General features: G+C 43.0%; 2 protein-coding genes across 4 annotated transcripts in view; both read right to left on the bottom strand.

Moving 5' to 3' along the window:
- Positions 1–4,917, bottom strand: part of MCM10 (minichromosome maintenance 10 replication initiation factor) — a 35,506-nt gene extending 30,589 nt beyond the window's left edge. The window contains exons 1-2 of the mRNA XM_029954327.1: positions 4,806–4,917; positions 3,007–3,093 (exon numbers count right to left, since the gene is read on the bottom strand). Coding sequence (XP_029810187.1) covers positions 3,007–3,013 — 7 coding nt within the window. The 5' untranslated portion in view covers positions 3,014–3,093; positions 4,806–4,917. The remainder of the gene's footprint in view (positions 1–3,006; positions 3,094–4,805) is intronic.
- Positions 4,918–16,260: 11,343 nt separating this feature from the next.
- OPTN (optineurin) lies at positions 16,261–54,268 on the bottom strand. Of its 3 annotated transcripts, none has more exons than XM_029953325.1 (14): positions 54,073–54,268; positions 46,260–46,436; positions 45,412–45,614; positions 40,972–41,154; positions 38,666–38,739; positions 36,000–36,134; positions 29,244–29,346; positions 27,423–27,538; positions 25,894–26,043; positions 25,432–25,525; positions 22,325–22,483; positions 20,564–20,694; positions 19,682–19,761; positions 16,261–16,813 (listed from the first exon to the last, which is right to left on the bottom strand). In XM_029953325.1, the coding sequence occupies exons 2-14, from the start codon at positions 46,423–46,425 to the stop codon at positions 16,686–16,688; spliced, it is 1,722 nt and encodes a 573-aa protein (XP_029809185.1). In that variant the 5' UTR covers positions 46,426–46,436; positions 54,073–54,268; the 3' UTR covers positions 16,261–16,685. The 3 variants fall into 3 exon arrangements, with proteins under 3 accessions (XP_029809185.1, XP_029809183.1, XP_029809184.1); XM_029953323.1 differs by having other exon boundaries at positions 19,682–19,764; XM_029953324.1 differs by lacking the exon at positions 54,073–54,268 and adding an exon at positions 53,163–53,738 and having other exon boundaries at positions 19,682–19,764.
- Between the last annotated feature and the right edge of the window lie 17,411 nt (positions 54,269–71,679).

Genomic DNA, 71,679 nt, shown 5'->3' on the forward strand with positions numbered 1-71,679 from the left:
TAATTAATACACAGTATTTAATTGATTTAAAATATTTTCAGGGCGCCTGGGTGGCTTAATTGGTTAAGCGTCTTACTTTGGCTCAGGTAATGATCTTGCAGTCTGTGAGTTTGAGCCCCATGTCAAGCTCTATGCTGACAGCTCACAGCCTGGAGCCTGCTTCAACCTGTGTGTCTCCTTCTCTCTGTCCCTCCTCCACTCATGCTCTGTCTCTCTCAAAAATAAATATTAAAAAAATAAGATATTTTCATAAATTGTTTCACACTGTATGTATTCTTCTTTATTCTGGTTTCATTCAACATTGCATTTAAGACTCATCTGAACCAAAACATACAGTTCTAGTTTATTTCTTTCAGTTGCTATATAGTAAGACTATCACATTTTATTCCCCCATATTCCAATAAAGAACATACGGGCCACTTCCAATTCTTTCCCACCACAAGCCATGCAGCAACCATGACTTCGTCTTGCATATATGGGACAGTTTCCGTGGAATTGCTGGGCTCCTGGGTGTGCACATTTTCCGACTTGCCCAGATAGTGCCGAACTGCTCCCAGAACCGTTATTACGCACCAGCACGGCGTGCAAGTGCCACTTCTCTATACCAACTCACCAATATCTGATGTCACTTAAAATTTTTTACTAGTCTGATGGAGGATTTTAAAAGGCATCTCACTGTTTTGATGTGCATTTCCACAAATCTCATGAGGTAAATGATTGTTTACATTTATTGGCCCTCAGGATTTCTTCTTTCTTAATGTTTTTTTCCCTGTTGGGTATTAATCCTTTATAAAATCTGAGTCACTTTAAAGCAAAGACATTAAGGATATTTCATGCACTCCCCTCCCTTCTCCTGAAAGACAAGAGTTAAAGTCCAGAGAGGTCAAGGGCCTGTTCAGGACCATATGGTGACGTAGGTCAGACAGGAGTCTGGCTTAGGATGGAGATCTCTAGACCAGCAAACCAATATTCTTTCTACCACTCCACTCTCGCTTACCAGACAGAAAAGAGCCAACGGCCAAACTCATGGCCTAGAATCTGATGAAAGGGTCTACAGCTTGAAGTTAATAATGATCTGCTAAACTTCTTACTCAACAATCACTGCAAAACTGGAGGGCTGTGGCTCCCTGTGCTCTGCCTGAGACTGCCACAGTCCCTCGAGGGAGCCCAGGGGCCGTCCTAGCTGCTGAAGAGAACACACCCGAGGAGGGGCTCTGGCTCCCACCACCCAGAGCTGATGCTAAATGTTGCCAAGACCTAATCTGTGATGCCTCCCAGCCTGGCTCAACCCAGTCACCACGACAGTCCTGTCTTCTCCATGGTATGCTGACCCAAGCTCCCTGCTTCATTTATACACTGGACCCTCTTCCTCTCAACTCCCCAAGGATGGCAGCCTACAATCGCCAGCCCTCCTCCCCACACCACCCATAATTCCCTGTCTTCTGGAGCATTCCCCTCAGCATACAAATTTTTTCTCGTGTCTTCCATCTGACCAACTACCTGTTATCTTCCTACTCACTTGTTCTGATCTTGCTCTCTGTACCGGAATGGAAGAAGGAATGTTGTTCAACTGTGTTTCTCTAGCACCAGTCAATGTTTTGTCAGATTTTGTCTATACTGTGCCTACCAAATGAACGTTTATTAGATACAAGGATTTCTTATAGGACACATACCCATTCACCACTTATTTTCCTAACTGTCTCATAGCAAATAATTATACTTTATATTATTCTAACCTCCCTGAAGGTAATTTGATGATTTAGGAAACAGGACGCTATTATCATACCAAAGGTACAATCAATGTCACACATTATCGTACTGTGAAGAATTTCAATAACATGTGGTTCTAGTTTTTTGAAAGGGGAAGAGTGTAATAAACATAGATTTAAAGACAGAATCTAGTTTCAGATAATGAGCTCAATTATGCAGCCAGAAAAAAACACATTTTATTTGTCAGGGTCTTTTTACAGCCAGCACAATTACTGCTGTGCTTCTGCTCCTCAGAGTAGCCTCTCTTTGTTAGGTAAATATTTTACATGCACATCTGCAAAATAAACAAAATGAGAAAGGACTACAAGAATTTAACACAGAGCTACGCTCAAGCGACTTCAACAGACTTCAATATTAACTGTGAACTCTGAAGGCAGGCTGCCTGGGTTCGATTCCTTGCTCTGGGAGTTTCACCTGGGACAAATTACTAAACATCTGTCTCCTGGTCTGAAAAATACTGCTGCTCAGAGGACTAAAGCAGTTAGTACATAGTAAGTAGGGGACAGTGCTTAGAACAGTGCTTGGCACCAAGTAAGTACGTGCCAACTATCATTATTATGAAAGACAATCACAATTGCCAGGAGAAAAAAAAATCCCAACTGATTAAAACAAGTAACATTCTTCAGTGGCTCAGTCAGTTAAGCCTCCAACTTCAGCTCAGATCATGATCTCACGGTTGCTGAGTTTGAGACCAACACTGGGCTCTAAGCTGACAGTTCAGAGCCTAGAGCCTGCTTCGGATTGTGTCTCCCTCTCTACCTGCCCCTCCTCTGCTCACACTCTGTCCCCCCGCCTTTCTCTCAAAAATAAATACACATTAAAAAACAAAAAACAAAATAACATTCTCTGGTTGAGGTAACACCTTTTCTTTCTTTTATTTTTTTAATATATTTTTTAATGTTTTATTTATTTTTGAGAGAGAGAGCGTGAGCAGGGGAGGGTCAGAGAGAGGGAGGCACAGAATCTGGAGCAGGCTCCAGGCTCTGAGCTGTCAGCACAGAGCCTGATGCAGGGCTTGAACCCACGAACCATGAGATCATGACCTGAGCTGAAGCTGGATGCTTCACTGACTGAGCCACCCAGGCGCCCCGAAATGAGATCTTTTCTGAACCACTGAGACAATACCTGAGGTAGCTATTTTCAGTAATTTTGCAGGTAGAACAAATAACAAGTCCACGGACAAAAAGGTGGTTTTCCATAAAACACAAAGAACTTGAGAAAATTGCCGGAACTTACCATCCATGCTGTCAAGAGCACAGTTGTGATAGAGAACGTCGATGGAGAATCAGGTGCCCAGGAGATGGCAGTAACGTTGAATCTCGGCTACGAAATCAACATTAGAAAAGTTACCCTCAATTGTTCCTGCTTTCTCACATCTCATATGCAACGGATCCAGGACCTCACAAATCCTACGGGCTTGAGGCTGAGGATTCGTCCAAAATCTGACTATTTCTCACTCCCACCCCCACCCCCCTTTATCTGGTCTTCAAACTATGGTTATAGAAACTCAGTTGAGCTATAGAGCAGTATGTTGGGTACTTAGAGCACATGGATTAGACTGTCAACAAGTATTATTGAGGATGCTCTAAATATTAGGGCTATTGTCCCATGTTATTTACTGTGACACATTTGATGGCTCCCTTATCCACAGCAGTCCAGTGTGTGGCTCTACTCAGCTGCAAGCTTAGTCACATCAGGATTTCAATTCAATACTACTTAGCGAAAGTCAAAAGTGGCAGAGCTAATTAGGGTAAATTCCCATTATTGTGTGCACTTTCCTTTTTTTCATTTAACTGATTTTAGTTACTGCAAGAATAAAGCATAAATTTTTCTAGGCTTTTATTTAACTAAGACAAGCTTCTATAGCTAACTTCAGTAAATCCAGTGTCAAGTATTAGTTATAGAGCTTCCTTTTTATTTATTTGACAAATATTTCCACGGACCAACGGTGTGCTCCACACTGTGTTGTCCCCTGGGAAATCTGCTGGACTGTAAGCTCCTGGAGGGTTAGTAAAGGGTCTTACCTCTATTAACCCCCCCCCACCTCACCCTCACACCCAGGACCTCCCAACAACTGCTATCGGTTCTATCTCCAAAACAGTGCTCAATCTTTTGCCTGAAGCATGAGCTTCCTGTATTGGCCTCTGTCTCTCTGTAATCTCTTCTCCATCCAGCAGCCACAGTAGTCTTTTCTTTCCTTAGTAATCTTAAAGGAACATAAACCAGATCGTAGTATTCCCTTAACTAAAATCCTTTAATGATTTTTCATGGTCATTAGAACAAAATTCAAAAGTCCACGAGGAAGTGGATACGCTCTGTCTTGCCTACTTCTACTCAGACGAGCCTGCCTTCAACTTCTTGAACACGGGGTGCTCCCAGGCCTGAGGGTCTTCGGACAGCGCTCCCCTCGCCCCTTTCTCGCTCGTCTGTATCCCCCTGAGCATGGAGTGGTGTGAGCCCTCCAGACCACCCTATCTGAGCGGCAGGTGGCGCCCTCTCACACCTCATCCTTTTGCTGACTTCACTGCGCTTTCCTCTGCCGTGTACTTGTTATCGGTTACTCTCTCTGGAGTCTAAGCTTCAGGCGAGGAGAAGTAATGTGTGTGTGGAGCCCTGCACATGGCACGCGTTCAATGACCTTTAGCAAACGATGAATTTCTTAAAAATGAAAAACTAAAAGTCTCCACGGCATCCTTTTTAAAAGGTTGCTTTAGAAAGAAACCGAACCTGGTTCCTTAAGTAGAGAGGATGGCCCGACGCCTGGTACCTCCTTGGTGCCTCTGAAGCGCCTCGACCTTTCGGTCGCTCCGGCACCCAGAGCCCACCCGGCCGCGCGGCCGCCGCGCTCGCCGGATTCCAGGCTGGCCCACCCGACCGCCTCAGTCTCCGCGCCTCTCGCCCTTGGAGCTCTCCGAACCCTGCCGCAGACCCGCGTGGCGGACCCCCTGCCTCAACCCCGGAGGGCCACCCACCCACCCGGAACCCCTGCCTCACCCCCGGAGGGCCACCCACACCACCACACCCCAGCTGCTTACCCTTCTCCGCTCTCCTCCCGGTCCTACAGCAAGACCCGCCAAAATTCCAACTCGGCCCCACCCCCCGCCTCTGACGCCAGACGCACGCCGACGTAGGGCCGCGCTGATTGGCTACGTCAGCATTCTTGGCGTCGGCTCTCTGGCAGAGATGGCAGAAGGCCCTCCTTGCGCAGAGCGATCTGATTGGCTCACGTGACCGAGCGCCCTCTTTGTTGGGGGCAAAAGAACTTCCGGTCGGTGAAGGCTTCGCTCCTTTAGGTAAAGTAGGGTTCTGGTGCCTCCCAGCGCCTGGAAGTTTAAGTCTTCCAGTAGGGTATTTTTACAGGAGGTCGGAACTGAATTCAGGACCCTCTTCAGGACTGTGTCATCTGCACCTTTCTAGAAGACGAGGTGAAAGGTAACGCTTGAGGCCGAGAGGCCTGCACATACACGCTTAAACCGGAAGTACATTCCAAAAGTTTCTACTGCCCTCACAAATGTCCTCTGATTGGACTGATCCTAAAGAAGGATGATTATTTCACAACCTCTTGTGTTCCACTAAGATGACTGGACTCAAAATCGAAACTCTGGTTCACTTTGAACTCTGCCTGACCTTGAGAAACTAACTAACTTCTCCCTTTGGGAATCTGGCTCACCACCTGTGAAATGAGACCCGAAATCTAGGTGACATTCTTTGAGGCAGTGGAAACCACGCTTTCCAATGAATTCGTGGTCCAGAGACTTGGCGAATTGTAACTTGCGTCGGACTCACTTGTTAGGAGGTCCTATTTTTCACAGAAAATTTTTTTGTAAAGTTCAGACTTCTTTAGGTATTTACAGTCTAAAAATGGTGTTTGTACATAATTCTGAGAACTGCCCTTTGCAAATGCACAATGGTATTTAGCTTATACATAATGTAATTCAAAGCAGAAGAATTTTTGATGGAGCAAATGACCATATTAAGTCTCCCCCCACTCACAGGCCCTATTCAGCCCCTGTATTCCTCCCCCCCCCCCAGTTATTTCATGTAAGATCGTATCTCTCTATCCGTTGTGTTTGTCTTCATTTTATAAAAACTAAAATCAATTTTAGGATGGTGAAAACAAACAGTGCAGATACCATCTACATTGATTTTTTGGGTGTGTCCTAATGAAGTATTAATGCTCCTTATCATCTGAACTTATTATATTGACCCAGGAATGGGAATAATACCGCTTTTAAGAGCCGCTAGTGTTGAAAAATTCACAGTAATGTTGGCACCATTGTAATCAAACTGACAAAAGGAACTTCAATGCATCACTACCTCTAATTGTAAAGGTCCCTCTTGGACTGATTAGCCATGATGTTCATCTTTCTATCTCTGCTCTGTCTTCCCTCCCGTGGCTGGTGACTGGCACACAATAAATGTTACAGAAAGAAAAAATAAATGGAATAATTTGCTCCTTAACCAGTCATTTAGCATTGGAGGGCTCGGTTTCTTCCTCTGGAAAGTGCTGCTATTAGCAGAACATGGAATCGAGGCTATTTTAGGATCAGATGAGGATTTTCACATACCAGTTATCAGCCTTACTGCCTCAGATGTGCATTTTCACATACCAGTTATCAGCCTTACTGCCTCAGGTGTCATGGTGTTGGACAAAGATGTGGCCCATACTCTAGGAACTTACACTCCAATTTGGGAGATGTGACCTATTCATAGAATATAAATAACATAAGGTGACTACCAATGAGCACACCAATCTCGCTGGACAGGAGGGAACAGACAGATGAAATCAAAACATAAAAAGCAGCAGGTCACACAAATCGCGTGGAAGATGAACCCCAGGTCAAGAAGGATATTCTATGAGCAGTGAGTTTGTGAGCATGCGCGGGAGGCAGATAGATGTCAAGAGGAAAGGAGTGGCCTGCAGCCTAGATTTGAGTTAATTACGACTGCATGGTTTTTAACCACACTAACTGTGCAACTTTGGGTAAATTACTTAACCTCTCAGTGTCTCCACTTAACTCATGTGCCAAACAGGGATACTGACAGTTATTTCATAGGGTACCATGAGGATTAATAAGAAAAGCCTGAAAACACCATAGCGTGCCCAGCACATGTAAGCATAAATGTGTATTAACTTCAGGGCGCCTGGGCGGCTCAGTTGGTTAAGTGTCCAACCCTTGGTTTCAGCTCAGGTCACATCTTGTGAGTTCAAGCCTTGCACTGCTTAGGATTCTCTCTTCCTCTCTCTCGGCCCCTCCGCTGCTTGTTCGCTCTCTCTTTCAAAATACATAAACTTTAAAATTTTTAAATGAAAAATGTGCATTAACTTCTGTCCTTGCTACTTTTATAAAGTGCTGCTTCGGGACAATAAGGTGAAAGACAGGTGCTCAGGAACTGAATATACCAGAAAGTGGAGGCAGAGAGGCCTGGTAAAAAATCATGACCATCCCAGACTGCAGGAGTTCGAGGAAAGGGGCCAGTGGGAAAGACATTATGAAAGAAACCCTCTCTGCTTTGGTACCTGGCCAAAGAAAGTTACTTTTGGCAGGAAAAGGAGAGGACGATGGCCGGATTGGCATCACGTGGGCACCTGGCAGAATTGTGGAACTGGGCTGGAGTGTCCAGGAGCAGCGTGCTGTGAACAGTGGGGAGGTGGCGAGCTCAGTCTGAGGCGATGGTGTAGATTTCAGCAGGTACCTTCGCTCTGTGACTGAAGCCACCAGGACATATCAGGGCTTCATGGAGGGCTGGGGTGTAGTTTAGTGAGTGTACTTGAGTTCTCCAAAATAGAGATTGTAGAAGCAGAATATCCTTGAGTATGTCTACCTGGTTGATGTACCAGATGATGAACTCACCTCCTCCATCCTTAGGCCTGGCAGGCAATGCTATTGAAAATCCGAAAATCAAGACCTTCTAAATGGGAGCAATAGTCAGTTTCCAAGCTCCTCTAGCACCGTCTTCTCCCTGCAGGCGTCTGTTTAATCTGCCTTCATATCTTCCTTGCTATATATGTGCAGAACTCTCTAGACTCTTATCCCAAACTGCAATTTGTTTAGATAAAGATTTTGTACTGAGAAAATGTTATTCTTGCTCAGAGGCAACCCTCTAAAGAAAGAGGGAAACCCCACCTCCTTGATTTTGCTAACTGGTTACTATCTCTGTTATGCAAATAAATGTCTATTGCTTTTCAATCAACATAGAGAACTTTATTATTTAAAAAATTTTTTTTTATGTCTTTTATTTATTTTTGAGAGACTGAGAGAGACAGTGCGAGCAGGGGAGGGGCAGAGAGAGAGGGAGACACAGAATCCAAAGCAGGCTCCAGGCTCTGAGCTGCTGTCAGCACAGAGCCCGATGCGGGGCTTGAACCCATGAAACGTGAGATCATGACCTGAGCCGAAGCCGGACACTTAACCGACTGAGCCACCCAGGCGCCCCTAGAGATTACTTTAAACACTGGGATGTGTTAGGTCCTTCCTGTTGTTACCTCACCTGACGTCTTCCAGAGGGAAGCCAAACCAGCCTTACTGGTTTTAATTAATTCGTAAGACTGTTCAACACATTTCTTCCTTGGTTTCGCTGGGTTAATAACCTAGCAAACAACGACAAGAGCAACAACATAATACATGTACTATATATGTAAAATAAATTCTACCCGTAATTATGACTTCGTATATTTAAAAGCCAAAATTGCTACATAAATCCATCAGCCAACTTAGAGTTTCTGAATATGTTTTGTGTTTTGTTTAAAAATTTCTTTTTAATTTATTTATTTGAGAGAGAAAGCGTGAGGGGGAGTGAAGGGAGAGAGAGAGGAAGAACCCCAAGCAGGGGTCCATGTTGCCAGCACAGAGTCCAACGTGGGGCTTGAGCTCCTGAACTGTGAGAAGAGGACCTGAGCTGAAATCAAGAGTTGGCCGCTTAACTGACTGAGCCACCCAGGTGCCCCTGAATAAAAACTTTCTGTATTACATTCTGCATCTTTGCAATTACTTAGCCAGAAAAAATAACACTTGAGTTACTCAGTGATGACTAACATATTTGTAACAAGAGTACATAATGTTATTTCAGTAATTTTTAAAATGACAAATGATGTAAATCAAAGGATTCAAAAGACTGTAAAATTATTTCTACGTTTTATTTGCTTTTCACAGCAAAGCAGTATCGGTGTCTTCCACTGTTCCACTAAGACATTCAAATATTGGTTCACACACGTGAGTCCTGTTATACTTAAAAGTTGCAACTCGCTGTTGTATCAGCTTTTCTCCATTGAATTAATGATGGCATAATACGTTTATCTCATTGAAAGCAATTCCAAGTTACCCCTTTCATTATGGGTCAAATGGAAGTGTTAGCCAATCTTCATAAGAATCTTGATTTTTATGATGCACACAATACATTTTAGGTTCATATTAAATAATCTTGTTCAAAGTTAATTTTTTCATTTTTTAGAAAACAATAGACTTTATTTTTTTAGAGCAGTTTTAGGATTACAGAAAAATTGAGTGCAAAGAAAAGTTCCCATAAAGCCCCTTCCACACACAATTTCTCATATTTTTAAATTGTTTTTTTACATTTATTTATTTTTGAGAGACAGAGCGAGACCAAGCACAAGCAGGGGAGGGTCAGAGAGAGAGGGAGACACAGAATCTGAAGCAGGCTCAGGCTCTGAACTGTCAGCACAGAGCCCGACAAGGGGCTTGAACTCACAAACTGTGACATCATGACCAGGGCTGAAGTCAGATGCTTAACCAACTGAGCCACCCAGGTGCCCCGATTTCTCCTATTATTAACATCTTACACTAGTATGGGACATTTGTTGCAACCGATGAACCAATATTGATACATTATTTTTAACTAAAGTCCACAGTTTACATTAGGGTTCACTCTTACACACTCAATGGATTTTGACAAATTTATCCACCATCATAGTATCATGCAGAATAGTTTCATTGCTCTAAAAAGCCTCTGTGCTCTCACCTATTCATCCCTTCCTCCATCTAACCCCTGGCAACCAGTGATCTTGTCTCCATAATTGTAACTTTTCTAGAGTATCACACATTTCAAATCCTACAGCATGTAGGCTTTTCAGATTGGCTTCTTTCACTCAGAAATATGCATTTAAAGTTCCTCCGTGTCTTTTTGCAGTTTGATAGCTTATCTCTTTTTAGCACTGAATAATATTCCGTTGTGTGGATGTATCACAGCTTATTGATGCATTCATCTATTGATTAGCATCTTGGTTGCTTCCAAGTTTGGGCAATTATGAATAAAGCTCTTATAAACACTCATGCACAGGTTTTGTGTGGACATAAGTTTCCAGTTCATTTGGGTAGATACCAAGGATTGTATACTTCGTTTTGCAAGAAACCACCCAGCTGCCTTCCAAAGTACCATTCTGTATTTCCGCCAGCAATGGATGAGGGTTCCTGTTATTCCACACCACCCCCCAACCCCCCTCCAGCATTCGGTATTGTCAGTGTTTTGGATTTGGATTTTGGATATGTTTTGTAAAGGTTTACTCCCACTCTGTGGCTTGAGTTAATTTTTGTGAAAGGTTTATGGTCTGTGTCTAGATTCATTTTTTTACATGTGGATGTCCACTTTTTGTTCCAGCATCACTTGTTAAAAATACTACCCTTCATTGTAACTACTGTATTGTAAATGATGGAAAATAATTGCATATGTTAAAAAATATGAAACTTTATAAAGTAAAAAAAATAAAATAAAATTTCAAAAAAAAAAACCTACCCTTTCTCCATTGAACTACCTTGTTTTCTTTTATCAAAGACCAGTTGACTATCTGGGTCTATTTCTGGGCTCTCTGTACTGCTCACTAATATAATTGTCCATCCTTTCACCAATACCACAATCTTGATTCCTGTAGTTTGAGAGTAAGTCTTAAACATGGGTAATATCTGTTCTCCAACTTTGTTCTTCTTCAATATTATGTTGGCTATTCTGGGACTTTTGTGTCTCCACATAAACTTTTAGAATCACTTTTTCAACAACCACAAAATAACTTCTTGGGATTTTAATTGGGATTATATTGAATCTGTAGATCAACTTGTGAAAAACTAATATCTTGACAATACATGAACATTTATTTAGTTCTTTGATTTCTTTCATCAGATCTTATATATGTTTTATTAGATTTATACCTAAGTAATTTTTTGTACTGACATAAGTGTTACTGTGTTTTTAAAGTTCCAACTGTTCATTGCTGTTATACTGATATTGGTAATTTGTGTCTTCTGTTTTCTTAAGTAGCTAGATAGAGGTTTATCAATCTTGTTGATCATTTCAAAGAACAGCTTTCAGTTTCATTGATTTTTTTCTATCAATTTCCTGGTTTGAATTTCATTATGTTCTCATTTTTATTATTTATTTTCTTTTGCTTCTTTTGTGTTTAATTTGCGATTCCTTTTTCTAGTTTTTTAATGTGGAAGCTTCAATTACTGATTTTAGATCTTTCATTCAATGATATACATTTCCTGCTAAGCATGGCTTTCACTTCATTCCACAAACTTTGTGTTATATTTTCATTTCATTTAGTTTAAAGTACATTTAAAGTCTCTCAAGAATTCTTTGGTCCATGTATTATTTACAAGTGTTTAATCTCCAAATGTTCTGATTTTGAGTTCCAGTTTAATTTCATTGTGGTATGAGAGCATACTGTGTATAATTTTTGTTGTTTTCAATTTGTTAAGCTGTGTTTTATGGTTCAGAATGTGGTCTGTCATGGTGAATGTTCTCCATGAACTTGAGAAAACTGTGTATTCTGCTATATTTAGAATATGAAGTATTCTATACATGTCAGTTAGATCTTCTTGATAGTGTTATTCAGTTCAACTATGTCCTTACTATTTTTTTCCCCTATTGGGTCTATTAATTACTGATAGACCGATTTTGAATTCTTTAACTGTTCATCTATTTTTTAACGTGCAAGTCTACCAGTTTTTGCCTATGTATTACGATGCTCTCTTGTTAGGTGCATATATGTGAAGGATTGTTATGTTTCTTGGAGAATTCACCTCTTTATCATTTTGTAATGTCCCTTTTTATCCCTGACAATTCTCCTTGCTTTGAAGTCTTCTTTAAATTAACATAGTTACCCCACTTTCTTTTAATCAGTGTTAGCATACTATTTTTTTCTCTCTCTTTCTCTTTACTTTTAATCTACATGTGTCTTTATATTTAAAGTGGGTTTCTTATAGACCCACTGTATAGGTGAATCTTGTTTTATTTTGTTTTTTTTAATCCACTCTGACAATCTGTCTTTTCATTGGTGTATATAGATTAAGGATATATAAAGTGAGTATTGATATAATTGGATTAATATCTACAATATTTGTTACTGTTTTCTATTCATTGCCCTTATTTTTTGTTTCTTGTATTGTCTTTCACTCTCTTTCTGGCTTTTCTGCTTTTAATTCAATGTTTTATATTATTCCATTTCCTCCCTTTCTTAGTGTATCAATTATGCTTCTTTAATCTTTTTTTCCAGTGGTTGCTCTGGAGTTTGCACTCCACTCCTGCTGCTCCCATCCCTAATAGCGATGCTGTTATTCATTTCAGTGCTCCATTAGCTATGATCACTGAATACACATGGCTATTATTATTTTGAACAAATTCTTAATCTGTTAGATCAATTTAGAATATGGAAAACAAAATACTTTATCTTCATTTATTATTTCTCTAATGACTATCCTTTCCTCTATGTAGATCTGTTTCTGACCCACGTAACTTTCATTTTCTCTACATAACTTTTAACATTTCTTAGGAAGCAGGTCCTCTGGCAACGAATTCCAAAAGTTTTTGTCTATGAAATTCTATTTCTCCTTCACTTTTGAAGAAAATTTCCATGGACACAGAACTATATGTTGGTGGTTTTTCTCTCTGAACACTTGAAAACTTTTACTTCTTTCTTCCTGCTTGCACAGTTTCTAAAGGTCTGATATATTTCTTATCCTTGTTCCTCTACAGATAAGATTTTTTTTTCTTTCTGGCTTCTTTCAAGATTTTTCTCTTTGCCTTTGACTTTCTGCAATTTGAATGTGATATACCTAGACAAAGATTTTTTTCTGGTATTTAGCCTGCTTGGTGATCTCTGACCTTCGTGATCTGTAGTTTGGTGTCTGTCATTAATTTTTAAAAATTCTCAGCCATAACTACTTCAAAAAACTTTTCATTTTGATACTCATTGCACATATATTACATTAAAAAAATTATACCACGGTTCTCAGATGTTCTGTTCTTTTGCATTCTTTTTTTCTCTTTGCATTTCAGTTTTGAAAGTTTCTATTGACATTGCTTCAAGTATACAGATTTTTTTTCCTCAGCCATGTTCAGTCTATTGATGAGCCTATCAAAGGCATTCTTCATTTCTGTCAGTTTCTTTGATTTCTAGTATTTCCACTTGATTTTTTTTCTTAGGGTTTCTATCTCTCTGCTTACAGTACCCCTCTGTTCCTACATGTTGTCATTCTTTTCATTAGAACCTTTAGGGTAGTAATCACCGTTGTTTTAAATTTCCAGTCTTATACTCATCATATCTGAGTCTGGTTCTGATGCTTGTTCCATCTTTCAAACTGTGTTTTGTTTTTTGGTATGCAATATAATTTCTGGTTGAAAAATGATAATGCTGTAACAAGGAAAAGGAACTGAGGTAAGTGAGTCTAGAGTGTGAGGCTTTATGTTTCCCTGGCTAAGAGCTGGACTACGTTTACTGCCTGCTGCAGCTGTAGCTGTCACAGCTAAAATATCCTCTGCTGTCTTTATTTTGTCTCCTCCATTGTTTTCAGGTTTCCCTCTATACTTCTTTTTTTTTTTTATGTTTTTAAAAAAAATTTTTTTTAATGTTTTATTTATTTTTGATACAGAGGGAGACAGAGCGTGAGAGGGGGAGGGTCAGAGAGAGAAGGAGACACAGAACCGGAAGCAGGCTCCAGGCTCTGAGCTAGCTGTCAGCACAGAGCCCGACGCGGGGCTCGAACCCACAAACGTGAGATCTGACCTGAGCCGAAGCCGGAGGCTTAACCGACTGGGCCACCCAGGCGCCCCTATGCTTCTTCTTAAAGCTAAATATGAGCAGTTCTTCCAGTTTTAATCTCATTAGTATACAGGCATTTGATGTGGTGGTAACGTATGTGTGGGGGAGAAGAGTCCCACGGTCCTATGATAAGGTCTCAGTCTTTTACTGAGCTCTGCCTCTAGGCGGTGACCTTTACAAGTGCTTCTCAGACTTTTTTCACTCTAGGTGAGAGGAGTAAAGCTAGAGGGGGCTGGAGTTGGGTATTTCTTCCCCCCCCCCGCCCCCCCCAGGACTCTGGTAAGGCAGTTTCCCCTGAGGGACAGCCTTCCTAAGAACAGAGAACACTGGTGTATTTCAAAATGGCTACTTTCCCCCTCCCCCTGCTAAAAAGCAGGGGAGAATTTTCAGAAATCTTCACTGTGAGGAGCTTCTAGGGCTCGTGGAGCTAAAAGTCACACAAGTGTGGGGCCTCTTAAGAATGGACTCCTACTAGAGTTTTAATTGTCATGTTTGTTCAAACCAAGCCTTTGGTAGTTCTTCAATTGCAGTTCAAGTTCTCCTACTCAGACACTGACTCCTACTGTGCTTTCTGCTCCTGAGACCCTGGTCTGGTGATCTGAGACTCTCTGTATCTGTCTGACTGGCTCTCCAGTTTCTGGGCAGTGGTTTGCCCTGTGACTTCAGTTCTCTGAGGGATTTATTTATTTATTAAAAATTTTTTTCTAAATGTTTTATTTTTTGAGAGAGAGAGAGACAGCGTGAGCAGGGGAGGGTCAGAGAGGGAGAGGGAGACACAGAATCCTAAGACAGGCTCCAGGCTCTGAGCTGTCAGCACAGAGCCCGACGCAGGGCTCGAACCCACGAACTGTGAGATCATGACCTGAGTCAAAATCGGATGCTCAACTGACTGAGCCACCCAGGTGCCCTCTCTGAGGGATTTAGAAAGAGTTGGTGATTTTGAATTTGTCCAGTCTTTTCTGTTACAAGGATGGAAGTGGTAACTTTCAAGCTTCTTTACATGCCAGACTAGATCAAAATCACTTTAAAATACAGTATTTGAGGTGTTAATATTATAAAATTAATTAGCTATAAAATTTTCATTGGCTTATTCCTATTTCTCTCCAGTTGCCATTTTTCTGTTGCTCCCATTCAGCCACACTAAGAGAACACGGTAGGGCTGCCCCAGAAGAGGGGCCAACATCCTGATGAGGTGCCATTACCCGGTTACATGGACCCAGGCCTCTGAAAAGGCTAAGTTACTTAGAGAAGACATGCACAGAGTTTCCAAACTGTTCACCACGCTGTTTGATTCCCTCAGTGGAAGAGCTTTACTTTAAGCTTACTTTTTGAACTTGCCTTCATTTGCAATCCTTTTAATTATCCAGCAAACAATTCGATCACAGGCTTACTAAGCCCACTCACACTGTTACTTCAGAGCTGGGATCAGCTTAATATTTTTACTTGCACAACATAAGAGGACAGTCTCTTAATTTATATGTGAAACCATTTGGGTTGCTTTTCTATTTAAGATACTATAGAAGTCTATTTCCTCTAATATAAAATAGTAAGGAAAAAAGTTTAAACTAGAAACTATAAATAAGAAATTAAAAATGAAAATTTCATGGTTATTTTAGAAATGTCTTTAAGAAGCATCCTCCATGGACTGACAGGAGGGAATCTAAGTTACTGGTGAATCTGTGCAGTGTGGTCCTCGGCATGAAGACAGAATTAGCGGTTTTCATTCCTGGTTTAAAAAACACAGATGTGTACACACACACACACACTCACACACACGTATTAAATCCAGTTTGTCTAATTTTCTTCTAAATGTTTTAGGATATAGACACATAAGGACACTGTTTACTTTCATGACTGGCCCAGTATTAGCTAAGCTTGGTAAACTGTAGGTTTACAAAATATGTCAAATCTGTTTTTTTCACCTCCTTAGCAAGAATAATTTCTAATTCAAACAAATACTAGCCTCTAGTAAAGGGATTTGTATATATTCATAGAATTAGCAAAACAGATTTGAATTAGTATTAAGCCTCTATGAAGCTGAATATAGAAAATACAGCCTATGAAATTGGCCAATCATATATGAACAGTGTTGAAGATTCAATGTCGAAGGCCAATCATACGTGAACAATGTGAAAGATTCAAGAGCAAAATTGTATTTTGCTATACCTATTTTTGTGATTATACAGCTTGATCCAGGAAAATCAAGAGACAGCTGTTCTTTCTTAGAAATTAATAAACTACTGTACAAACATACATACCTGGAGCACAACAAAAGCAGTGAACCTAACGTGTGTGCTTCACATATACCGACACACTATCACTTGTCCGGATGGCCAAGAGCGCACCGTGCTCATGTGAAAAGAACCACATCAACTTTGGTGCAATTACCGTGGCTGCAATAAGACTACAACATAGACACAACCCCATAGAGATGTGTCTTAAATGGAGAAAAAGAACAATATAATTTATTTAAAAAAAACTACAGAGATAAACTTTTCTTGATTAAATCTGTAACCACTTCATTTTTCCTGCCTCCTTAAAAGGTTCCCAAGGTTTATCTGTGAAGCCTCTTCCATTGGTTATATTTACCCTATCGCATGATGTCACACACTTATTAACGGCATGAACAGTTCAGCTCACATACATGGAACATAAAAAAAATAAAGAATCCATCAGAAGAGTGGCATGTTAAGGATCTTAAGGAAATCCACAAAAAAGTCCTAGTTAGAACATATTGATTTTCTTTCTCCTAAAATGAGGAGAATGAGGCAAACTGAGTGGAAACAAACTACACAGAAGCACAACTCTTGGAGGAAAAAGTCTGATATTTACCAACAGCTTGGGGGCAGTGGGATGTGACCACTTAAATGATGCAGTCCATCACATGGATCTGTAGCGTGTCTATGTCGGGCAGAACTTCTCCACATTTGGGGCACGAATGGATCGGAATATTCCGCTGCTGCTGCTGCCACCGGTTTGTGTCCTCAGCTCCTGAGAACAAGCACCGAATGAAACACTACTCCATTTCTTCCATGCTGCAAGTGGCTTTGCTTGTTTGATTTTAACAACAGACAATTAATTTTAACCTCCATTAAACTTTGCAATTGGTACCCGATGGGGAGGGAATACAGATTTGGGGGAGGCTCTTTAACTTAAGAAATCTGCACACGCAGAACATCTGCCCACATAGTAGCCGCTGTCCTATTACTGTAGGTTTGGGCTCTGGTGCAGGTTGTCAGTAGGTGAAGATACGTGTGTTCAGTTCTAGGTACAGAACAACACATGTTCTAATACAAACAGGAATATTTGAGAGAAGAAATGAGGTAGATAAGGACACGAGCTAAAGAGGAGAGAAGGTGGAGAAAATAATGAGTGGCACACAGAGAGGTTTCTAAAACAGTAAGAACCCTCTCGGAAGCAGAGAGAATAATCATGTTCACTCTGCCCACGCATCTGAGCACCTGGGAGGCGGACGGGAGGGGTACAGAGAGGAAGGGGACTTTGGGAGTGAAAAGCGACAGCTGAGGTGCGTCAGGGAAGGGCCACACTGGGCCACGTGAGGCAGGTTGGCGGGAGAACGGGAAAGGCACCAGGCCCAGACTGCTCTGTGCAAAAGCCCCCCTCATGAGGACCACTGCACCTGAGAGGAGTTTTACGAACATGTAAGGGCTGCCCAGGCAAAGTAAGTGGGGAGCAAGAAGGGAAGAGTGGGTTGTGTCATTCTGCCCAATTTTAGACCTGGCCCAAGGTTCAAGTCTAAAGTAAAGAATGTTCGAAACAAGCCTTGACTCTACGCAGGTCCCACACGCAAACTGATCAATGCTGGAAATGACTTTTGGCTCCCAGGGCATCTCCTTGATCTGACCTTTCTGGACCAGTGCAAACTGTTTTGGTCTTAGAACTTTCAGTCAACCCCCAAAATGTTTGCTTTGGAGGCTGATCGGGGAGGTGACCTTTAACATGGTTATCTGCTTCTGAGCATATTATTTGAATTGAATAACATGGAGACAATGACAGATTGTCTGTTCAGCGAACTTCAGGAGCACTGTTGCAAGACATACTGCTCACCAGCCGTGATTTCTAATGGTCTTTCTAATGGTCTCACAGTCCCAGATGAGGAGTCAGTAAACTTTCTGTGTGGGCTGCAGTTTGCTAGACCTTGCTCTAGAGGGCAATAGCCCACTCATCGGGGACTTGATTCTTCATTTTAAACCTGACTTCATCCATCTTTGCCTTTCTTTTCGTCCTGGTCTCGGTTTTGAGACTCAGACTTGGGCTGTCATTCCCTCTTCCTCCTGGCTCTTTGCTATAAAATACACTTATATGTATGTTAACACATCACACTCCTCTGCCTTTGACCTTTTATTCTCACACTGTACGTACTGAAATCCTAGCTTCAAGGTCAAGCTTAAAGTCAGGACTTTTCAAAGCCTTTCTCCGCTCCTCTGGCCTGAGAGATCACCTTCCCTCTCAACTTCAGCAGTGTTATCACTGTTACTTAAATATTATCTTGTTTTATGACTCCATCTTATTATGCACACATCTTGTCTCTCCAACCAGACCAGCAGCCGCTGTGGACCTGACCATGTACCTGTGTGTTCCCTTGTGCTCAGCTGAATGGCCCAGACCAGGGCAGATGCCGGCCACGGGTGACCACAATGGTGAAAAAGAGTGAAGAGGGGCTATTGTCTAAGGCAGCTTTGCTAGGAAGCTAAAAAAAATAGTAATAAAAATAAAATAAAAATCTGAAGACAGTCTGTGGAATATTACTTTTTAGAAGACAAGAAGCTTACTCAGATAATCATGAATAAATGTGTACTTTGTGATGATTTTTAGATTGTAAGTCAAAAACTGTCTTTTTTTTTTTAAACATAAGCAGGCATTTATTTGCCTTATTTAATTACGACCAAGGAAAACCTTCCTCTAAGAAATCTGGGTGCAAGAGACTGTCCTTTTGGACCCGAGACAATGTTGCACTTTTGATGTCAGAGGTATATGGGTGTTCCTGGCATATTTAAATCAGATTAGAGAAGATGTCTGGTGGTGCTCAAGTGGGTAGATGCCGCTGTGAGAGAGGAACACAGCTTTACCCTATGATGCTCGTCATACCTGAGGCTAATGTTCAGATCAGTCTATGTGCTACCTCCGTGGATGGCCCACAGATGCTATGTTGATTTTTAACCTGAATGACTACCTCTAATGTCACTTTAACTTATTTTTTTTAACTTTTTTTTTAATGTTTTATTTATTTTGATACAGAGACAGAGCATGAGAGGGGGAGGGGCAGAGAGAGAGAAGGAGACACAGAATCTGAAGCAGGCTCCAGGCTCTGAGCAAGCAGTCAGCACAGAGCCTGATGCGGGGCTTGAACCCACGGACTGTGAGATCATGACCTGAGCTGAAGTCGGACGCTCAACCAACTGAGTCACTCAGGTGCCCCTGAAGTGGGTTTTACAGATGGGGTAGGAGTTCACTGAAAAGAGACGGGAGGGGGACAGGGACGCGAGGGAGGTTAGGACACCACGTAGGTGAGTACATGCAGGTAATCAAACCTAGGACAAGTTCAAGGAACAGGGAGTGATTCTGCTGGCTAATAGCAGTAGGGAATTCGAGGAGGAGAAGGTTAAAAGTTAGGCCACACCAGGCCTTAACTGCCAGCGCAGAGAGAGTCCGGTGTCTGGAGTCGGTCTGTAAGGGATGGAGAATAGCGTACTGTGGGGATCAGACTGCGGGGTGCTGTATTTTTCACAGTTTGATCTCAAATTCATCGTGTAGAATGTAGTGAAATTGTCCTCAAGCAGTCTCTTCATAGATAGTTATCCCCTGGAACCTGGAAAGCCTGCAGTCACACGGACTCACCTCTCTGAACAAGGTAGGCCTGCTGGTCCGGGTCGCTGGTTCTTGCCCCGTGTCGGCTCTGCATCTCCATCAAGGACTGCCTACTGGGATGAAAAGCGACATGACAGTGATGTTCTAAAGCCCTGAAATACGACAGTATATTAAGCACACATTCAAGAGCAATACAGGGGAAAAAAAAGAGCTGAAAAAAAATGCAAGGTTCATAAAAACCAGAATTTAAGGATTAACTTGAGTTTGCAATATTATTGGCACTAGCACAGTGTAGTAAAAGAAAATAACAAGATAAAAAAAATCAGTTAGTAAATAACCAAACTGTCTATTGATAAGGAAACGGATTAGAAAAAAGTGGCTTATTTCTAAAACAAGACTCTATAGGGCAATTAAAGAGAATGAAATAAATTTATACACACACACACACCCAGAATTCAAAATCTCAGTGTTCCATAAAGCAAGCTGCAGAAAAATACCTAGTGATCATTTTTTTTCTTTTTAGAGAGAAAGAGAGAGAGTGCGTGATGGGTGGGGTAGAGGGAGAGAGAGAATCCCAAGCAGGCTCCGTGCCCAGTGCGAGCCCAACATGGGACTCGATCTCACAACTGTGAAATCATGACCTGAGCAGAAATCAAGAGTTGGACGCTTAAGGGGCTGGGCCCTCCAGGCGCCCCCGCAAACACATTACAGAATTGTTCACGGTGTTGAGCATATCTGCCCCGACAGCAGCAGGGTAGGACTTGGGACAGACAGGCCTGAGAGCAAGGAGCCCCTCAGGTTCGCCTCCTCCGGGCCTTGTAAGTCAGGCTGAGGGTCGGGGACCAGCCGGGTGAGGTGAGCCCAGAGGACTTCCTGCCTGCCCTCCGCCCCCCCCCCCCCCCCCCCCCGCACCTGTCTCCGTCTTCGAAAGTGTTACTCTCTTTCAGCAGAATCGCCAGCTGCAAAGCCAGCTGCTCCTTTTCTTCATGAATCTTCTCTCTTGCCTCTCTTTCAGCATGAAAGTCAGAGCAGTAAACCTCCATCTGGAAGAAGGTAAAAGACACTGGAGTTACCGCCTGGATGGATGTGGACGCTCCACAGTCATCTGGGGATGGGGCGGAGCGGGTGCTGCCTCCCAGGAAGCACCTTGTGAGTCACAGGTGCGTCTTCCTGTGGGAGACCAGGGTGGTGACCATGACCTTGCAACCTTCAGACAGGAGACAAGCTGTGTGTGAGTGTGTGTGCACTTTAGACAATTACGGATCAGCAATGACACCAAGGTACCATTCATTAAGATTCTCTGATCTTTCAAAAATATTTTTTAATGTTTATTTATTTTTGAGAGAGAGAGACAGTGTGAGCAGGGGAGGGGCAGAGAGAGAGGGAGACACAGAATCTGAAACAGGCTCAGATCATGACCTGAGCAGAAGTCAGACGCTTCAACGGCTGAGCCCCCCAGGCACCCCAAAAATCCCTGATCTTTTAAAAAAATAATATTCAGGGTTAGCTTAATATAGTACATGGTTTATTTACTCTGTCAGGTATGTTTATGAAGGCTGGCTTTAAGTTTTAAATAATAATAGTAAATAGATGGTATTTATTGAATTCCAAACATGTCCAAGGTCCTATGTTGGCTGCCTCTCTTACTTCACCTCATCAAGAATCCTGGGAATGTAGCACGGCCATGCTCCTTTTACACTTACAAATTTAATAGCTCTTAATCTTGGTACGGGTCAAACCGGCTCTTGAACCTAGGCTGAAGCCCAGACGCCACTTCCCAGAGTGGTAGCCAGCCTCCAAGACATTCACGCCTGCACGCGGTCCCTCCCACAGCGAGTAGGGCCCGCGCACGAAAGCACCAGGCCCCGGCAGAAATGACAGTGTGCGGCCTCTGCCTTCTTCTCTCTGGGGCTACCTGCCCTGGGGGAAGCCAGCCCCCCTGTCAGGAGGGAGAGGCCCGGGGGGTGAGGAACTGAAGCCCCCGCCCCTCCGCCCCCTGCCCCCGGCCGGCTTGGAAGTGACTCTTCAGTCCATCCTGCATGCAGCCTCCTGCAGGGCCCTGAGCCAGACGCACCCTGCTAACCCGTTCCTGGATGCCCGGCCCATAGAGATGCTGTGGATAACAAATGCCTGTCATCGTTTCAGCTGCTAAATCAGAGGGTAATTTCTTACCTAGAAACATAAATATTACGCCGTGATAGCAATTTCTTCACTATTACAAAGTTATAAGGTAAAAATAACTACCTAACAGAGAAATGCCCATTGCTCTAATACCAATTTTCAACTTTCTATATTTAAAAGCAGGTTTTCACCCCCCAAATTTATGGTTTCTTTGTATGGTTTGGTGTACTTCTCACACGTGATATACTTCAATAAATTAAAAAAATACGTTGGTGGAAAGAATATAAAATCCAAAAATATATCTGAAACACCATCGCCTTCCCATTTGAGAATACGATCGGGGTCGGCCTCACTGAGTTCGCGTCTCAGGAGGCGGCTTACATGAGCCTATGATGATCATGGTTGGTCTCACTGGGTCTGGGCCTGGGGACGTGACTTACCTGAGTCCACAGTCGGGGTCGGCCTCACTGAGTTCATGTCTGAGCATGTGACCTGCCTGCGCCCATGACTGGGGTCAGCCTCACTGAGTTCGCGTCTGGGGCCGTGGCTCACCTGAGCCCTCAGAACAGCCATGGTTTCCAGGTCCTCCTCCTGCCTGGCGATGGTCTGCTTCATGTCGTCCATCTGCAGCTGCTTGGAGGCCAGGGCCTTCTCCGCCAGCTCCAGTTTTCCGCTGAGTTCCTGCAGTACCGCCCGATCCACTTTTTCTGACTGAAAGAGACAGGTTTATTCTAGAAATGGTTGTGAAACATTCAACCTATCTTAGTAAAATAGTAAATGAAGTTTTAATTTGTTATTAAGTGATTGGCTCTGAACTCTTTCATTATTAATTAGCAATGGTAACTTACTAGGAAAGTTGTATTCATTTAACTGATGGCTTGCAAGTGACAATTTCTTTTTTTTTTTTACTTTTTTTGAGAGAGAGAGAGAGAGAGAGAGAGAGAGAGAGAGAGAGAGACAGTGGGGGGGGCTCACACTGTCAGCACAGAGCCTGACGCAGAGGCTGAACTCATGGACTGTGAATGAAATCAAGAGTCAGATGCTTAACCGACGGAGCCACCTCCGTATCCTGCAAATTATAATATCTTAATTTAAAACAATTAAAAAACCCACTAAAATAAGGGAAATGACAACAAACCCTGATCTCAGTGACGTTGTAACTTGCTGATACTGTTATTTTCCCCACTGATATTACTCTTGGGAAGTCAGTGGAAAAGAAACATGTTTAAGTTAAAAATTGATCCCATCATACCTGTCAGGATGGCCAGTATCAAAAAAGACAAGAGGGAACAAGTGTTGGTGAGGATGTGGAGAAAGGGGAACTTTGCACTCTCGGCGGAAGTGTACATTGGTGCAGCCACTTTGGAAAACAGTATGAAGTTTCCTCAAAAAATTAAAAATAGAACTACTGTATGATCCAATGATTTCACTTCCGTGTATGGACCCAAAGAAAACAAAAATACTATTCAAAAAGAGCTCTCCACTCCTGTTTATACAGCATTATTTATAATAGCCAAGATACGGAAGCAACCTAAGTGTCTGTTCGTAGATAAATGGACATGGAAGAAGTGGTGTGGATATATGTATATACACAGTGGAATATTACTCAGCCATAAAAAGACTGAAATGTGGCCATTTGTGACAATATGATGGACCAAGGGGGTATTACGCTCCGTGAAGTAAGTTAGAGAAACAGACAAATACTGTATGATTTCACTTAGATGTGGAATCTAAAAAAACAAAACAAATGCACAAACAAAAGAGAAACTCATGAATACAGAGAACGAACTGGTAGTTGCCAGAGAAGATAGGAGGATGCGTGAAACAGGTGAAGGGGGTCAAGGGGAACAAACTTCTAGTTGCAAAGGAAGTCAGTCAAGTGAAAGCACAGAGCAGCGGAGGGGATACAGTTGGGGTTAGAACAATGCGGGGGGTTTGGAGGCACTGACTCCTGCATAGTCACAAATCTACACTTGACTTCTGACTCCCCAGAAACTTAACTAGTGGTTGCCGATGGGTAACTGGGAGCCCTGATAAATTAGTTGGTTAACACTTATTTTGTATAAGAGTTATATACTATATTCTTACAATAGTGTGAGCTAGAGAAAAGAAAATGTTATTAGGAAAATCATAAAGAAAAAAATACATTTATAATACTGTACTTCAAAAAATCTGCATATCATGGGGCACCTGGGTGGCTCAGTTGGTTGAGTGTCCAGCTTCAGCTCAGGTCATGATCTCATGGTCTGTGAGTTCGAGCCCCACATCGGGCTTGTTGCTGTGTCCCTTTCTCTCTGTCCCTCCCTTGCTTGCGCTTTCTCAAAAATAAACATTAAAAAATTTTTTTAAAAAAAGAAATAAAAAAGCTGCACATTAGGTAGACCCGTGCAAACCCTTTGTGTCCAAGGGTCAACTGTATGGTCAATACTACTGTAATAACTTTGTGTGGTGACAGATGGTAACTACAATTATGAACATTTCATAAGGTATATAAATATCAAATCACTAAGAAAACTAATCTGACATCGTATGACAACTATAATTTAATTAAAAATAAATACACAGGGGCACCTGGTGATTCAGTTAGCTAATGTTTGACTCTTGATTTCAGTTCGGGTCATGATCTCACAGTTTGTGAGTTTGAGCCCTGCACTGGGCTCTGTGCTGACAGCGTGAAGCCTGCTTGGATTCTGTCTTTTTCTTTCTCTGGCCCTCCCCCACTCGCTACCTCTCTCTCAAAAATAAAATTAAAATAAAAAACATTAAAAAAAATAATAAAAAAATTTACTAGGTCCTAGAGAGGAATTATATAGTATATTTATAAGCATATAAACTAAAAGACCCTTCTAATCCAAAGCTTTTATGATCTTTACTTATTTTCTGTAGCTTTCTTCAAGTAAAACTGACAAATAAAACTATGAGATATTTAAAATGAAGAATGTGACACAGCATGAAAGGGTTCCCCCAACCAGGTTAATTAACACATCCATCACCTCACAAATCTACCCATGTTTATTATTTTTTTTTAATTTTAATTTTAATTGTTTTTACATTTATTTATTTTTGGAGAGATAGTGTAAGACAGAGCATGAACAGGAAGGGTCAGAGAGAAGGAGACACAGAATCCAAAGCAGCCTCCTGGCTCTGAGCAAGCATTCAGCACAGAGCCTGACACGGGGCTCGAACCCACCAACTGTGAGATCATGACCTGAGCTGAAGTTGGACGCTCAACAGACTGAGTCACTCAGGGCCCCATCTACCCATGTTTAAACTGCCGCATCATGCTGGCCATTATACTAACGGAAGCTGCCGGCAGGTAAGTCCAGGGTCTCAAGGTCACTGACAGCGAGCCAGCCCCGTGACAGCTCCATGGAGATGACCTCTCCAGCAGCAGCCAGTGGTCTCTCTGTGCCCTGCTCACGCGGGAGCCCATGCTGGTGGCTGTCCCACAGACCCGCCCGCTGTGCAAAAAGCTACGAGCTACTCCCTGCCTGGAGGCGCCAGCGCCACCAGCAAGCACGCTGCTCACAGGCAGAACACCAGGGTCACACGCAAGAAGTCAAGGGTAAGATGAAGAACAACCTTTGAAACCAGACTCAGTTAAGGATTAACAACTACACATACAACCATGTTTAACAGTAATTTTTTTCTATGAGTACCTCTTTCCTTTTTAGTTCCTCGATTGTTTTGAGTGAATTGTTGTATTCTTGAAGAAGCTTGTTATGCGTCATCTGGAGAGCGGCTAACTTGGACCTATTGAAACAGACATTAAGAAGTGGAATCTCGGGGGAGAGAACTTAAAAACTTAGTCTTGCCTTCCAACCGACTTCTGAACACTCAACTGGCAAACTCTTTTCTCCCACTTTGCCATTCCACCACCTGCTACATTTTCTTACTCTCAAGAAAACAATCTTTCCCCCCAAAAAATTCAAGATAGATTACAAGTCACTTTAGTAATTACTATAATAAAACAAATGTTATTTCAGAAAAATCTACTGGTGTTCCTTCAAATGCATACAAGAGAAACAATTTTAATGTCTTCTCAAATCCTCACATTCCATCTGGTAAAAGTGCTCTCCTGTTTTCTTCCAGCCAGTAGTCATTCGGCCGTGGCTACTCACTTTTCGTCTTCAGTTTTTGCTCGCTCCATTTTGATTTCTGATAGCATGCTTTCCACTTGTAGCTCCAACTTTTTGTTGCTATAAACAAGCTCTTGCTTTTCATTCAGCTCTGATGGGGTTGCAGAATTCTTCCTTTCAAGGGCCTGACATCTAAGAAAGATCAATATTTCATGAGGATGAATGATGTGCTTTCATTTCGCAGTGGCTCTCAAATCCCAAGACTATGTAGCAAATACAAAGACTTTTAGGATTGCATTTTTCAAGGAGTATTTAGCAGCGCACACTAAAATATTTTATCCTCCTTGCTTCCTTACTAGAAGCAGGCAGTATTTCTAAATTCCTGTGACTAAACATTAAAAAAATACAGATCTTTTTTTGGAAAATAAATTTACATATTTCAGAATCCATATGCCTAACGTAAAAACATACAGCTCTCAGACCATACAAGTTATGGCCCACTTGGAATAACTGTCTTACAGAGTCATGTAAAAACATATTTTTGTTCTTCAGACACAGACCAAAATAGTAATTGGCTAAAGGTCCTTTTTACATAGTGATCCATGGATATTGTCAATATTTTAGGAAGTTATAGGTTCTTTTAAGCACAAAGAATATGACTTTTGACAAAGATTTAATAAGCAAAAAGGAAATGCTCTAAGCCCCCTTAAAGATCAGAAAGAGAATTTCAATATGATAGTAAATATGAACCTCCAGTAGCCATATGCAGGGCCTTAACGTCAAGCATGTTAAACATCTCAAAGCAACGTTATGACTAGGGATAATGACATACAGGTTAGAAAATGATAAAACTAGGACTCAGAGAGGTTGAATAACTTGCCCAAGGTAAAACCACAAATAAGATGTAGATTCACATTTTGACCAGGTCTGTTTGTCCAAAGTCCCTGGCTTTCCCTACCATGCTGTGCCAGATGTGCTGTTTAGCGTTGGTATGCCTAACCCCAAGGCAACACACGCTCCTACGTTGTGCTGAAAATACACTCGCCAACAAATCCCAAAGAACCACATCTACGTAGCTTTTCTAAATTTGGGGTAACTTGTTACGTCAAGAAATACAAGCAAATGCATAATTCTCAATGTAAATAGTAGCCTTCGTAACTGACTGAAAATGATTTTCTTTTCCTCAGTAAATCTCACTCCAGTCCTTGAGCTTTGCAGCTTTTGTTTATGTTTCTTTGCATCAACACTGTTGACTCAGGAAGGTCACGGGACATCTGGCTTACTGCTTTTTTACAGGTCCTCACAGAGGCTAGTACATTTTCAATGACATCTGCAAACAGCTGAATCAGATTTCCCCAGGCGCCATCCCCCCCAATATTAGTACAGGTATTCCACACGTGTAAATGAGCCTCTGCATTCCCCTCAACATCTGTGTTTTCCCAGGTCAGCTTTTAGTTAGATTTCTATTTTTCTTTCAGTAACACAGCAGCGAAACCATGTTTTTACATGGTATGTATCTTTAAAATGTACACTTTCTGAAGGAGAAAATAAAATTCATCTCTCACTCTTACTTCTCTTGAAGTCTCTTCTTCATTAGCTCAGCTTCGCTGAGTTTTGTATGAGCCTCTTGAAGCTCCTTAAATAGGGTGGTCACCTGAAGGTTCAAGGTCTCCACTTCACTTCCAACCTGTCACACAGGGAATCCCAAACACATAGATGCAATTCGCATCAGAGAGCAAATGAACCTTCTTTGTGAGAAAGTGTGAACCCTGAGTGTCCAACTAAGACTGATAGGTGAACCGATTAAACTTTGGACAATTAAAGCCCAACTATTTTACATGAAAAGAAACATTTTAGATACAACTGTTTCCTTATATGTCTGTATTTACTAATTATATATAACATTTTATACTTCATAATGTGTAACTTATGTGCATGGACACTAATAAATATAAATAAACATAACATATATAAGTATACACAAAATGCCACTTTTCTTACAGAAATGATCAATTTAGATGCATTTGTGATAATGACTTTATCATAATTAATTTTTTTCCCTATAGAAATGTGTGGAGTTAAAAAAAATTTTTTAATGTTTTTTTACTTATTTTTGAGAGACAGAGACAGCACAAGCAGGGGAGGGTCAGAGAGAGAGGGTGACACAGAATCAGAAGCAGGCTGCAGGCTCTGAGCTGTCAGCACAGAGGCCGACGCGGGGCTCGAACCCATGAACCATGAGATCATGACCTGAGCTGAAGCTGGATGCTTAACTGAGCCACCCAGGTGCCCCAAGATTTTTTAAATGAAAGAAGAATGTCTCCTTTCTGATACTGGAAACCCAAGAACATCCCTTCTTAAGACTTGTAGGGGCCAAAATTCACACAGACGTTCCCAGATGTTACGGTTTTGACTTTTAAGTAGAGACAGGCTGCAGACATTTTAGGTTTTGCTAATTTCTGCTCATCCTTTATCATAACTAAGTTAATACTGATCACGTGTTCAGGGGATCACAGAACATAGTGGTGTCAGAGCACAGTCTAATGTGTCCAGACAACAACTCATGCCCACATTCCCTGGCTGATGGGTGTGTCTAGTTTACTCCACTTTTCTCCTGGCAGCTCTGGCAGGATTGCTGGCAATGAGTTTTACAGCGCCTTGGAAATCCCAGTACTTCTCTATTACTGTCAAGTGGTTTTAGTCAACAAGGTACTATTCCTCCCAAGCTGTCTCCTCATCTCTGTGTTTTAAGGATTTGTCAGTCTCTTGAAGTAGGAGACTCAGCTCAGGGCATGGCTTACGGTAGGCATTCTGCATATATTTGCTGAATAAATGAACCAGTCGAGGTAAGCATCTTACGTCAATGAACGTCACGTGGGCAACGGCAGCCCTCACCACTTCCTGGCGTCGTCAGCCTTCCCTAAGCTGAAGACTGTGTGGTGGCTCCAAGGCACATCTCGGAGTTGTCACGGAACACTGGCTATAGAACCTTTTTATTCAAATGATTTCATTCAAACCATTAGGAGGGCAGAACCAAAATCTTTCAGTTCGATCTCAAGTTTCTGGGTCATATTCTCAAATGATCTCATTAGGAATTGGGCAAAATTCCTTTCTCCATTAGCAGACTTATTCGCTCAAGAAGTTAGGAGAGAAATCAGCCAAGAAGAGACAGAGGCGTGATTCCCTAAAATCACAGGGACAGGAACACATCTCACTACAATTTACCATGGATGAAATTCAAATTGGGACATGAAAATAGGAGAGAAATAGGATACACCTAACATTAAAATTATTTCTATTTCTAACACTAAGAACGCAACACAAGACTCAGCCTCAGATACCACGCTTAGGTCCATTGAGGGGTGACAGATTCTTAGAACCTGAATACCCACGGTTTCTGGGCCTTTCTCCTCTTCTTTCTCTTTTTCTTTGCTTGCCTCTGTCTGGGTCTCAACTTCAGCATGATCACTGGCTTTCTTTTCAAAATATAAAACTCTGAAAAAGAGTGCAGAATATGGAAAAGTTACTTTCTTTCAAAATTTGGATAAAGGATGGGGGTGGGGGGAGGCTTCAAAATCTCTCTGCACTTGCTACATTAACTTTTTTGGATTTCTCTCTCATCCTAAAATTGGCTAGAACTGCTTAAAGGGATGGGTTTAGGCAGGGTAAAAGAAAGGCATAAATCATCCCAAACTCTGAAAAACATTGCCTCTTTTCACAGAATAGTACACGCAGAAATATTTGTAAAATCTGTGTTTTTGTGTGTACATAGATGATGCATGTGTGTTACATGAGGCTGCGTCCCTTTATAAGGATTCAGCAGAGAAAGGAAGCCTTTTTGGACCCATCTAAGGTCACAAGTCCTTAAAAACATACAAATGTACCAACATTCTTACAATGAATCATAACCACATGAACACCAGCCCAATGCAAATAACACAAGAGATTTCTGGTTAAAGATGGTAAACTGAATATATGTCTGTAATTCTTGTCCCACCCTGAACCCCACCAAAATGACTCTTAAAAAGTCATGTATGTACAAGAACAAAGAGAAAGGGACAGGAAATAACAGCAAGAAAATTTGGGGGGTATGGCTATGAGTTGGAACTGATTTGCTAGGCCAACAGAGCTAGGTCTGAAGCCAACAGTATAGAGAGCCAATATAAGCTGATCGACACAGTGGGAACTAAAAGGCTCAGGAGTCATTGACACCAGGTATCCTGAGACGTAGGGACAATGGTGGGGCCTGTTTAAGAGGGACTAGAAGATCACAAAATAAAGGGTTTCTGGACTCAGACATTAGTAAGAGATGAGAAGTGGGGTCTTCTGTACGGGGAAGTTATACACAGAACACTAAGACCCTCAGCCACCTCTTCTTAACTCATCTCAAAACTTCAGCATCTAGAAAAATACCTTCCATGCAGGAGGCTGGATACTGGATAGGTAAGGACACTCCAGGATAAGGGAAAAGATATAAAGTTTCTGACATTGGGCTTCCCCAAGGAAACCTCCCAGCCAGATCTCCTGAGATGCGAACCCAGAGGTTCAATCCGCTTCTAACACCCTGTAATCCTGTGAAATCTGATCGGTCAAGATTGCTAGACACTTAAGGAAAATCTTAATATGAAACAGGAAAGAGTAACTAACTGAGAACAGAATATGCCAGAGGGAAAATAACGTCAAAAACCATCACTGATTAAGGATCCTTAGAGACATAAAGAAACACTACAACCAGCAAAAAATGGAACACAATAAGATAAGGAGCATTCGAAGATTATCTCCCACAAAAAAGAAAGATGAAAGTTGATCAAGTCTATCATAAAGGAGAAAGAAGAAAAAAAGGAGAGCTAGAAAAAGGGAACCAGGAGTTAAATCAAGGAGGTCCAATTCAAAAACAACAGTGATGCTATAAAGAGAGAACAAAGAAAACTGAGAGCTAGAGATTATTACTAAATGAACTCAAGATCATTTTTCAAGAACTGAGGACATGGGTTTGCAGAATGAAAGAGCCCAAGAGTGTCCTGTAGAACAGACAGATGAAAAACAGGTTCAATACCAAAGCACGTGAGAAGTCTCTTCTCTAGAAACATGAAGAATCACAATAGCACTGGGTTTCTCAGCAGTAACACCAGAAGCAAGGGCACAATAAAGCCACATTTTGAAATGTGAAGGGAAAATTATATTTGATTACAGAATTCTATATCTAGCTAAACTATCCACAAAGTCTAAAGGCAGGAGGAGAGATTTTAGATATGAAGGTCTCAGAAAACATACTGCCCATAAATTCTTTTTTCAGTAAGTTAGTGGAGATATGGTGAACTCGATTTGAAAAGAAATAATAATAAAAAAAAAGAGTTGAAAAGACATTAGATTCAGGAAACAGGTGATGGAATACAGGAGGGATGAAGGAATTTCCCAGGGTGAAGGTAAAGGGAGGTGCCAAGATGAGTTCAATGCAGCAGGGCCTAGAAAGCAAGCAGGTCAGACCGCAGCAAGAATCCTACTAGACTACAAACACATCTGAAAGGTTTCCTTGTTGGGGAAGAGCATGGGGAAACTAAGCAAATTTTAAAAATGTACTTATGCATAGGGGCAAAAAAATAAGTTGTATAAAAAATGAAGGAGTTTTCAAGGCACAGAGCAGAGCTCCATTGAGAACTCCATGTGTGCGTCTAATAACATCAACACAGAGTACTTATCTCACTAAATTTCAACATAGCTGATTTCAGAGGTGGTATAGGTAAACCAGGTCAAGAAGCATCCGTGTGCAGTGACAATGAGGGGGTGAAAGACAGTTAAATCTCCATCCTTCACTGTGGGAGGTCAACAGACTGTGTTCACAACAGAGGGGAAATTTAGTAGCAATTTAAGCCTGGTGCATAGAGGGAAACATCAAAATGGTCAGAACCATTGCAAATTGCCAAACCTAAGTGGTTGCATGGGTACTCTTTCAGGCCAAATAAACCGGTTAAGGGCCAGTTGGTGCAGGGTTGACGGATGAGGCTTTATCACATTATTTACCTCTGACACAGGGCTCTGATTCACAGTTCAATTATAGCTTGTCTTAATTTTCCAGGGCAAATTTTCACCTTGGCCTGACTTTCCCTGCTACCTCTCGATTTTCTTGAGCTACACTTTCTACACACTTCCCCCCTCCTTACTTGCTGTCAGTTTAAGTTTGTTTAGAAAACAAAAATTGCATGAAATATTAATCCTGGAAAACAATGAAAAAGAAAGAAAGACCTATTAGCTTCTCTCCCTACAGAATAAATTTTAGACTGTTTATATACCCTTATTTCTCATGATTAATGAAAATGGTTGAAGACTCACTTGTTTGAGAAAAACACGTGTTAGGTCTTGGAGTGTGTTTTCATCATATCCAATAGAGTGTGTAAACCAAAGCAGGCTGTCCAGGTTTCAGTCCTGCCTTAGCTAGGAGGAAGTCATCATCCTGACACCCACCTAGCAAACACTAGTGTTGGTAACTATCACTGACTTGCCAGTTGGTAAATACGGAGAGAAGGCTGGCTCACAAAGTAGAAATTCAATGCTATTGGGAAAGGGACCCTTCACAGGTGCTCCAGGGGGAGACTAGAAACAGCCATCTCAAAGGTGGTATGACTTCCTAGGGCGGTATGAGGAGCTGTAGCTGCACACAGAGGGCTGTAATTAATTTGGAAGCAGGAATTATATACACATTGTATGAATGAGTAGGATGTATAATTAGCAAATTCCTAAGTTTCCACCTCCATCATGACAGCTAATCATGCTAAGGATGAATTACTGGCTACGCTTGACTTCTGAGACTGGTGTACAGAACATGGGAGGGTAAACATGCCTATAAAATACAAACATGCGGATTGCTCATGGCTGTTGAAGTTCTTCTTCAACGTATAACTCCTTCCCTTTGAAATCAGCTGTCATAATTGAGGTGTAAAAGGAGTGTATTCATCTATCCATTCATTTGTTCATTTATCTGTGCACTGTTAACTATGTTTTTGGGATTTGTCTAAAAGATGGGACAAATATTTTGCTCCATGAGAATACACGGCACTAGTCTCATAGAAGTCAACCTTCAAAATTTTCTAAGGGACAGCAGTAGCATATGGTCTAGAAACCTAGGATTTGGAGCCAGCATGCCATACCCTTGAAAAGAGTTATCAAGTAAGTCACTGGACAAAGGCCAGTGTGTCTTCCAGATTAACCTTATCTGGATAAATAACTTACATTTCACATTTTAAGATCTTTCTAGAGTTAAAATTTTTAACTGCTTCAGTTAGTAGGTGTTTTTGTTTTAAAGTTTATTTATTTTGAGAGAGAGAGACAGAGTGTGCTGTCAGCATAGTGCCTGACATGGGGCTTGAAGTCACAAACCATGAGATCATGACCTGAGCTGAGATCAAGAGTCAGATGCTTAACTGACTGAGCCACCCAGGCACTCCAGGAAGTACTTCTTGCAGTGCTAGAATTTTATGATCAACAAGCCATCTATAATTCTGAGAGAATTAATTATATCGTACTATATTTATGATTAAATGTTGCAATCACTGGAGCCCTGAAACTATTGAGCAACCTCTCCCGTGTCTTACATGGTTTAGCATTTTATTTCTAAAAAGCACATTTGCACATAGAAATTTATTGACTTCACAACTCTATGCTGTAGATGAATTTTACCCCAAAGTGTATGTGTGTTTACATGTACACCACATTCTATGAGGCCGGTAACTCCCTTATACCAAAACCAGACAAAGGCATCACAAGAAAACAAAATTATAGACGAATACTCCTTATGAATAAAGATGCAAAAATCCTTAATAAAATTTTGGCAATCCAAACTACCAACATATCGAAAGAATTTTACATCATGACCAATACGATTTTTACCCAGGAATGAAAGGTTTATTAACACGTGAAAATCAATCAGTACAATATGTATTAATAAAAGTTTTAAAAACCCATATAATCATCCCCATAGACATGAAAAAAGCATTTCACAAAATCCAAACGCCTTCATGATAAAAATTGCAACCATCTAGAACTAGAGTTCCTCAACCTGACACAGCATCTATGAAATCTTCCAGGCCAGCATGTCTGCTTTTTCAATGTGCATTTGACATTGTGCTAGAGATTCTAGCCAGCAAAATAATGGAAGAAAAATAAATATGAAGTTAAGTATTTCTTGTTGGTAATGAAGAAGTAACACTATCTCTTTGTATATGACATGATCTTGTGTAAAGAAAATCCTAAGGAATCCACTAAAAAACGAATACAACTAATATAGGAGTTCTAACAAGATTGTAGGCTGCAAGATCAAGATATAGTACAAAAAAGTCAGTGATATTTCTATACACTACTAAAGAATACTCCAAAAATGAAATTAAGAAAACAATTTCATGTATAACAGTCCTTAAAAAGACTAGAAAACAGGAACAAATTTTGAAAAGTAGTGTATGACAAAACATCACTGATATACATCACAGATAACCTAAATAAGTCCAAAGATTATCTTTCAAGGATCAGAACATTCAACATGGTTAGGAGGGCAACACTCTCCAAATTGAAATCCAGATTTAATGCAATCCCTAACAAAATCTCAGCTGGCTTCTCCCCTCCCCTCCCCCACTCCCTTCCCCGGAAATCGACAAACTTATCCTAAGATATATACAGAAAAACAAGAAACCCAGCATAGCCAAAACAATCTTTCAGAGTTGGAGAACTCATACTTCTTGATTCCAAAATTTACTACAAAACTATAGTAATCAAGACAGTGTAGTATTAGCAAAGAATATAAATCAAAGGAATAAAATTGAGAGTTTAGAAATTAATCTTTACCAGGTATGGCCAACTGATTTACACCAAGGGCATCAAGACAGTTCAGTGAGGGAAAGGATGGTCTTTTCAACAACTGGTGGTAGGATGACTGGATATTTTCACACAAAAGAATGAAGTGGACGCCTGCCTCACACCATACACACAAATGAACTCAAAATGGATCAGAGACCTAAATGTATGAGCCAAAACTATAAAGCTTTTAGGAGAAAACATAGGAGTGAATCCTTGTGAACTTGGATTAGTCAATATCTCTTTAGATATAACACCAAAAGCATAAATGACAAAAGAAAGATAGATAAATTGGACTACATAAAAATTAGAGAAGTTTGTGCTGCCAATGATAGCACCTAGGAACTGAAGAGAGAATCTACAGTATAGGAGAAAATATAAAGAATTTGCATCTAGAATATATAATGACTCTTATGACACAGTAATAAGGCAATCCAATTGTTTTAAATGGGCAAAGGATTTCAAGAGATATTTCTTCAAGGAAGGTATACAAATGAGCAACATGTAAAGATGCTCAATATTATTAGTCATTAAGAAAATGAAATCAGAATCAAAGTGAGATACCACTTCATGTCCCTGAGGATGGCTATAATCAAGAAGACAGCCAATCACAAGCATAAGTAAGGGTGTGGAGAAACAATGACCCCTCATCTATTGTTGGTGGACACATAAAACAGCGTAGCCAATGTGGGGACCAGTCTGGTGTTTCCTCAAACTATTAACCACGGAGTTACCAATGACCCAGCAATCCCACTCCTGGGTATATAACCCCAGAGAATTCAAAAATAAGTTCACACACAAAAATTCTGCGCGAATCTTTAAAGCAAACATTCACAACCAGAAAAAAGTGGGAGCGAAAATGTTCACCAGTGGATAAATAAACAAAATGTTGACGAGCCCCCTGGTGGACTGACTTCTTTGGCAACAAAAAGGAAGTGAAGAACTGACACATGCAACAACATGGATGAACCTGGAAAACAGTATGCTAAATAAAATAAGCCAACCCCAAAGGAGCACGTATTATGTGATTCCATTCCTATGAAATGTGCAGAATAAGCAAATCTATGGAGACGGACAGCCGATTACTGGGAGGAATGAGGAATCAGTGTCAGTGGGTACGGGTTTCCTATTTGGAGGAAAAAAATGTCCCAAAATTATAATATGGTAATGTCTATGTAACTGTGAATATTCTAAACAATACTGAAATGCATACCTTAAGTGGACGGATTATCTGGTATCTTAATCACATCCCTATAAAGCTGCTTAAAAAAACAAAGTATGCATATTTCAAGTTTCCTATTTCGTACCTTTCTTTGGCTTCCTTGAGCGCAATTTCAAGCCTCTCCACCTTCTGGTTTCCTTCCCTTAGACACAGCAGGAGCTGGCTCACAGTTAATTCCTCAAATTCCAAATGATTCCTGGCACCTTCTGCAGATTTGCTCCTACCAAGAGCACCATAAAGATTAAAAGGTTTTCATCAGGAAACAAAAATGTCAAAGTATTTATGAATGTAACTGGAACCAACTTAAAGGAACTGCTTCCCAGAACACTTTGCAAATGACTCTCCTTTACAGACCAAATGCAGCTGGCCCTGTGCCCCCCGGCCCTGTTCCTCCATGTTTTCTGGGAAGCACATGCTTGCTTCCTCCAAATGGCCAGTGTGCCTACAATGTCAGACCACAGAGCCCACAGGACCCGTGCAGCAGAGAGGGCCCCGGTTTCCAGTGCTCTGCCCTTCCCAGAGAACCAGCCTCACAGAGGACCACAGTCATACAAAGGGCACAGCAGGGACGCACCTGGTGACACGCAGACCGCCGACCTCTCTCCTGATTGACATTATCAAGTTAAGAGAAAAAAATTGGGGCGCCTGGGGGGCTCAGTCGGTTAAGTGTCTGACTTCGGCTCAGATCGTGATCTCACGGTTTGTGGGTTTGAGCCCGGCATCAGGCTCTGTGCTGACAGCTCAGAGCCTGGAGCCTGCTTCAGAGTCTGTCTCTCCCTCTCTCTCTGACCCTCCCCTGCTCGCACTGTCTCTCAAAAATAAATAAAAAATATTAAAGAAAAGAAAAAAATTGTTTTTGTTTTTGATTTCAAATTATTAGAGCAGAGAAATAAATGTAGGCCCTATTGGTATATCAAATATTTTTCTTGATTTCAAACTCTGATGAAATCAAGAAGCAGTTCAACGACAAACAAACAAAACCAGGAACACCTGTGTGGTAAACATACTTCCTGGGTGACTGCACCGATGCTCATGACATCTAACCAAGTTCACGCATCCCATAAATAGTCAGGATTAAATCCCGGTTCTTGACTCCAAAGCTCAAACTCCAAACCCAGAAATTAATCTTTGACTCCTTCATATACTTTTTAAAAAATATTGATTTATTTTTGAGAGAGAGAGAAAGAGAGAGAAGACAGAGTGTGAGCTGGGGAGGAGCAGAGAGAGAGGGAGATCCCTGAACCAGGCTCCAGGTTTCAAGCTGTCAGCCCAGAGCCTGACATGGGGCTCAAACCCATGAACTATGAGATCACGACCTGAACAGAAGTTGGATGCTTTAACTGACTGAATCACCCAGATGCTTTCTTTTTTTTTTTAATGTTCATTTATTTATTTTTGACAGAGAGAGAAAAAAAAGGAATGAGTGGGGGAGAGGCAGAGAGAGAAGGGGAGAGAGAAGGCCAAGCAGGCTCTGGGCTAATAGCGAAGGGTCTGGTATGGGACTTGAACTTATGAACTGTGAGATCATGAGCTGAGCCGAAATCAAGAGTCTGATGCTTAACTGACTGAGCCACTGTCCCCTTAATACACTTTCAAACAAGGCAAGGAAGCTGTTATTGACAAATACTGTCACCTGGGGGCGTCTGGCTGACTCTGTCGGGAGCCTGTGGCTCTTAATCTCCAGGTTTTAAATCTGAGCCCCACATTGGGTATAGAGATTACTTAAAAATAAAATCGTATTAAAAAAAAAAAACCCTGTGGCCTTAAAGGGGAAGTGGCTTTGGCAGGTGGATATAAATGAGGAGGAAGTGGTTTGGAAATTTCAAAAAGGGCTTTCTTTCTTCCCGCCACTTTTAGGGAAGTCTTTTGATACGATACTGAAAAAGCAACACGGGAGAAAGCTGTGGAACTGTTAACTAAAACAGGGAGAACTTTCATTTATGCCAACTGCCCTGTTGGATGAATGAAATTTATCTAACATTTATTTTCTCCCTTGTGCAAGGGCTTGGGGACATAATTAGACAAAAAGCAACAATAACAACAACAACAAACCATTTTCATGTTTTATAAAAACATACGCTTACAGAGGATGGATGGGCCAACAGCCTGCTCTGGGTGAGTGCTACATGCAGGAGCCTGTTGGCCAAGCCCTCTCCCATCCCCACCGCACCCCTGCCCCCCCCCCCCCCCCCCCCCCCCCCCCCCCCCCCGCCCCGCCCCGTTCCCCGCAACACTGAAGGTGTCTGCTTCCTTGTATCTACTTGCAACAGGTCAACTTGAGACTCCACAGGTAAGACCTCTGGACAGTGGGTAAGACAGTGACTCAGGACACTAACAGTTATCACCAGAGAAGGTTACTCAGTATCAGTCACCCTGGCTTATACTCCGGACTGAACAGGGAAGAGAAAATGGTAACACCCCCCCATATCAAGCTGGACAGCCTGGTCCAGGTCAAACTACACTGATAAGTTGGGAAACAGGAGTCTTTTGATTAAGAGCAAGTTTGTTTTCACTTTTCATCTGATGAGAGCTGAAACACTTCTAAACAGAGAGGTGAAGGGGAGTTAGCCTACAAAGGCACCCAACGTTGTTTTTAATCTCTGCCAGTTTGGGCTGCAACATTAAATATTATTCAAACCGAACATTCTTAAAAGGTCCTGGTGTAAATCAGCAAGAATTGACTTTTGCAGCCCGTCATGTTTGACCTCCCAGCAAGGGTGTCTCTGACGGCCTTAGCCCTTCTTCACATACGTGTCAAGAGAAGCAGTTCTTGTGGGCCCAGGACTCCTCTTGATTTCTTTCACTGCCACATCTGCTTCTCCTTCCTGTCAAGGCAGAAATGAAACAGATTTGACATGATATGTCTGTGCGACAAATGCATTACCAGAAGAGAAAAAGGCAAAAGATCAAGAATTTTGATGGCACGCAACCCAAGGAATCTACCAACATTTGAATGTGAGATGTTTAAATTAGGTCATGAAATGGAATGGAAATTTACCCTCCCCCTCCCCGCACACCCTGTCAGGATTATAAATATCTGGGGCCAAGGCGTGAAGGTTGGTCTCTCATCCAGGACAGACAACCTGACCCCAAACACATGAAAGCCTATCTCCTCCTTCTCCTTGGCAGTCCCCTTCTTTCCCAAATAAAGGTCACACGGAGCTAGTGATGACTCCACACACCTTCCCTGCACAGACCTTTAAAATGCACAATGTCGGAACTCGCTCAAGCCATGTTGAAAAAGAGGCTCCTTTCTGTGGGCCAGGCTCACAATGCACACGGTTGGCTCCTATTAAAAATTCATACACACCGTGGGCCACTTAAGGGAACAAGAAGTCTAAGGCTTGTTAAATGATTTGAAAGACATTTATATTCCAATGAACTCACAGGAAAATCTTCCAAAAATACACAACGATAGTTCTAGATAGTTCTAGTTGTGTGCTTTCTTCCTAAATCTTGGGCAGTGTTTTCCAGTTTACGGAAGCAAGACAAGAAAAGCATGTCTACACTAAAAGGAACTGTCACTCATCAGATAAGTGAAGGAATACATTGCGCTAACCATGTGGACTAAAGGAAGAAGCCTCACACAGAAACTTCTGATATGCTCTCAGGACTTCCTGAATTTTGCCAGTTACTTCCAGAAGGTGAAAGTTGTTTCATAATCTTTGGTCCTCTGCAGAAAGAAGACTACTCTGGCAGTGCTTTCCATTTGGTATTTTATTATTTTTTTAATATTTATGTATTTTTGAGAGAGAGAGACAGAGCATGAGCAATGGAGGGACAGAGCGAGAGAAGGAGACACACAATCCGAAGCAGGCTCCAGGCTCTGAGCTGTCAGATGGAGCCCAATGTGGGGCTTGAACTCACAAACCATGAGATCATGACCTGAGCCGAAGTTGATTGCTTAACCGACTGAGCCACCCAGGCACCCCTCCTTTTGGTATTTGAATTCTCCTGATTTTGACTGCCATTAATGCACCCAAAGATTTATTGGGGAGCATGTTTGGCAAAGTTGTTGAGAGTCATTTCCCCATCCTATTACTCTCTCTTGAGGGCAGCACATGAGTTGAAAAGCAAAGATAGTCATGCACTAATAATTCTGACACACCCAGAAGTTTGGCCTTTTACAAGCTCCCCACTACCTATCTCCAAGAGACATTCTTCTCTCTCAGAGACACGGTCTCTTTTCCTCTATCAGATGTACGATTTGGCGAAGCTAAAATGCCAGTGTGGATCACAGAGGATTTCGTCCTTAGGTGTTTTTCTCCCTTGCTATTCCATCTGTTTTAGCAGCGATGAAGGGGAGGCCCCTCCGTGGTTCATCTCCCTGCCCTGCTCTTTGGCCTGACCATGTGCACACCCAGATGTGGCTGCAATGGATGCCACTCGTGTGCTCAGGAAGAGGCCGGCACCTGCCACGTCACTGCCCTCCTCGGCTCGCTGCATTTTCAGTTCCACAGAAATGCGTCGGACCCCGTGGGCTTCAAACTCCGCTCTTGGAGGCGCCCAGGCAGCTGCTGTTAGAAGCAGGACTGAAGTCAAGGTCGATCCTCAACCATAACCGCAGTGGCTCTGCTCTTTCTTTTCTCCACTTCTTGTTTTTAACAAACTACGGTTCCTTGTAAGGCTCATTTGAAGAAGAAAGTTCTACTATTAAAAGGTATTTTAAAGCCATCAGTTTCCTGCATCTGATCATGATTCTGCTCACTGAAGGCCAATGCTGACCACACCTAAGGACCTGGTCTGAAAAAGTGAATGGCTTTTGTTTTCTTTTTTTAGATGTGTCACAAAATGTCTGATTTGTTGGGACAAATGGGAAGAAAACAAACTACCTCTTTTGTCATAAAAGGTAATCAACATTTTTCCATTTCAGCTACGAGAGCCCTCACGAGCATTATGTGATGCTTCAAATCAAGAGCCAATTTATCTTGGCAATGCTGATGCTGAAATCCCCCCACCCTCTGGCTTCTGCGTGTTGAAAAGACGCGGTGGTAATTTAGGTGCCTACGTGAGGTTTTGTAATTTGCATAAAACAGAATCAAAACCCGGACACTTACAGCCATCCTGATTTCAACAAAGGAGTCTTCCGAGGGGCCCCCTGAGTTCAGCTTGAGCTGTAGCTCAGACACGATGCCCAGGAGATCTGCCTTTTCAGCTTGAAGACGGGCCACCTGGGTCTTCAGCTGTTCCATTTCCTGGTCTGCTTCTGCCTTGGGGACGCTGGGGTCCCCAGTGGGGTCCTGCAAATGACGAGAAGCAAGACGAATCAGTGAATCAAATAAACACCTGGTCATCAAACTCAAGCGTCCCCACACCCCATGGCAAGACAACTATGCTTTGTGGCAGAAAATTCTAGCCTTTTCTTGGAGATGTATTTCTACATAACATTTAAAATAGAAAAGTTTACATTTTATTTTATTATATTCAAATAGAAAATTAAAATAACCTTCTGACAAAAAATAAAGGCTTCCTAGCACAGTGGAATAATCTGATATGAAAATAACCAGTCAGTTTTTGACAAGGGTAAGCTTGTAAGATGTAGTCCAAAGTCTCAGAAAGTAAGCACAACAAGGCTGCCAGAATCAACCTCTTATCTTTTTCCTCCCACAAATGCGACCCCCCGCCCCGCCCCCATACTGGTCACGTATAGTTAGAAGACAAAGCACCAAGACATTTCGTTATTTGGTACATGAATGGCAAAGACAACAAAAGGTCCAAAATTCTCCTGGGGGTGTAGGCTGATTGCTATAATACTGGTGTTTTTAGGTTGCCAAAAGTAAGCCTGGTGAGAAATGAAAACTGAAAATTCAGAGGCTGCTACCAAAGGTAAAAAAATTAAATTCTGTCCTGTATACGCATTGATAATAAATATTCACCTTTCACTAGTATCAAGCACGGGTTGCTTTCCTCTTGCTGTAGTTATGGCATGTGACAAAGGTACAAGAGAGAAACCGTGTTTCGATGCAGTGTTTGTATCTGGGAGCAGGGAAAACAGGTTCTGGTTCACACCTGCTAACTGCTGTGTGTGCCACCCTGAGTGGATTCACTTAATGTCTTGGCCTCGTTTTCTTGGGTTAGAAAGGAAGATGGTGGCAGCAGATGGTCTCGTTGGTCCCTGCCAGCTGTGACCTTATAGGCTTCTCTGGTTTCTCCCTCAGGAAACCTTCATTGCTTTCATGAACATGGCACCACCAGAAATACACACTTGAGATTATCAGAGAATTACAACACATCCGAAAATTTTTTCTCTCTCTCTCTCTCTCTCTCTCTCTCACACACACACACACACACACACAATCTCTCTGACAGATTTCCTAAGGAACTGCAAACAGACCCAGAGGCTCTTAGCAGAACCAAAGGAGCACCAGAAAGAATATGTACGGATGATAAACCAGCTGGTCCACAAAATAGTAGACAGTGGAGGGAAACGGATTAATGTGCAACACGAGAGTGCGCCTCACACCAGCGAGACTGTGTTCCTCCTTTCCCCGGAGCCCTCCCTTGTCATGAAATCACCACGGGCCTGAGAGAAGAGGACTCCCTGAGAACCTGAAGAGTAAGGTGCTCAAAGGTATGGTTACCAGCCTGTGCGCCCTCTCTCAGCCCTGACTCATCCCAGAGAAACATGAATGTGCAGGGACGGAAACAATCCAAGGAGAGGCACTGCCTGCTCTGGAACCAGGAAGTAAGCAGGTGAGGGCCAGGCCGCACCCTATCGGGAGTCTTCACATTTTCCTGCCGGACCTCTCTGAGGCTACCTTCTGGAACGGATTTCTATAACCACTTTGGCATAAGGGTAGGAAACCAGAGTTTTAACCAACTGTCTGAGCACCAGAAATATAAGGCCACGATCCTGGAATCTCAGACGGGTCAGGTGAACTTTCTTTTTCACAATGGTGAGGATCTCTTCACTATCCTCAGGCAATTCTGATCTACTGATCTGCTGTAAGACACCTTGTAAAATAACATGTTAAAGCTCTTCATTTTACTACTGAGAATCTTTCCGTTCCCTTCCTGGACTAGAATGCACACATATTATTCTCTCCGATCAACCTAACTCCATCATGTGTTAGTGTCTTGTATCACTTTTAAGCACCTGCCATTGACTTTCATGCAGTACAATGGCTCTACCTTGTACCATGTCTCCATCCTGCTGTCCTGGAAGTCTCCCCAGGCTAACATGCCATTTTATAATCCTAGAAGAAATATCCACCTAATGGCCTCTGCCTCACAATCTGTACAATTAAGAAAAGGCTGTTTTCTGTACAGATGATTATAATGTATGATTCTGTGAAATTGGACAGAAATTAACACCTCAGCCTCACCCTGAGAATCAGAAAGCAGATCTCCAAAAGAAATTCCCTACTCCCTTTCCTGGTGTGGCACAGAACACGTGAGAGGCTCTGGTGGCAGGAGGGGACTCCCTGGAGAACCAGCAGTGAGGATGGGTCGGTAAGAGTGAGAAAAGTCAGAGGTTTTGAGAGCTTTAAGTCAGGAAAATGAGACCCTAAATTTTACAAATCACCTCAACTGGTCCACGAAAAAAAAAAACATCAAAGAAGAGGCAGGGAGGCAAGAGGCCGGCCTGGGAGGCAGATTTTGGGGGAGAGAAAGCTTATGACCAAGGGTTTTAAAGAGCTGTGTCTCTGTCCAAGCACCCAAGTCCTCTGTCTCAAGGACTCACTTCTGAGTTTTGCTTATAGCTTGTTTCATCTGATCTTCAGCATTGCAAGAAGCTGTCCAGAGCTCCAGCCTCTGTTCTCATTGTCTCCCAATACTGGGACTTTTTAGGAAAGCCCATAGGCAGACGATTTCAAGTGGGCAAACTGCCTCTGGAAGCTTCTTTCTGAGCTTCAGGGCTATAGGCCCCAGCAGGCTGATGCCAGCTGTCAGCTCAAATTCCAAAAGACCAAAGAGAAAAACAGTGTAAGATATTTTCTTCCAGAGAGTAGAAAATATATTCGTATATCCCAGGGACCGTGTCTTCAGAGCATCCTACCTTGAAAATATTTTGACACTTGAGAGATTTCCCCCAGAGAAGTGACTTGATGTTCTTTGAACTGTAAGACAAGTTGGAGCATGAGATGTGAAAAGTCTTATCAGCAACGAATCACTTCCCATACACATGCAGTTTATGAAAACAGAACATCCACACCGTCCCGTGAGCAGGGATTAAGGAATAAAGCACTGACATAAACCACAATATTTCTCTCAACAACTCTTCATTCTTTAGATTATTCCAGATTGTCCCCTTTTTGTTACTTTCTTCCCCGTATCTTTCTTTCTTTGCACTCTTTACCCAAGAAATCAGAGATCAACGGAGCTCGAGGTGTGTAAGGGAAAATCACTGATGTGTGGACTCCATCCTCCCCAGCACACCCGCGTTCCATCCTTCAGAGGGCGCTAAGTTCTCGGTTGGGGAGAAAGTGAAGAACAGATGTCCATCCCAATGAATAATATCCAGTGAGCCTTCGAATATGGCAGATGCTTCAAGTGTGTTCTGATACATCCTGTTTTCTTCCCTCACATCTTTAACATCCACTCCTGGCCCATGGGCACTTTTCTCCGGTTCTTTGGGTCAATGACAACATGGCAACCCTATAGCCGCCGGCCACAGCATGACGTGTCACACCATTTTTCAAAAGTAAATATAAAATGTAAATTGAGGAATCTTTATGGTAGATTGGGGGAAAGGACAAGACTGGTAAGCAAAACTTCCCAGTCATAGATTGTTTTTTTAATGTTTATTTATTTTTGAGAGAGAGAGGAAGAGAGAGAGAGAGAAAAAGAGTGTGTGCACACAGGGGAGGGGCAGAGAGAGAGAGAGGGAGACACAGGATTGGAAGCAGGCTCCAGGCTCTGAGCTGTCAGCACAGAGCCTGATGCGGGGCTTGAACTCACAAATGGTGAGATCATGACCTCTGCCAAAGTCAGACGCTTACCCAACTGAGCCACCCAGGTGCCCCTGAGTCACAGATTTTCTTAAAATGCAGTTTTATATCAAAGACATAAACTGAAAGCTAACCCTTGGTGGTTCTAGGCAAAGGTTGTCCTACACCGTCTACAATGAATACAAAGTACTGATTTATAACTAGAACATTCTTTTGACTATAACTAATATGGTCAAAGCTGTACAAACTTCCTCGCCCCAAAAGAGATCATAGACGACCCTTGAAATTGCAACCAACCTTCTCATCAAGAACAGTATTTTCTTTCTTTTATTTTGAGAGACAGAGTCCCAAGCAGGCTCCACACTGTCAGCGCCAAGCCTGATGCTGGGCTCAATCCCACGACCCTGGGATCATGACCTGAGCCGAAATCAAGAGTTAGATGCCCAGCTGAATGAGCTACCTGGACACCCCAATTTTTTCAAGATGATACAAAACATTTGTCTGGCCTGAACTGTAAAAGGTTTTCATCCAGAAGTCTAGACGACTAAGAGGTTACTCTAAATGTTATGTAAAGAAAATAAAATCACAACAGATCGGTCTGCTCACCTCAAGGGGCCTTTCTGTTCTCCCTTTCAGTTTTCCAAGTTCTTCCTTCAATTTTTCATTTTCGTGACTCAAAGCCGTGAGGCGTTCTTTGGCTTCCTTGCTCTGTGTCTCGAAAAACAGGCGCTCTTCCTTCTGTTTCTCTGTCCAGGCTGAAAGCTCTTCAAATCGCCCTTTCATAGCCTGATTATTTAGCTTCATGGCTTCTGTAGGGAGTTCAGAGAGAGAGTGTCATGCATCAGTCTTGACTTGACAAATCCCATCTCCCTCCAGACCACCCTCCCCAAGTAGCTTAGAATCTAAAGGAGCTGTGCTTGGCCTGGGCCCCAGGGTGGGCAGGAAAGAGACTGTACCAAGGTTGAGTGGTTTTTGCTTCCAGATAGGACGGCGGGCGGGGGGGGTGGGGTGGTCTAATGGCATTTCCAGTCCTCTGAAGGCTCCAGAAAACAGAGCTGGTTTGGGTGTCTCCACTACCACGCACGTGGTAGGGCACAGGTGTGAACACCGATCCTGCCGGAAGCCACGGCCTGAGCCACTAGGACGCTCTCTGTGAACAAGAGCATGTTTAGGACTAACTCTGGAATAATAATAGCCTTTCTCCCTGTTTCCTCCTAAACAGACTGAATGTCATTGTGCCATTTCCCTGAGGTATGTAAGTGCTTTTAATTCCCACCTGCATCCCAAAGTAAACAAACGGAAGCAATTTTAGCCTTACCCAAAGCTACACTCGGGGCTCTTTCTCCAGGTAGTGAAATGGGGAGAAAGGAGCTCATCAACAAGGCTTTTGGCAGAGAGATTCGGCTCATGAAGGCCGGGGTGGACGGAGCGACCCGGGGCCGGCGGCCGCTCACCTTTGAGCTGATGGTTCTCAGTCAGGAGCTCCTTCATCTGTTGCAGCAGTTCCTCTGGTGTGAACGTGTCCAGACTGGGGTGGGCCAGGTTGGGGGGCCCATTTCCGGTGGTCTTGTGGGGGCTGTCCCCCTTTTCAGTCAGGCAGCTAAGTGGCTGGTGAGACATGGCAGAAGGACCTATGGAAAAGTCACAGGCTGAGAAGAGAGCTGTCTTTCCTCCGCAAGGGGCCCCTGTGAGCCCCGCAAACCCATCGGCAATTGACGGTGAATTTTCTGGAAGTTGTGTACTTCCCTCCAATTAGATTTTGGACATTTTTGATTCTTCTTATGTAAAAAAAATATTTTTTAATGTTTATTCTTTTTGAGAGAAAGAGCGAGAGAGAGTGAGTGGGGAAAGGGCAGAGCGAGACAGAGACACAGAATCTGAAGCAGGCTCCAGGCTCTGAGCTTTAAGCACAGAGCCCAACGTGGGGCTTGAACTCACCAACGGTGAGATGGTGACCTGAGCCGAAGTCGGATACCCAACCAACTGAGCCACAGAGGTGCCTGATTTTTCCCTTTAAACAAAAAACCTATGTGCTAGCTTCAGTGTGTATGCATGTGCACGTGCGTCCGTGTAAGTAGGGGCAGCGAGGAGTGGCGAAATGGGGAGGAAGGGAAGAGCATGACATTGTGATAACTAGGGCACAGGGATTCATGAAGGCTTCAAACATGTATTTGCAGCCATGGGTAAAATATCATTAAATTGGTTTTCCCGTGCAAATCTTTGAAGCTCAAATCTCTCTGTTGTGGGTGAACTGCGCAGAAAGTGAATTATAATGTCACTAAGCTGTTTTTAAAAATCTCTGTATTTTAGCTCCTGTATTTTTGGCTAGGAGAAAAGAGAGAACTAATGTATTCTAGATGCTTACTATGTGCTGAATCACCACACCAGACATGTCAGTTTCTAATCCTTATGAAAACTCAGCTAGATGGCTATTTTACAGGAGACGGAGCTGAGCTAACAGAGGTTTTATAGCTCTTCCAAGGTCACTTAATAAGAGTGTCACCGAGCTTTAACGATGATTCCAAAACCCAGTCCTGTACTACAGTGAAGATGCTGCTGACTACTTAGGCTTCTGCGTTCAATAGTTCTGCAGAGCACACTTACGCGACCAAGAGATCCTGCTTACTGGCTGCATGTTGTGAGAAAATTCTAAGCACACCGCTTTATTTTGTAGAGGGGTCAAGTGGACATAAATAGACAGACGAGTGTACCCGAGGTCCATTTATACATGTCCCACCACCTGGGCAAACACGGGCATCTCTTCTAACAACTGGCTACACGCTACAGGCAAACGTTTTCTTCTTTGCGCTTCATGCAGATGATGATAAGCCTTCTCACGACAACTACCGAGTCACTACCAAGGTCAGCGGACGGCACAGAAGGCTAAGCGCACCCTCTCTGATACATCACTGCATCATGACATCTACGCACACTTGCGGCGACCATCTATTAAAATGCAGCCAGACACACAGGGTGCCTCTTCCCCATCCCAACAGGAGGCAAGGCCTGGGGTCCTCTGGAGGTCCCCTGGACCCGAGAGCCTGGTGACCTGCCTTCCATCTGAAGGAAGCTGTAGACAGGCCAGCAGGCCCTGGCTCCTCCCCTGCACAGCCATTTAAAGCCTCGCTTTAATGAGGACAGCAATTTATGAAGGGAAAACACTGACGAAGCACACTGTTCAACTGTGAGCCTTTAAAACGTATTTACAGTTCGTGTATCCTCATGCATTTAGAAGAGAGGTGTGCTCTTGGCATTCGGTGACTGGAACAGACTGCTTTTGTTTCCCCCCATAATTTGGATAAAATAATTTGAACAAAAACAATTTGGAGAATGCCAGTTTCTGGCTTTCCGTAAAATTCATTTTTGCACAGTATGAGGTCGGAGCTCACATTTCATAAACACGGGTTTTTCCTAAATAACAGAGGAATACCAAAATTCTAGGTAAGAGCCATAAAGATAAAATCCTCACAATGTGTATCATCTGCTTGTCAACGTTCAGTTTGCTCAGCTCTGGAATGATTATACTTTGTAAAAGTAAATGAGGGGCAGCTGGGGGGCTCAGTCGGTTAAGCGTCCACCTTCAGCTCAGGTCATGATCTCATGGCTCACGAGTTTGAGCCCCACGTCAGGCGGTCTGCTGTCAGCGAAGAGCCTAGTTAGGATCCTGTCACCCTCTCTCTGTGCTCCTCCCCTGCTTGTGCGTGTGGGGATGCTCTCTCTCAAAACTAAACCAGCATTTAGGGGGAAAAAAGTAAATGGAAACATTTCACAGATTTTTTTTTTTAAAAAGTCCCTAGGCAGTTCTCTAGAGGTGTGCTTGGTTTCATTTTATTGTACACACATTTCTCCTTCATGGTTTTTTCTAGGGGAGAGAAAGGGAGTCAAAAGGGGAGGGGTGGGCAGGGGAAGGGAGAAAAGATTTTTCCCTCGAAAAGTATTCAGGTAGTTTCCTCCTTGACTTTCCTTTACCAAGCTTTTAGACACAGCTCTTATAACGTTAAAACTGGTGGTGGTGGTTCTAACTTTTTCAGGTTGCCCAGATTTTACATGGACAGGAAGGAAAAAAGCAGGGTTATGCTAAGGGGTGCCGGAGCCGCTCAAACTGCCCGCAGTTTGAAGAACTGACGACACCGGGATTCGTTGCAGAGACTTTTATTGGTTCTTTTCTTCCTCCTTCTTCCTTGCGCAAAGCACCCTCCCTTATATATGTACCGTACAGGCTACGCGGCCGCTCATGATTGGCTGACAGCAACAGGGCTAACCAATTTCATGGCTTTGCATTGGTCATACACTTATCGCGGTATCTGGCTGGGAGGCGGGTACACCAGAGGCAGGCGGGCCATACTTTGTCATGTGCTTGGGCGGATTGCCAAGGCGCCATCTTGCCTCTGCCTCCCACAAAGGGGGACAGCAGAAAAAAACACTGGGTACCTGAAGCAGATGTGTGACTCTTACGATGATTTACTGACTTGTTTAGCAAATGATGATCATGTACTGTTGCTTTCAGCTCAAAAAGTCCAGGAAAAGTGTTCTTGAGTTTCTAGGGAGTTGGAGTCCAGCCCTACCATCCAACACCTCCTACACCCCTGCACCCTTCTGGCCACGCCACCCTACCTCACTAATACATACATCTGTTCTAACCGATCACAGCAAACTCTTCTTTATCCTGCATTGTTAGGAAAGACTTGATAATTCAAATGTCATAATAAATAAGAAGTTAGCATGTATGCCAAACATAAGCATGTAAATACTCATCACCAAACGTTTACTAAAAGCAATTTAATTCCTTTTCAGCATACCCTCAAAGCGTACCCTATGATTTTAGAGTATTGTGGGGGCATCATTATGAGTTATGAGTACAGTGCCATGTGAAATGTCTATTGGCAGAATACCTGTTAGAGAAAGCTGAATTTTCTAAGTCTTCAACACCAAACACAGAGATGCATTATAACTTCCTGCACACATCTTCAAAGGTTATAGAAATTGGAACTAAGCCGTGTATTCCAAGGTTCTATCTAATAACAGAATTTCTTTCTGTTTTCCCATCAAAATCCAAATAATCTGGATTTAAAAGGTGTCATTTCTTTTTTTTCTTTTTCATTTTTTTAATGTAAGCTCTATGCCCAATACAGGTCTTGAACTCATGACCCCAAGGTCAAGAGTTGCATTTTCTACCAACTAGGCCAGCCAGACACCACTGAAATGTGTTGCTTTTCTCTTTCTTTTTGAGAGAGAGAGAGAGAGAATGTGTGAGTGGAGGTGGGAGGAGTAGAGAAAGAGGGAAAGAGGGAGGGAGGGAAAGGAGAAGGCAGGGGGAGAGGGCGAGGGCGAGGAAGGGGGGGGAGACACAGAGAGAGAGAGAGAGAGAGAGAGAGAGAGAGAGAGAGAGAGAGAATGCTAAGTAGGCTCCAGGCCCAGTGCAGAGCCTGACACAGGGCTCAATTTCATGACCGTGAGATCATGACCTGAGCTGAAATCAACAGTCAGACCCTTAACCAATTGAACTACCCAGGTGCCCTGAAACCTGTCATTTCTTTCTTTTTTAAGTATAATTTATTGTCAAGTTGGCTAACATACAGTGGATACAGTGTGCTCTTGGCTTTGGGGGCAGATTACTGTGATTCATCGTTTACATGCCACACCCAGTGCTGATTCTAGCTAGTGTCGTCTTTAATGCCTGTTGCCCATTTTCCCCCTTCCCCCACCCCTCCCCCACCAACTCTCAGTCTGTTCTCTGTATTTAAGAATCTCTTATGGTTTGCCTCCCTCCCTCTCAGTTTGTAACTATTTTTTGAAACATGTCATTTCTAAGCAAGGTTGGTATTTAACTCCAGAAGGGCAAATTAATTTAGTACAGGATTTGTCAGGATTCCACCAATGAGGAAGAAGGCAAACTACTGGACAGTGGATGATCAGAGCAAAATCTCCTAGATTTTAGTCCCAGATCTGGTATTTGAATTCTTAAATGTATTCTCATTTTTAATTCCAGAGGTCAAGTAATTATAGCAATGACTTGACTTTGTGGGCATGATGGGCACGAGCTTAAACCTCATTCCTGAGTTGGCCTTACAGACGATCCCCTCCAGATATTCAGAGCAAGAATGTCTTGTCTGATTTCCATGGAAGATGGGCATACAGGGCAGCCTTGAAAGACTTCAATGACAGAAAATATGAGCAATGACTTTAGCAGGCAACTGCCTGCTCTATTACAGGAAGGTTCCTATCATCAGAAAGTCATTTTGTATCGAGCACAAGTCTGCCTAGGACTGACTTCCACGCACGGGACACTGGACCAGTGAGCATCACCCAGAGGCAGTCCAGGCCCTTACCCGGTATGGCTAAGGTTCCAAATTGGCTGAATAAGCATTCACAGGGTTAATCCCCACATAGATAAATTAATTTTAAAACAGTGAAAACCCATTTCTTGATCAGACACAATAGGTGGCTATTGGTAAATTCTGGTTTGGGATCACAAAGGGACTAAGGACCCACGACTGCATCAACCAAAACCATCATGACCCTGGAAAAAGAGTTCGAAGTATGTATCCTAATAAGGGGGAGAAAGAAGCTTCACATTTTATGCCAGAAATGGTATTCCGATTTTGGAATTTGCTAACATACAGAAAGTGGAAATAGGTTTAACCTCATCACGTAAGGCAGGGCCCTGGGAGTCGTCCTTGACTCTCCACTGCCCCTTCCCCCGAGTCTAATGGGTCCCCAGGTCCTGGCACTTGTACTCCTCCTGATTCCTGCCAGCTTAGGTCCAGCCCTTCTTGTCTTGTCCAAGTACCAGATTTTGGTCTGTTTGTCCCCCACTGTGTCCCCATGCTGAAGACTCTCCCACATGGTCTGACTTCTCTCTTTCCACTGCACTCCACTACCTTCCTGGTTTATTTTCCAGCACAAAGCCACCCTCCTGCTTAAAACCCTTCCCATACAAGACAGAGTTCCAACTCCCGACTGGGGAAAACTTGGCCTTCCAGAGTCTGTCCCCCACTCACCCACCGGTGTCATCTCCTGTCACCATGCCACTTGCACCCAAGGCACATTGAATAGCTCACATTTCCCTGCCTTCATCTGCTTTTCTGCTTTTCTCACTCTTCTCTCCTCTCCGCAAAATGTCTGCTCCCACTCCTGCCCTGGCAAATACCCACCAGACAGCTGGAGGTCCGGCTGAAATAGAGGTCTGTGACAGACAAACTGTTCTTTCCTCCAAGTACTCGTAGCACTTGGCCCTGACTGCAAAGTCCTATCCTCAGCCCATGCCAGTCTATGTTCCGTCAAAATTCAGTGAAGGTCTCTATTTTATTCTTCCTTGGGGGCAACACACAGCAGGCTCTCAGCAAATGTTTGTTGAAATGAAATGAAAACACACCGTAATGAGGTGTTTTAAGGATTAACACTCATAAAACACTTTCTGCTCTGCAGGTGACAAAGCCAGCATGTGAGTATTACCTGTTTTTCTACAGCTCCGTGGCACTCATTCCCAGATTCCTGAACTCAACTTTTAAAACTTGCTTTGAAAATTAGTCCTACTTCTTATATTACCCCCAAAGTTATCTGGATGTCATTTGGTAAGACACATTCTATTACTCAATCCTCAACTATGTGTCAAAGTGAAAACTAAACTGTTTTTTAAAAACAGTTTAATCTCTTCTTTTTCATTTGAATTCACTAATCCCACAGATGACAAAGAACATCTCAAATAGTTCAAGTCTCTATAAAATTCAGAAAAAGCAGGGCTTGGAGAAGAAAATACCCATTCATCCTTATGTAAAGGAGAGGGTTCTGTAGGAAGGTAATATAGCAGCCAATTCGTTTCAAGGATAAAGTTGGCTTTTTTTTTTTTTGTACTTACAGTAAGTTTCCTTTTTTAAAAGTATTTATTTATTTATTATTTAAAAATTTACATCCAAGTTAGTAAGCATATAGTGAAATAATGATTTCAGAAGTAGACTCTAGTGACTCATCCCCTACGTATAACACCCAGTGCTCATCCCAACGAGTGTCCTCCTTGATGCCCATCACCCACTTAGCCCCCCCAACCCCTCCAGCAACCCTCAATTTGTTCTCTGTATTTGAGTCTCTTATGGTTTGTTCCACTCCCTGTTTCTATACTATTTTTGCTTCCCTTCCCTTCAAGAATAGAGTTTTTGTGTTTTGGAGGGTTTAACTGGATTCCATAGCATAATACACAGCCTGAGATCGGTTTTCCCCCAAAAAGGCTATATTTACAATGTTGTACATAATATACAAAGAACCACTAAAAACAGGCCCAGTAGAGAAACAGAAAACAGTCACCCAGAAGATTCCAGTCACTGTCCTGTCTCTCCAGGCAGTATTTAAAGTTCACTTACTTTGTTCATTTCAGGACAGTTTCTAGCCTCAGCCTCTGCTCCAGGATCTGCCCCGCCCAGTACAAACCGGGCATGTCCTGTTAGGTAGCCAGGGTTGCCTAGCTCTTCTCTCCCTCCTCAAAGAGCAGGGGCAGGGGGAGTGGTTCTTATGTTAACAGCGCCGTGTTGCTTAACCAGATCTGAGGATTTCGAGGTCCTAACACCACTTTACTGGAGTACGGCTCTGTTTTCCATCTCATCCTTCAACAGTTCCGGGGCATACGTTTCCAAACAGCAGCTTTCCAGGTGAAGAGGCCAGACCAGAATCTGGGTTTCGTTTTCTCTTTCGCGGTGTTTACTCTGCCTCCAGCTTACACTTTTTCGACAGGAAGAACTATTCCTTTGGGGTTCTCAGCCTCGACTAGTATTCATAGCTATGTGTGTTTACACACACGAGCTCTCCTGGACACAACGGCTGTTCAGGAGTCCCACTGCCTTGGAGAAAGGTCACTTGTTCCTTAGTGTTCCTGGGCTATGTCCTAAAGCTAGAGTAGTTTTCGTTTCTCAAACGTTACCTTTAACCACCGCCCACATTATGGGGAACTGGCTGGTTCCCATCTGGCTGGCTCCCAACCTGCGGGAGGATGTCATCCTAAAACCACCTCCGTGACCTACAGAGGAAGTCACCTGCGGCCAGCCGGGCCGGTAAAAAAGGAGGGTGCTTTGGGAGAGCCGCCCCGCCGCCCTTTCCCACCAGGTCAGGTTCCACCCGGGCCTGGAAACCCTCCCAGGGGAGGGGACGCCCGACCTTTCGCCACCCACACCCCCACAGGCTCGGGGTCGCACGGAAGGGGGCCCCCGGAACAGCTTCCAGTGCGGAAAGGGGGCCGCCGCCTCGCCGAGCCCCTGCCCACCCCCTGTCCCCGCTCACCAGCGCCCGCTCTCCGGCCTCTCTCGGGGTCACGCCTTCCTCGGCATCGTGCCCACTGGGGGGGAGGGCTCCGGACCCGGATGCAGACGCCGACCAGGGGACCGGCTGGGGGTGGCGGTGGGCGCTCGAGGAGCCTCCGGCAGCCTTGCGACCTCGCGACCCCGCCCAGCGCCGCTCAGCTGACCGCCGCGCCGGCCTCCGCGCCTCTGCCGGGAATTTCCCGGGCCCCGCCCCCGAGGCCCCGCCCCCGAGGCCGCGCCCCCGAAGACCACGCCCCTCCCCTCTCCTGCGCGCGCGCCCCTCTCCCGCAGAGTCGGAGCCCCGCGGCTCGTGCAGGTCCAGGCCCCCGCCCCGGGAAATGACGAGGGTTACCCTAGCAGTGGGCTACCGTGATCGACGGCGCTCATTTGGATAAATCCTTAAAGGAAGTGTGCGGAGGCAGTCTTCTGCGCTGGAGCCGCAGGGGGTGGACCGAAAAAGGAGGACGGTCCCAGGCATCCTTGGATCGAAACCTAGATTTCTATTTAAAAGTTTTACATCTAGATATAGTTAACTGAGCATGCTTGACTTTCCATCCAACTTTGCCCTTAAAAAAGACCTTTAATTAAAGACAAAACCTGCAGGATGCTTCTTGGGCCCTTTGTTCCTAGGGAAGAGGCCAACTGGTGACGTTTGAATGATTGAGGTGGATTACAGGATTGACCTGGACTGTTTGGGGGAAGTAGAAGCATTGATCTACCGCACCGAAGGAGGGAAGATGCCTCCGGATTAGATAGAATTAAAAGGGAGGAAACAAGACGAGAAAGGAAAAACCACAATAATTTGCATCCTAAACCCCGAAAGAAGGGTTGAGCAAGGACGCAGACACAAGACACCTAAGGCAGCTGATAGCGAGGTCAAGTTGGTGCAGGCTGTACCCCCACAACGGGACCCAATGCAAGACAAGAAAACAGAAGTGGAGAGGAAGAGGGAGAGGAGGGGAGACGAGAAAGGAGAGGGTCTGAGAGCAGGTTGGTGCCAAAAATCAAAAAGGACTTAAAATGCCAGACATATACCCTAACCTGTAACTCCTGACCCCAGAAGAAGTCTGGGGTTTTATTCTCGGTAGCATCTCCGAACTGCAAAATACCAGGCACTAACCCTAACCCTAACCTCTAACCAAGAAAAAAAAGGACTGCTTACGGGGGAAGAACTTGATGTAGGAATGAAGGCGCTGACGCTGCTCAGCAGGGATACGGCAGCACGTGGTCGGGAGTCCACGCAGCCTACTGGTTGGAAGGAAGGAAACCTCGGTGGGGGGGAAACCTGGGTGCGGAGGGGCGGAAATCCTAATCCTAACAGGAAAAGGCAGTCGCGCCCTCTCCTGGCATCTCGGAAGAATTCAGTTTCACTTTCTGGACCGTCGGCTCTTTCACATCCCTGGGCAGAGGGATAGCAAGTCAGTACCTGGCCCCACATGCAATTTCCAAGTGTGCCTCCTGCGTCTGTAGGGGTGCCCGGGGTGAGTCACACTCCCACTGGGTTTCTTTCTACTATTTTACATCCTATTAAGGTGAGACAAAATGAGTATTAGAGAATTTGGGGGCGGGATGGTGCGGGAGGAAGGTCATACACAGGCTGCACTGGGCTGGGGAGTAGGAAGATTGGAGTTGAGTTTCTGGTAGAGAAAGTGGTCAAGGTGGTTTTCTCAGCAGTGAAGGAAGGGGCCTCTGAAGCACTGCGCACCCCTACCACTTCTTAGCTGTGTGACCTTGGACAAGTTACCTGACCTTGCTATGCCTCATTCTCTTTATCTATAAAATCCAAAAAGTTCTGGGGACCCAAAGCCTTTCAGTTTGTAGGAGATTTGCTTTACACCTTCTTCTTCTTCTTTCTTAATGTTTATTTATTATTTTTGAGAGAGAGAGAGAGAGCACACATGCACGAACACAAAGGGAGGAGGGGGAGAAGGAGAAAGAGAGAGAGAGAGAGAGAGAGAGAGAGAGAGAGAGAGAGAGAGAATCCCACGGAGGCTCCATGATGCCACTGCTGAGCCAGATCCTGGGCTAGAACTCACAAACCGTGAGATCATGACTTGAGCTGAAATCAAGAGTTCGACACTTACCCGATGAGCCATCCAGGTGACCTGCATTAGACCTTCTTGGGAAGTTATGTTGCATAAATGACATACTTTGTAATACATTAAATCACCTTTCCAACCCCCCCCCCCCCCACCAAATCAGAATTCTGAAACTGGAGCTGCACCAAAGGCTTTCAATAAGGGACTTAACAGTTACAGCACTTACTGCCTAAGGCCGTTGTGAGGGTTAAAGGCTAAACCGTGTGAAACTAACACCAGTGCACAGCGCCAACCGCGGTTACTATTGCTGGTGTTAAAGCCCTCTCTGTTTCTTAGTCTGAGTCCTAGGTGGTGCCTGCTTCCTCGCACACTTCCGTGAATAGATGGAATCTAAGTGTAGATAAGAAGACTAAAATTATGACTTGCTTTTAGCGGTTCACTGATGTGGTCTTGTGGTAGGTGAGTGCAAAGCACTGTGGCAGGATATTTAGTGAGATGTTCACTTGTTTCATGCTCTTCTGTGTTCCTCCCCACGCCCCCCTCACCCCCTCTGTTAGGAGAAGGCAGCTTGTCTCTTTGCCGTTTCTACCTAAAGGGCATTTGCAGGATTCTTGGACAAAACAGCCTTTCTTCTTGTCTTTTGAGAAAGCCCAGTCTCAGTAAATACACGATCTACCCCAGGTGTCCTGGAGGGAAGGAAAGAGAGGCCAGGTGGTGTGTGTCAAAGCGAAATGAACAAAACTTTTGGTATCTAAAAGAAATAAAAAGGAAAAGGGGGTGCTTGGGTGGCTCCGTTGGTTAAGCGGCTGACTGAGCCCGGTCATGATCTCATGGTTGTGAGATCGAGCCCCACACTAGGCTCTGTACCACAGTGTGGAGCCTGCTTGGGATTCTCTCTCTGCCCTCCCCCCCTCCAAATAAATACATTAAAAAATAGTTTAAAAAAAAAAGAGCCTTAGTTGAGTCGAAGTGAGGACAGCTGCTCTGGATATATAGTCCTCACAAGGAAAAGAGTGCTCTGGAGAAAGAATGAGGAGGTTTGAGGCAGGGTTATATATGTTGTTTTATATCAAGGGTTACAATTCACCGTGACTTAAGACATTTCAGGGGTGCCTGGGTGGCTCAGTCGGTTAAGCGTCTGACTTTGGCTCAGGTCATGATCTCACGGTTTGTGAGTTCGAGCCCCATGTCGGGCTCTGTGCTGACAGCTCAGAGCCTGGAGCCTATCTCCGGATTCTGTGTCTCCCTCTCTCTCTGCCCCTCCTCGGCTCATGGTCTGTCTCTCTGTGTCTCTCAATAGTAAATAAATGTTAATAAATTAAAAGAAGACATTTCAGAAAATTACAAACTTTATCTTATGTTTTAGTATGTACAAAGTTGTGGGCATTAGAGGTGTGGGATCTTAGGGGATTCCTACTCTTATCTCTAGAAATGTTTTGTTTAGGTTATTTACTAATGAAACAGATACATAGTGTGTGTTCACACCAGAAATAGTGCTTCTGTTGTGAAGTTTGGTTAAATCATTCTGACCTTGGTAAAAGTTAAAAATAGGGAGGCAAACCGTAAGGGACTCTTAAATACAGAGAAGAAACTGAAGGGTGCTGGAGGGATGGTGGGTAGGGGGGTGGGCTAAATGGGTGATGGGCACTCAGGAGGGCACCTGTTAGGATGCGCACTGGGTGTCAGATGTAAGTGATGAATCACTAAATTCTACTGAAACCATTATTACACTGTATGTGAACTAACTTGAACTTAAATAAATTAATTAAAAATATATAGCTTCCCTGAAAGCCCAGGAGCAGAGCCCACAGCATTTAAAGTTGAAATTTTCTTTATCAGGTGGGGTCTTTCATAGCAGTTGGACAGAAGTATGACCTCCCCAAAGTGGAAGAAGGGGTAGACGGTGGTGGTCCCATGAGCATCAGGCTCAAGCCTCCTACCCTTTGCCTAATGATGATACTGTGATTTAAACATCCCGGATACAGAGAAGTTATTCTACTTTAAGGTGGCCAAAGAAAAAACATGCGTCAGTTTCTCTTGGAGGTTGGCATTGTCACAGAGAATCAGCTTAGGGTTCATGGATTCTAAAGTGAAGAATTTCTTGAATAATTTTGTTCTGTGAACCCAGTTTGCTGCCTTGTGATATGATTCTCTGCAGTAAACAAGCTTGTCATTTATATATTCATAAAAACTTCCATTCACATCTGCATGATTATGGAAAACATGGGGCTCTCTGACAGCTCAGAGCCTGGAGCCTGCTTCAGATTCTGTGTCTTCCTCTCTCTCTGCCCCTCCCCCACTTGTGCTTTGTCTCTCTCTGTCTCAAAAATAAATGAACTATAAGAAATTTTAAAAAATATAATAATTTTTAAAATGCTTATTTATTTTTAAAGGTTTATTTATTTTGAGAGAGAGGGCAGGGAGTGACAGAGAGAGACAGGGATATAGGATCTGAAGCAGCCTCTGCACTGACAGCAGAGAGTCCAACCCTGGGCTCAAACTCACAAACCCAGAGATCATGACCTGAACTGAAGTTGGACGCTTAACCAACTGAGCCACCCAGGCGCCTAGTGTAATTAAAATCACTGAACTTACAATGGATGAATTTCATAGCATGTAAATTATTCCTCAATAGAGTTATAAAAGCAACACCAAAAGGAACACTGGGACCTGCAGTAGAAGCGTGTGCCCCTTCCTCTGTGGGGCCAGCAGGGCAGTGACCGTGACAGTCACCTACTCTGCAGCTGAGCCGGGTCTGGGCTTCATTTAAACTCCAATTAGGTTCAGTGCACCATTGGCTCCAAATATTCTGAGGATGGCTTCCTCAGAAAAGCTCAACAGCATTACCACATGACCCAGCAATTCTATACCTAGCAATACACCCCAAAGAACTGAAAACAGACTTACGCAAAGGGCATGTATTTCCTCTTACAGATATCTGGCCTTGCAGCCTCTGCCTGGAGGGGGGAGGTGTGCAGTGAGGCTTTCATCAGAATGAGGCTCTGGAAGCAGAGCCTAACCTGCCTGCAGGTTGCCAGCCAACTATCTCGCTGCTAGGAGCCGTGGTTCTGCATTACGAAAAGCCAGAGCCCTGCACGTGTGGTCTGGTTTTAATTCCTCTCCTTTGTCCCCACGTCTCTAAATCTTGAAACTGCAAACTCCTGGGGAAGGGGTCAGTGTTTATGTTTTAGATGATCATCGATCCTCTGTGAATATTAAATAAGAATACCATCGTAACACTACTCCTTATGAATGACTTCCGGTTCCTCTCCGTTACGTCTACACAGAAGCCATCTTAGATCCTGTCACTTTTGCTATCAAGTCGAAGCAGGGCACAGATTAAACATTAAGTTCTTGGGGCACCTGGGTGGCTCAGTCGGTTGAGCCTCCGACTTCGGCTCAGGTCATGATCTCACATTCGTGGGTTCGAGCCCCGTGTTGGGCATTGTGCTGACAGACAGCTCAGAGCCTAGAGCCTGTTTCCGATTCTGTGTCTCCCTCTCTCTCTGCCCCTCCCTGCTCATGCTCTGTCTCTCTCTGTTTCAAAAATAAATAAAACATTTTTAAAAAATTAAAAAAAATAAACATTAAGTTCTCATTTACAGGTTTTGCAGCAGAACTGTTAAGAATTATCAGAACAAAAATTTCTATTCGAGCCAGTGATTTGGGAAAATAATCACAGTAAGACCTACGCCTCTTTGGCATGGTCTGAAGAGGACTGCCATTGACTTTGGTGTGTGTGTGTGTGTGTGTGTGTGTGTGTGTGAGGAGGGAGAAATGGCTTGGGGGAGGCTGTCTTGTTTTCTTCATAGTTTCTTGCTTCTGATGAATAATTCATCTGTCACTGTCGAAGCCCATTTGATTTGTCTTTTTTCCTTCTCACTTATTGTTTTCCAGAATTAAATTTCTCACTTCTCAGCTGTGCGTGGTGGAGTGGGGGGCACAGCCCGGGGCAACATGCTGTTTGGGCCTGACCTGAGAACATAGGAAGTGAGGTAGAGAGGCGGGGAGAGGTGATCTCTTAGCTTCCCTCCGCCTCGGAAGTGTGGCTTTCTCTCTGGTTCATCATATTTGGCATTCTCTCTTAGTAGATGTCACATCAACTTAATTTCAGTTTAGACTTCTTTCTTATGCTAGTCATGGTTCTCTAGAAAACAGAACCAATTGGATATATGTGTGTATGTATTTATACAATCTTATTTTGACTTTGCAATATAATGGTATATTCATTTTAAGAAAATTTGGCTCATGCACTGATAGAGCCTGAGAAGTTTCTAGATCTGCAGTGGGCAAGCTGAGAGCCAGGAGAGCCAATGATGTAGTTCCAGTCTGAAAGCTGGCAGGCTTGAGACCCACGAAGTTGGTTCAGTTTGAGCCTGAAGGCAGGAAAAAAACTGATGTCCCAGCTCAGTTGGCAGTCAAGAAGGAAGAATTGCTTCTTATCGGGGGGAGGGTCAGTCTTCAGTTCTATTCAGGCCTTCAACTGATTGGATGAGACCCACCCACACTAGGGAGGGCAATCTGCTTTATTCTGTCTTATCAATTTAAATGTTAAACTCATACCCAAATTCTATAATGGAGCAACTGTAGCAGTTTTCCAAATATCTGGGTACCGTGGCCTGGTAAAGTTGACACATAAAATTAACTGTCCTATTTCTATAGAGGCTGGTTTAATACTCGGCCCTGTTTTCATGAGAAAGTATATTCATGCAGGGCTTTCAAATAGAGAGTGATAAACCTGGTTACAAAACCTTAGCTGGGTTGCACATGACCTTTTGTCCGTAAAACCTCAGCTGCCCTCACCAGACTATATTAACCCTTTTCTGGTTTTGTGGACGGAGTTCCTGTTCCCCTTGTCATAGGCCAGTTGATAGTTGACTAGTCATTAGTCAATAGACAGTCAATCAGTTTATAGACAGAAGGCCTCCTGAGCAGTAAATCTGCTTTCTCTGAGGTTGGTCTCCTCAGATCTTCACAGCTGGAGGCCAGGAACCCAGTTCTTTCTTTCCTGAGGTCCCTGGATCAATTCCCCAGCTAACAGACCTTTACGTTTCACAACCAGTTACTCCATTGGTATTTCTGACCTCGTCCATTCCTCTTTACTGGTTCCATTGGAAACTCGGAAAAAAATGACTTCGATCACACAGGGAGTCGTTCCACTGTGGAAGTCACATAAAGCAGTTCTCACCAAGTTAATATGCCCTGACCCCAGGAAGGTGGGAAAAAGTCTCAGCCAGAATACACTTGCAGAGACAATCGGATGTTGGTGCAATGTTATGGCAGTGGTGGCCAAGTTTTGAAAGCTGACTGTGAAAACTCTAAGAGGAAGGTCTATTTTTGAACTTGGAAGTGGCTGAGGCATTATTTCCTACCTCAAGGATTTCAGAGATCTCACATAAATTTAGTGCTTTCCCATTCATTGGATCTTATTGAAATTCTGGGAAAGTGCTTCATTCTATTTATTGTAGAAAAAAGGGAAAGAGTCTCTGTGAATCTTTTTATAAAACAATTTCCTTTCTACTTTGGCTCATGTCCTCATGAATTTTTTTAAATTCACCTTCAGTGCAAAAGTATATTTTAGTTGATTCTGGCCTGGTTGGTGCAAGCATACTTGTTTGTCTGTGTGTTCATGAAATGTCACCCAACGACTTCTCCCTGCCCCTGGCACCTTCTCCTTCCTGCTCTTATCCGTCACCCTCCGATTTCCCACCTTCACTGTCTATGCCACCAGCCTTTCCCACTGGAAGGCTATGTGACAGCAGTGATGCCTTGGTGTCCTTTCAATGTAGATTGTTACCTTTCTAGAGTTTTTTGCATTTAAGATCCTTTCTAACATGGTAACAAAAACTTTGTCTATTAGAGGAATTTTCAGGAATTCACCAACAGGGAGGACTTTTTTGTTTTAGGAATGGGCTCTTCCCAGTAAGCCTGAAATTGGACATATAGGGGACCTCAGTGTCAGCTACAAAAAAGTCATATATGTGACTCTCATAAGAGGAGAGGTACATTTGAGAGCTTTTATTTTTTTTTAATTAAAAAAATAGTTTATTGTCAAATTGGTTTCCATGTAACACCCGGTGCTCTTCCCCACAAGCGCCCTCCTCCATCACCACCACCTCTTTTCCCCCCTCCCCCTTCCCCTTCAACCCTCCGTTCATTTTTAGTATTCAACAGTCTCTCAGGTTTTGCGTCCCTCTCTCTCATTTGGGGAGCTTTTATACAGGGGAGTGGACAGAATTTCAGGATGGTGAGATGTGACAGGTAAGAAGAAGAGAATAGTTGAAAACAATGAAGAATTTCTGCCTTGGGTGGGGGAGGGCGCTTGGGTGGCTCCGTCAGTTGAGCATCCGACTCTTGGTTTCATCTTGGGCCATGATCTCACAGTTTGTAAGATCGAGCCCCTTGCACTGATGGCACAGACTGCTTGGGATTCTTTCTCCCTCTTTCTCCGCCCCTCCCCGACTCTCCCTCTTGAAATAAATACTGGTAAAAACAGAATCTCTGCCCTGGGTGATTGGATAGACCGTAGAAACAGTAGTTGAGATGGGAAACAGATGCGCAGATTGGTGGGAAGATGGTTAGTCCTGTCTAAGGAATTTGAGGACAGGGGAGTCAAGTACATGTAGGTAGGTGTGTGAAATACCTGTGGTTCAGTGAGTGAACATTTGGGAAAAGGAACCTCAGGAAAGAGATTAGTGTCAAAAGCTGCGGAGCCATCAAAAGGATGGGAACCGAGAAGTAAGTTTGAAATTCGGAGACTTTAGCCAATCAATTCCCATTGCCTTCAAAAGAATAAAGCAATAACACTAAATTGTTGGGGTGTGTTCTTTGTTTGATTAAACATCAAATTAAAAGCTAAATCATAAACTCATTATGTAAAAATGGCTCTCTACAGATTTGGCCATTATATGTAAGCTGCATGATATAGTTTATATGGTCAGCTATGCGTTTCTTGGACCTTAATCAGACCCTGGAGAATTTGAGGAGAGCATTTGTTCTAAATCTAACTCTACACGTGTCTCAATGTTTGGTTAATAAAGAAATGCTTTCCTCCTTCCCATTCCTTCCTCCTTAATGCTGCTTGGTGCCTCATTTGCTTCTTTTGCCTAATTTTTTGGAGACAAGAGCATGCAGGTGAGAGACAATCTGCCTCATTTTATTCCCTTGGTGCCTCTGGTTATTTCTCGAATGTCGTCTCCGGGACATCTGTGGCTTGGTGTCCACCCAGGGTGCTCACGTTACCTTGTAAGACCAAGAACTCATTTCTTAATATGATTCATCCTACTCAGTGGCTCGTGCTAATTCCAGTTGAGATTGCCTCCCCTGCATTTTAGAAGACGGCATCTTATCGTGTCCTCTCTCGTGTTTGTAAACACTGGCTTGCTCACTTCATATTTCCCCTTCGTTTATTCCAAGATTTATATCTCTGCTGTGGAGCTGGAATCTTTCTATCTTTGGAATGGCATGTAAACTCTTTCTATCCTTCTCAACCCTATTTCTAAGCTGTTGAATCTTTTTATGATGATTAAGAAACCAGTTTCTAAAACGCCAATGAAAATGACTAAATCATGAGTAAGACTGCCCAGACTTTCTGGATATAGATTGACCGTGGCTTAGTCTTTCTAGGCTGTGAGTCAGGCTGCCGTGGATGGTTGTGCAGGCTCCTCATGGCACCACGGTGTTTGGTTATGGGGACAGATCCGGGCTGCGGGCACCAGGCACTGTCCTCACCAAGCCATGCACCTTGGTATGAGGCTGCATCTCCTCAGGGAAGCAATTTCTTTTTCTATTTTTTAAAAGTGTTTTTTATTGGGGCACCTGGGTGGCTCAGTCGGTTGAGTCTGACTTGGGTTCAGGTCATGATCTCATGATTCATTGGTTTGGGCCCCTCATGGGGCTCTGTGCTTATAGCCTGCTTCAGATTCTGTCTCACTCTCTCTCTGCCCTTCCCCTACTAACATTTATTAATTGAGAGAGAGAACTGGGGAGAGGCAGAGAGAAAGAGAGTGGAACTCCCAAGCAGGCTCCACGCTGTCAGCACAGAGCCCCATGTGGGTTTGATCTCAGGAACCACAAGATCATGACCTTAGCCAAAATCAAGGGTCAGATGCTTAAGTGACCAAGCCATCCACACACCCCTTCCTTTTTATAATTTATACAAAGGCCCTGCATTGATCTGTGGAGTCCTGACTTCAACCATTTTATACAGCTCCTCAGCCTACGATACCATCACTGAAGGGAGGGAGCAGAACAGACCTTGTCTTAACACGAGCACACCCAGGAAGTCTGGAAGAACATATAAACCTGACCTTCTGCCTCCAGCTGTGCGTTCCAGCCCTACAGAGCCCACGAGGGGTGCTCGGCTCTGTGACTGGCTCCCTGCTCCTATTCTCCACTGGTGCCAGACCATGCTTGCTCATACATGGCCATCGAATGGTCAGGAGGAAAGCCTCTTCCTCTTCAGACCTCCTATGCCCCCTCCCATCACACATAACCCTTCTGTGCATTTCTCTCACCAGCCCCGCCTGCCATCTGGTCTCTTCACCGAGTGCCCTGTTGTTGATTCTTCATGGGGGCGGGGAGATGAGCAGGGCTGAGCATAGGGAAGGGACGGGGCAGCAGTATCCCAATTGCCTTTTATGCTCTCCCCTGGATCAGAGAGGCTAGAAGCCTGGGAACTCTATTTCTTTTTTTAAAGTTTACTTATTTTGAGAGAGAGAGGGAGTGAGAGAGAGCGAGTAAGCGTATGAGCAGGGGAGGGGCAGAGAAAGAGAGAGAGAGAGACAGAATCCCAAACAGGCTCTGTGCTGACAGACCTGACATGGGGCTCGATCTCACTAATTGTGAGATCATGACCTGAACCAAAACCTAGAGTCAGATTCTTTTTTTTTAAATTAATTCATTGTTTAATTTGCATTCAAGTTACTTAGCATAAGGTGCACCAATGATTTCAGGAGTAGATTCCTAAATGCCCCTTATACCTTTAGCCCATCCCCCCCAACCCCTTCAGTAATCCTGTTTGTTCTTTTTTTTTTCATATTTCATTGTCAAATTGATTTCCATACAACACCCAGTGCTCTTCCCCACAAGTGCCCTCCTCCATCACCACCACCCCCTTTCCCCTCAACCCACAGTTCATTTTCAGCATTCAACAGTCTCTCAAGTTTTGCATCCCTCTCTCTCCCCAACTCTGTTTCCCTCTTCCCTTACCCCTGGTCCTCCATTAGGTTTCTCCTGTTTTCCTGTTAGACCTGTGAGTGAGAATATATGGTATCTGTCCTTCTCTGCCTGACTTATTTCGCTTAGTATGACACCCTCAAGGTCCATCCACTTTGCTACAAATGGCCATATGTCATTCTTTCTCATTGCCATGTAGTACTCCATTGTGTATATATACCACATCTTCTTGATGCATTCATCAGGTGATGGACATTTAGGCTCTTTCCATGATTTGGCTATTATAGAAAGTGCCGCTATGAACATTGGGGTACATGTGCTCCTATGCATCAGCACTTCTGTATCCCTTGGGTAAATCCCTAGCAGTGCTATTGCTGGGTCATAGGAGAGTTCTATGGATAGTTTTTTGAGGAACCTCCATACTGTTTTCCAGAGCTACTGCACCAGTTTACATTTCCACCAGCAGTGTTGGAGGGTGCCCGTTTTCTCCACATCCTCACCAGCATCTATATCTCTTGATTTATTGATTTTAGCCACTCTGACTGGCGTGAGGCAGTCTCTCAGTGTGGTTTTGATTTGTGTTTCTCTGATGATGAGTGACGCTGAGCATCGTTTCATGTGTCTGTTGGCCATCTGAATGTCCTCTTTGGAGAAGTGTCTGTTCATGTCTTCTGCCCATTTCTTCACTGGATTATTTGTTTTTTTGGGTGTAGAGTTTGGTGAGTTCCTTGTAGATTTTGGATACTTTATCCGATATGTCGTTTGCAATTATCTTTCCCCATTCCGTCAGTTGCCTACTGGTTTTCTTGATTGTTTCCTTTACAGTGCAGAAGCTTTTTATCTTGATGAAGTCCCAAGAGTTCAGTTTTGCTCTTGATTCCCTTGCCTTTGGGGATGTTTTGAGTAGGAAATTGCTGCAGTTGAGGTCAAGGAGGCTGCTTCCTACTTTATTCTCTAGGGTTTTGATGGTTTCCTGTCTCACATTCAGGCCCTTCATCCATTTTGAGTTTATTTTTGTGTATGGTGTAAGAAAGGTGTCTAGTTTCACTCTTCTGCATGTTGCTGTCCAGTTCTCCCAGCACCACCTGCTAAAGAGGCAGTCTTTTTCCCATTGGATACTCTTTCTTGCTTTGTCGAAGATTAATTGGCCATACATTTGTGGGCCCAGTTCTGAGTTCTCTATTCTATTCCATTGGTCTATGTGTCTGTTTTTTGTGCCAATACCATACTGTCTTGATGATACAGCTTTGTAGTAGAGGCTAATGTCTGGGATTGTGATGCCTCCTGTTTTGGTGTTCTTCTTCAATATTACCTTGGCGCTTCAGGGTCTTTTTTGGTTCCATACAAATTTTAGGATAGTTTGTTCTAGCTTTGAGAAGAACGTTGGTGCAATTTTGATGGGATTGCATTGAATGTGTAGATTGCTTTGGGTAGTAATGTCATTTTCACAATGTTTATTCTTCTGATCCATGAGCATGGAATATTTTTCCATTTCTTGGTGTCTTCTTCAATTTCTTTCATAAGCTTTCTATAATTTTCATTGTGTAGGTCTTTTACATCCTTGGTTAGGTTTATTCTTAGGTATTTTATGGCTCTTTGTGCAATTGTAAATGGTATCAGTTTCTTGATTTCTCTTTCTGTTGCTTCATTATTGGTGTATAGAAATGCAACCGATTTCAGTATGTTGATTTTGGACCCTGCCACTTTGCTGAATTCATGGATCAGTCCTAGTGGGCTTCTGGTGGAGTCTTTTGAGTTTTCCATGTAGAGTATTATGTCATCTTCAAAAAGTGAAAGTTTGACTTCTTCTTTGCCAATTCTGATGCCTTTATTTCCTTTTGTTGCCAGTTTGCTGATGCTAGGTCTTTCAGCACTATGTTAAACAACAGTGGTGAGAGTGGACATCCCTGTCATGTTCCTGATCTCCGGGGGAAAACTCTCAGTTTTTCCCTATTCAGGATGATATTAGCTGTGGGCTTTTCATAAATTGCTTTTATAATATTTAAGTAAGGTTCTTCTATCCCAACTTTCTCAACAGTTTTTATTAAGAAAGGATACTGTATTTTGTCAAATGCTTTTTCTGCATCTATCAACAGGATCATATGGTTTATATCTTTTCTTTTGTTAACGTGATGTATCAAATTGATGGATTTGTGAATATTGAACCAACCCTGTAACCCAGGAATGAATCCCACTTAATCATGATGGATAATTCTTCTTATATGCTGTTGAATTAGATTTGCTAGTATCTTGTTGAATATTTTTGCATCTGTATTCATTAAGGATATTGGTCTATAGTTCTCTTTTTTTGTTGGATCTGTCTAGTTTGGGAATCAAAGTAATGCTGGCTTCGTAGAATGAGTTTGGAAGCTTTCCTTCTATTTCTATTTTTTGGAATAGTTTGAGAAGAATGGGTATTAGCTCTGCTTTAATGTTTGGTAGAATTCCCCTAGGAAGCCATCTGGCCCTGGGCTCTTATTCATTGGGAGATTTTTGATAACTGACTCTATTTATTCACTGGTTATCAGTCTGTTCATACTTTCTATCTCTTCCCATTTGAATTTTGGTAGTGTATGTATGTTTTGGAATTTGTCCATTTATTCTAGATTGTCCAGTTTGTTGGCTTATAGTTTTTCATAGTAATCTCTAATGATTCCTTGTATGTCTAAGGGCTTGGTTGTAATAGATCCATTTTCATTCATGATTTTGTCTATTTGGGTATTCTCTCTTTCTAAGGAGTCTGGCTAGAAGTTTATCAATTTTGTTTATTTTTTCAAAAAACCAACACTTGGTTTCATTGATCTGTTCAACTGTTTGGATTCTATATTGTTTATTTCTGCCCTGATCTTTATTATTTCTCTTCTTTTGCTGGGTTTGGGGTGCTCTTGCTGTTCCCCTTCTAGTTCCTTTAGGTGCTCTGTTAGATTTTGAATTTGCGCTTTTTCTAGTTTGTTGAAATAGGCCTGGATTGCAATATACTTTCCTGTTAGAACTGCCTTTGCTGTGTCCCAGAGAGTTTGGATAGTTGTATCTTTGTTTTCATTTGTTTCCATATATTTTTTGATTTCTTCTCTAATTGCCTGATTAGCCCAATCATTCTTTAGTAGGGTAGTTTTTGACCTTCACATTTTTGGAGGTTTTCCAGATTTTTTCCTGTGGTTGATTTCAAGTTTCATAGTATTGTGATCTCTAAGTGTGCATGGTATAATCTCAATTTGTTTATATTTATGGCTGTTTTATGCCCCAGTATGTGACCTATTTTGGAGACTATGCCATGTGCATTCAAGAAGAAGGTGAATTTCCTAGCTTTAGGATGTAGAATTCTAAATATATATATCAATTCCATCTCTACCAATGTGTCGTTCAGGTCCACTGTTTCTTTAGTGATTTTCTGTCTGGTTGATCTATCCATTGCTGTAAGTGGAGTATTAAAGCCCCCTGCAATTAGCACATTCTTATCAATAAGAATGTTTCTGTTTGTGATTAATTGTTTATGTATTTGAGTGCTGCCGAATTTAGCACATAGATGTTTATAATTGTTAGCTCTTCATGATGGAGAGACCCTGTAATTGTTATATAATGTCCTTCTTCCTCTTTTGTTACTGCCTTTACTTTAAAGTCCAGTTTGTCTGATATAAGTATGGCTTCTCAGGCTTTCTTTTGACTTCTAGTCTCATGATAGATATTTCTCCATCCCTGTACTTTCAATCTGAAGGTGTCTTCAGATCTAAAATGAGTCCCTTGTAGACAGCAAATAGATGGATTTTGTTTTTTTAATCCATTCTGCTATCCTGTGTCGTTTGACTGGAGCATTCAGTCCATTTACATTCAGTGTTATTATTGTAAAATATTGGTTTAGGTTCATTGTGTTCTCCAAAGAGTTCATGTTTGTAATTGTATCTCTGGCACCTTATATTCCTTGCTACATTTCCCTCAGAATCCCTCTTAGTATTTCTTGTAGGGCTGGTTTGGTGGTGATTAATTCTCTCAGTGTTTGTTTATTTGGGAACACGTTTTCCTCTCCTATTTTGAATGACAGGCTTGCTGGATCAAGGATTCTTGGCTGCATATTTTTTCTGTTCATCACATTGAAGATTTCCTGCCATTCCTTTCTGGTCTCTGGTCTGCAAAGTTTCATTAGATTGGTCTGTAACCACTCTGATAGGTTTTCCTTTGTATGTTAGGGCCCTTTTATACCTAGCTGCTTTCAGAATTCTTTGTTTATATTTTTCCAGTTTCACTATGATATGTCGTGCTGAAGGTCGATTCAAGTTATGTCTTAAGGGAGTTCTTTGTGCCTCTTGAATTTGAATATCTACTTCTTTCCCTAGATTCTGGAAATTCTCAACTATAAGTTGATTAAGCACCCCTTCAGGACCTTTTTCTCTTTCTTCTTCTTCCTCAGGAATTCCTGTGATATGGATATTGTTCCATTTGATTGTACAGCTCAGGTCTCTAATTTTACTTTCGTACTCCTATATCAATTTCTCTCTCTCTTTTTTTCTCGGCTTCCTCTTTTCTATAACTGTATCTTTTTTTATTTTTTATAACTGTGTCTTCTAATTCACCTATTCTCCTATCTGCCTCTTCAATCCATGAGGTGGCTGCCTCCATTTTATTATGCACCTCATTTATAGCCTTTTTTTTTTTAACTCATCGCAGCTATTTTGAAGGTCCCTAGTCATTGTATCAGTAGCTTCTCTGATGCTTTTCTTCAAGCTCAGCAATTAATTTTATGACAATTGTTCTAAATTCTTGTTCAGCTATGTTGCTTAGATCTGTTTTGAGCAGTTCTGTGGCTGTGACTTCTTCCTGGAGTTTCTTTAGAGGAGAGTTCTTTCGTTTTGTCATTTTGGCTTGCTTTCTGTCTCTTGTCAGATTTAAAAGCTCATTGTGCACTGTGCACCTGTTAGTATTGTGCTGTTAAAGGAGGCTTATTGACTGTCCAGAGCCTGCCATTTCAGGAAGTGCTTTTTTAATGGTGACTCTCAGTTTCTCTTTGTGTGCCTTTGATTATTTTATTTCCCTACTCAGCAATATTTGGGACTCTTCATCATGTGTACTTTGGCTTGTTTCTTGGGGTAGCCCTGAAAAGGAAAACAGACAGACAAACACGTAGGGAACCAAAGCATGCAAATGCACAGACAAATCAATCAAACAAACAAACAAACAAGCAAACAAACCAAAAGGGGAAAGGAAGAAAAGAAAGGGAGAGGATAGGAAAGAGAAGAAAAGAAAAGAAAAAAGAAAAAAGAAAGGGGGGGGGGCAGAGACAACAAAGGACAATGGACAGTCTAAAAGTGTGTAATAGGCCAAGGGGAGAGATAATGAGATAAGGGAGACTATATCTGGATGGCAAGAGAAAAAAAGAGGAAGAGAAGAAAAAGGAAAATAAAGAGTAAAAAAAAATTAAGAAAAAGTAAAAAAAAAAAAAGAAAACAAAAACCAAAAAAGCAGCAGTTCCGCTTCACCAATGGGCGTGGTTTGGTGTAAGTAGGTCTCAGTGGCTGCTCTGGGAGGCCCCACCTTGGTGGTTGCAGAGGGAAGAATGGTGGCGCCTCAAGCTCTGCTCGAACTAAGCGCTTCAATCCACTCTTTTGAGTCTGGTCCCCCTGTGCCTCGGGGGAGCCAAGCTGTATTTTCCAACCCCGGCCTCATTTCAAAATCCTAGTCCATGCATTTCAAAGCTACCACATATGAGATGTACTTGCTTTGGTGGCTGGCTTCTTAGCTGGGATCTCGTAGGGGGAGGGAGCAGTTTCTCTAGGTGCCGGCAGGGATTTGCGCTGTTGCCGCCTGAGGCGAGGTACACTCCCTTGGGTCCTCGCCTACCAGCTGGGATCGCATAGGGGTAGGGGCTATTTTTTCTGGTGCCACCCGGGATTCACGCTGCCGTTGCCAGAGGCGAGGTGTGCTCCCAGGGCAGCCACCTCCCAGCCGCCATCTCCCAGGGGGAGGGGGCTGGGTTTTTTTTTCAGGGTCAGTGCTGTCATCGGGGTCAGTGCCGATGCCTCTAAGCCCAAGGAAGAATTCGCCAGCTATATAGGACATGTTTCTCTCCCCAAGTCCAGCAGTTACATATGGGGTGAGAGTTTCTCTCTCCGTCCAAGCTTAAGTTCTCTATCTCTTTCCTAGAGACAGCACTGTGTGTTCAGTTTCTCTTTCTCTTCCCTTTGTCTCTCTGGGCCTCCCCACGCTTTCCCTGTGTTGGGCTGGGACTCCCACCTCCCTTGCACCTCTCGGGCTCGCCCATTTTCCAATCTCCCCAGTTCGTACTCACTCACTCAGGCATCTTTGAGGTTGTCGTCTTTCTGGAGTTTGTATTTTCTCCTCCCATTCTTGCAGATAAGAGTAATGTCCTTCTCAGTTTG

Source organism: Suricata suricatta, chromosome 10, assembly GCF_006229205.1.
Source record: "Suricata suricatta isolate VVHF042 chromosome 10, meerkat_22Aug2017_6uvM2_HiC, whole genome shotgun sequence".
NCBI classification, from domain to species: Eukaryota; Metazoa; Chordata; class Mammalia; order Carnivora; family Herpestidae; genus Suricata; species Suricata suricatta.

Coding starts and splice junctions, on each gene's coding strand:
- OPTN (XM_029953323.1), bottom strand. CDS start 46,425: ATGTCTCACCAGCCACTTAGCTGCCTGACTGAAAAGGGGGACAGCCCC. Junction 25,526..25,893: donor GCAAAAACTGAAGACGAAAA/GTGAGTAGCCAC, acceptor CTGTTTCAATAG/GTCCAAGTTAGCCGCTCTCC. Junction 22,484..25,431: donor AGGAACTAAAAAGGAAAGAG/GTACTCATAGAA, acceptor TGTCTCTTTCAG/TCAGAAAAAGTGGATCGGGC.